The sequence below is a fragment of the Cygnus atratus genome, chromosome 1 (assembly GCF_013377495.2).
Source record: "Cygnus atratus isolate AKBS03 ecotype Queensland, Australia chromosome 1, CAtr_DNAZoo_HiC_assembly, whole genome shotgun sequence".
In the NCBI taxonomy this organism is placed as follows: domain Eukaryota; kingdom Metazoa; phylum Chordata; class Aves; order Anseriformes; family Anatidae; genus Cygnus; species Cygnus atratus.
In genome coordinates, this window is record NC_066362.1 from 130,009,395 (window position 1) to 130,081,483 (window position 72,089).

Here is a 72,089-nt window from a genome sequence, read left to right on the forward strand (position 1 = left end):
CTGTTAGGTCAGCAACTTTAATAAAATTAGTCCCAAGATCCAACACTGTTAGATTTCTAAGCTTGAGCAATGGAAATAGATTTTCTTTTTTCAGTTCTTTAAAGACATAACCCCTGATCCTCAGGATTTCCAGATTTGAGAGGGTAGAAAATGTCTTAGACAGGTTCAAGGACGGAGAATACATCTGCAGTTCAAAATTAAAGGACAGATCCAGCTCTACAAGTCTGGGGACAAACTTCAAAAACTGAGCATCTCCAATCTCCTTCATGAGGAAATTTTGGGAGAGGTCAAGCTCTTTGAGATTCCTGGTGTTTTTAAACCAGCTGCTGGGTATACTCTGAAGAGAGTTACTGTGAAGTCTCAAAATTCTTAATTTTTTCAAGGAATAAAAAGCCTTTGAATGTATCTTAAGTGCGTTATTGGGGCAGGGAATACAAGGATATGGGGCATTATAGCAACGTGGGCAGTTACCACTGAGATCAAGAATTTCTAGGTTGTGAAGGGCACTTAAATCATATTCCTGAACCTCTTGAATTATGTTATTGTAAATATACAATTCCTTTAAAGTAGAGGACAGGTTGGGTGGAATATGAGTTAAGTTGTTAGACTTCAGGGACAGTACTGTCAAATTTTTCAGATCCAGAAAGGCTGTTTGTTCAATTTCAAATGAAACATTGCACGGGTTACGGTAGTAACAGTTCTGTCCCAGATACAATATTTCTATGTTTTTTAGTTCTGAGAAATTAGCTTTTTTGATAGAAAAGATACTGTTTGCTTCCAGACTTAGCAGACTTAAAGTAGTAGGAAGACCCCGGGGTATTTCCGACAACTGATTTGCATCCAAGTACAACGACTTCAGTCTTGTCAGAGCAGCAAAACTGCCATTCTCAATTGTTGGTGTCCTGGTGCACACATGATCCTTGGGCCCCAGTCTGACAGGCACGCAGTTGCATCTGAAGTCAATCTCCACGAGCCTTTCAAGATAAGCAAAAGATGTTGGATAGATGTGGGGGATATGATTAATAGTCAGGGTCAGGTTTGTAGCATTTGCAGGGATCCCTCTGGGGACTTCTGTGAGGCGACGATCGCTGCAGTCCACTCTCACTGTACCTTCAGAGGCTTCTACATCGCAGGGTAAACTTTTAGGAAACCAAGCTCCTGACAGCAGCAGTGGAAATAAGAAGAGCAATACAAAGGGCAGTGCATTTGATGTCTCTGCATGAGGTACCTAAAAATAAGGAAATAGGGAGGTATTAATTGAGTGCAACGGGAACATATGTCATAGGACATCAGATCAACCATGTACTGGGTTAAATATTCAGTTCACCTGAGATCCTGTCTTACCGTGGCCAGAAGTGGATGTGCAGGAAGGATTCTAAGTCTAAGGGAAGGCTTATATTGGTGTTTCCTCAGATGCTTTCTTTCCTCTCTTATCACTAAACATAGTAGTGATAAGATAAATATCACTTTCTAAGTAATGAATCTTAAAAAGTTAAAAAATCTGCTAAAGATTACAAGATGGGTGATTAAAGTCTGTGAATTTTAAGGGTAAGCAGTGTTAGACATCCAGCAAATTGAAAATGTATAATATGCATAAATAAGTTAGGATTTAGAAGCAGACAAAAACATAAAGAAAATCTATAGACAATTAAGATCTAGTATAAATTTTCAAAAATGTACTGACTAACAGCTGCATGTATAATTCAAATTTCACATAAGCATTCTTCCTCTATTATGTGTCAGAATAAATGCATGGTTGACCAAAAACAGTCAATGACTATGCCTCAACTGTGGCCAACTGTGTCCTGGGCTGCATCAAAAGAGGTGTGGTGAGCAGGTCAAAGGAGGGGATTGTCCCCCTCTACTCTGCCCTCGTGAGGTCCCATCTGGAATGCTGCATCCAGGTCTGGGGTCCCCAGCACAAGAAGGGTGTGGACCTGTTAGAACTAGTCCAGAGGAGGGCCACAAAGGTGATCAGAGGGCTAGAGCACCTCTCCTACAAAGAAAGGCTGTGACATCTGGGCATGTTCAGCCTGAAGAAGAGAAAGCTCCAGGGAGACCTCATTGCGACCTTTCAATACTTAAAGGGGTCTTATAAAAAGGATGGAGAAGGACTCCTTACTCAGATAGGTAATGACAGGACAAGGGGGAATGGTCTTAAACTAAAAGAGGATAAATTCAGGTTAGAGATTAGGAGGAAAATCTTCACTCAGAGGGTGGTGAGGCACTGGAACAGGTTGCCCAGAGAAGCTGTGGATGACCAACCTGGCCCCTATTTCAGTGGCACTGGAGTTATCTGATCTGTAAGGGCCCTTCCAAGTTGAGCCATTCTATGCTTCAATATACTTTAATACCAGCTTGCATTTTCACTGTCCAATGAAGACAGAGGGCCAAGAGGGCACTGTATCAGTGGTAGGTCTGAAACTGAAGATCAAACAGATTTAATATGGAACATGTATCTTAAAAGAATTATAATAATTCAATATTCAGAGCCAAAATCCCATAAACATTTGTAAAGCCTTGAAAAAAACACACTCTCTCAAGTCTTTGTGATCTTGACTGCTTTACAGAGTAGTGTGTATGGCGGGAAGAGCAATGGGATTTTAATACTTCATAACATACTAGTTACTTCTTCAGCAGCTCTCAGTGACAAAGATGCCCTGGCCCTGACGCCAGTGACAGCCAGTCAGCCAGGCATGCTGCCAGCCTTGGCTTGCCTAGCACAGGCAGAGGGGCCGTGACCATTTTGCTGTATTGCATAACTTCATAACTGCCTCTGTCTGGTGCAGGCCAAGAGGTTTCAAGATGACCAAAATGACCATAAATCAAAATAACTCATTTCTACCTGAAGAACTCAGTTTTGAAGGACTGCAGATAGACACATGGTACTCAATGCTCTTTAAAAAACAGAATTAGTTACTTATAGAATAATACTTACTAAATGTAGATAACCAGGTAAGCAGCTGAAAATCATGTGATTAGGTAAAGTGTTCAAGATACCTGGAAATGTTTTGGCTCTTTATCTGGCTAGCACGAACATATTAAGACCTTCTCATTATATAGACAGTATGTGAAAACACTGCTGAGCAGTTCCTTAGATGTGCTTTGTAGATGACACAGATTAATTGGGAATTCATATTTTATGCTCTGTTTACTTACACCACTATATCCCTTCAGAATGCAAGTATAACTTAGTGTTTCTGCATTATCTCAGATAACAATGCTAAATCTCCTGGTTCATCTCTGTATCTGGAGGAGCACTCTAGTGATTAGCAGGGCAGCCAGTGGAAGAGAAGCTAGATCAAGTCTCTCACAGCACTGCAATTCTAGATTCAACAACTGAGTGGAGTCACTTTGGGGATTCAGTCAGCTTCTGAATATAAAGCTTCAGTATAAAAGGAAAAATGTTAAAATACAGTGCAGATCTTCCACTATGTTGGCATATGAAAATCATATCAGCTTCCTGGTAGTGCATTACACCACAGCCCTTCCTCTACCATTACTTCCCTTCCCATTCCCACAAAGAGACACAGAGCTTTCTTCCCTTCAGAAGGTCCAAAGAAAGGGAAGATTTGGTTAAATGTGCAAAGTGTCAATGGGTGCTTGCAGCCCAGAAAGCCAGCAGTATCTTGGGCTACACCAAAAGAAGTGTGGCCAGCAGATCAAGGGAGCTGATTTTCCCCCTCTTCTCTGCTCCTGTGAGACCCCATCTGGAGTCCTGCGTTCAGCTCTGGGGCCCCCAGCACAAGAAGGACATGGAATTATTAGAATGAGTCCAGAGGAGGGCCACAAAGATGATCAGAGGGCTGAAGCACCTCTCCTACAAAGACAGTCTGAGAGAGCTGAGGTTGTTCAGTCTGGAGAAAAGAAGGTTCCAGGGAGACCTTATAGTGGCCTTCCAGCCCCTAAAGGGGGCCCATGGGAAAGCTGGGGAGGGACTCTGTGTCAGCGAGTGTGGTGAGAGCACAAGGGGTAATGGCTTTAAACTGAAAGAAGGTAGGTTTAGATTAGATATAAGGAAGAAATTCTTCTCTATGAGGGTGGTGAGGCCCTGGAACAGGTTGCCCAGAGAAGCTGTGGCTGCCCCATCCCTGAAGGCGTTTAAGGCCAGGTTGGATGAGGCTTTGGGCAACCTGATCTGGTGGGCAGTGTCCCTGCCCATGGCAGGGAGGGTGTCCCTGGTGTCCATGGGCAGTGTCCCTGCCCATGGCAGGGAGGGTGGAACTAGATGGTCTTTAAGATCTCTTCCAAACCAAAGCATTCTGTGATTCTATGAACTATGAAATATCCAGGTTGATAGCCATGACTATAATTTATAAATTACTCAGGAAAAGCTGATCTTGACTAACCAGACTATGGCCATGAATTCCAAAGCATGAGCCATTTCATTATTTTCAACATCTGTGAATCATTTTTTAATAAAAATTACTTTAATTTGCTTTACAGTAATTCACTTTGGAAACTCACACGAAGTGGAGACATGAATACGATCATTCACCATTCCTTCAGTACAGTATAACCAATCAACTTTAGAGGAATAATAACTTTTCTGATTTCCTGATATAGACAAGCACTTGGATGAAAAAGATGAATAAGAATAATCAGAGTAAGTGGGGAGCTAATTTGGAGAAGATAAAATACATTCATTTCCCTACACTATCCTGCTTTTTATTTATTTATTTATTTATTTTAAGTATTCTCTTTTTATCCATTAATATGGGCAGAAAAGTGGGAGGTAGAAGAAAGGGTACTACCATTGACATTCATTACATGGAAAACAGGTCTGTCTTTGAATGAAAAGAGACACTGCAGAAGAAAAATATGGATACATTATTGTAAGTATTCTGCCTTCCTTCTTTTCCAAGGACCATACCATATTATTCATGTAAATGATTTTTTACTAGACTAGAAAAAATTCTAAGTGAGAGTGCGTTTTATTTTATTTATTGGTGCTGTTCATTCATGTCCATGCCATGACACGTTCTAGTCACCAGGCTTGGGAAAAAGAATGGGCTTGCCAATCACTGGAACCTGTGTCTAATGGTAACCTTAAAATAAGGAAGGAAAACCTCTGCTGCTAACTGGGGGCAAACCACAGGTTTGCTGCTCTTGAGGAAAAATTAGTCAGAATCAAGCTTTAAAGATTGCTAACCCAACTTAAAACCCTCTATCCAAGCAATAGACCAGGACTTAGGCAACATGAGATTGCTGCCTAGATCATCACAAACTTTCTATGTGAACCTGTATTCAGACGCTGCACTTGGGGATCAAATTTTATGCACTTACTTGGGTTCCTCAATGCAGTGCCATCAACCTGGGCTGCACTGACATCCAGGGGCATGTAGGAGAGGGGTGGCCTGTCCTCAGGCACTGCTCAGCTCTCCAAACATGGAGGAAGCTCTGCCTGACTGCACGCCTAGCAGAGACAAGGAACTGCATTGCTAGGTGCCTGGAAGCAGGTGCAATGAATTTGGGCCCTTAAAGTCTTCATGAATGTGCTTGAAAGTTCCTTCAGGTTTCAAAAAAAATGCCGACCGAGACTTTTAAAACGCTCAGATTTTCAACTACTTGTTGCTCTATTTTAGGGAATCCTGGTGTCTTTGCACAGCAAGCCTAGGTCTCACTTTCCTTGTGTTTCATTTCTGTGTATACTTTGGGCTCCCATACCCTTTTAATGTATTAGCTATTTTAACTGCAAACTGTTACATTCTGGTGCTGTGTCTAACTGTTCGTATGCAAAATACTTTGTTATAGAACCAGAACAAATAAAGAAAAAACCCTGCTGAAATTAGAAGAAATAGGCAATGACTTGTGCAAAGTCCTTGTAATGAGAAACTAGTTTAAAAGTACAGATAGAGTGTGTATGTGAGCTGTCCTTTTCTCTGTGAAGGAGAGAGAAATTTCTCTACATTTGTGTTTATAAAAAGTTCAAAAGTACTTATATTCTGATATTAACTGAGCACATGTGCAAATCTGTAACTGAACTCCATCTGAACTGTAGTATTCTTCAAATATTCAGAAACAACATGGCTGGGTGTCTCTCAATGAAGTGTTTCTGTAGCTGCTGCATATGAATTTTAAAAGGTGAAAGATTGAAAGGCTAGAGAGCAAAGAACACCACACAAGTTATAACTATTAGAAAATACATTATAATACTCCTGCAAACATATCAGTGCAAATAAATGCCAGATTTCCTTTCCTATCATTATAAATTGCAACTTATAGCCACAACAGCATATATAGACGTTAGAATGCAAAACATACTCTTGAAAACCTTTCTCAACAGTTCCAATTACAGAGTTTTAACAACAACTTTAAAACGAAAGTTTCACATACCATTTTTCTGTGTGCTTCCACAGCTGAAAGATTTGTCGTTGGAGAAAACTGTAAATCAGAGCAGAAGAAAACAGCATGAAGGTGTCCCCACTGGTTCAGGTCAGGTAGAGAGGAGAGTGTAGCATGACATAACTCACTCAAGACAACAGCAGTAATACCACTTTATCTGTCTCTTCAGCTGAACGGCAACTTGAGAAATAATTAAACATGAAACAACTGCTGCAGCCCACTTCCTCAAATATCTGTCTTTAAAATTAAAACAGTAGTAGCTCAATTACTCCTCCACCCCCATTAAAAGAACTGAGTACTATTTTTTGCCTTTTAAACAAATTCTCACATTACTCATAAATCCACGTGCTGTTGTGACAAAAGATTTCTTTTTTTTTTTTTCTTCTTTTGGTCTCTTATGCCACAATTTGCTTTCTTTCCTGCCACTTTGGAACATGCTTCTCATTTTAAACTGTGTGTTTCACCTATGTACAGTCTCATAGCTTAAGAAACTATAATAAGACCTACTCTTAAGTTGAACAGTCAAGCCATGGAGAATCCTGAAAGAGGGCAATTACAAAATATTCAGAATGAGAAAGTGAGGTTAATCAGACAGGAGAGAAATGTGTTATGCAAGGGTAGAATTCACTTGAGACAACAAAGATTTATAGAAGCTCAAGTTCCTTTTTTTTTTTTTCTTTCATTTTTAGTGCAACCTGTATGACCACAGAAAGACATTAACAATATTTTAGATTTGGAGGTTTAATAATTTTTATTATTATTATTGAGGAGTCTCCTTCCCTGGAGATATTCAAAAACCACTCGGATGCCATCCTGTGCAATGTGCTCTAGGTGACCCTGCTTGGCAGGGGGGTTGGACTAGATGATCTTTAGAGGTCCCTTCCAACCTCAGCCATTCTGTGATTCTGTGATTATTTGGGGTTCCTTTCTACTGCTAATAGCCTTTTACTAAGAATCTTTTGAGTGCCTAATACAAACAGACAAATTTCTTAATAGATATTTTTTCCATTAAGAATTCAGCTTCAGTGAATGTGATTTAGGGGGAAGGAAAACGTAGGGAAAAAAAAAGAGTGGCAAGGACATGGAAAACAGCATATAAAGAGGTAGAAAGTGCTGTGAGTTTCATATTTAGAAGTTGCTATGCTTAACAGTACAGGATAACTTGATGGTTAGGATATTTATTAGTGTTAATTTATTCACTTTATTTCTTTCTTCCATACATATTTTTCTTTACATTTTGAATATCCTTTCATAATTTCTCTGACTGTTGTGGAGCTGACCTCATTTTGAAAGACTGGAACCTAAAGAAAGAACAGAGACGTAATTTGCAATCATGCTTTAAAATCCCCTGCTTTTAGTGTCTGACTCATGTAAACAAAAACAAGAAAGCACACAGAAGAAACCATTTAGTGTCATTACTATTTCAATCAAGGAGTAGAAAAGGACTCATTAATTCATGATAGGTTCAGGACTGTGTTTCTCATATTTTGTACTTGATTACTAAAATATTGTAATAATAATAATAAAATGATTAGCTTGCTATTGACAGGTAACTGGATTTTTTCTTTTCATGCAAGGTGCACTGAGGTTTTCATTTAGGGTTATTATAAATAATGTAGGTGTCTCACTAAAATCCTGCTGAGTTCTACATGACCATTCAACGCTTTTCTGGGAGGAGGAAAACATTCATTGCAATACCATACATTAGCTATTCCACCTAGAATACTTCACAGATTGTATGTCATCAGAGCAGAAAGTTATCTTTAGCTCATCTGTAGCTATTCATCTTATTATAAAACAAGTGTGCTTACTTAATTGTGTAATAGTACCTAAAAGAATGACAGCACACAAGCTGGATTGTGAAAGCTGATTTTTTCAAGCAGCTAAATAATGCCTCTGATTTATTACACTGGAACAGAGCTTAAGCATGAGGTGCTTAACATCCACTCACTTTGATTGTAAATAGGTTTTCTAAAGCACAGTGTGTAGTCACCTAACTCCATGATTTTCAACAGGTACTCAGTGCCTTTGGAAATCTCCTTGGCAGTCTACAGCTACAAACTTCAGTCGCTTTAATAACTTTACCATCACTTTGCTTTTTTTCTTTTGGACTAAGGCTGATTTTATTTTATTTTTTATACTAGGAAGTGACTGTCACTCAACCAAGAGCATCAAGAGTATGAGAGTTTCAATTCCGTGCAGAGTGAAACTGCAACTTTGGCTGAACACTAACAGAATCACAAAGCACTTTTTTTTTTTTTTAATCTAAGAAATGTGGGTAGCAAATTATAGTAATATTTCCCTTCAAAAGCAGGGGGTCAAAAGCAGGGGAGCTCAGCAGCCTCAAACTTCAGAGCTATAATTTGATTTTTGGAGGCTCAGGGAGTCACTGACTTACTGTTTTAAAAGTTCAGTTTTCCCTTAGACATTGCACAAAATTTCTCTTGCCCGCTGTGAAACACAAAGTAACCGAAAGCAGCAAAGTACTTCCTACTGCGCCATGTGTCAGGAAAGGACATGCTGGTAAAAACGCGGGTACTTCGCTGGCTCTCTGAATGGAGAATATCATTTAAAATAGAGCAAGATTCTTTAAACTTCTTAATCTTTCAACTACAGGCTTGGGTTTCAATTAGATTAAAATCAGACTGGTGAAGATTGAACTTCTATAATTCTTTTTTCTTTAAATTAGAACTTACAGCATATGATTGCAGTTTATCAAAATAATGATTCTATTGTGTTTGATTTAAAGCTAGGTAGTTTAGTTAAAGTCTTGAAGTCTTATGATAATGTTTTCTCTCTAAAGAGGCAACCCTTGTACCAATAATTATGATAGCACCACAAGTATCCATTAATAAACGTTCAGAGTGTAGTGTTGCACAATTTACCAAGGAAATTATCACATAAGTTGCTCAAATTTTGAAATATATAAGCTAACTGTTTAAACCAATGCAGACAGATGTACAAAGAGAACCACAGACAGAAATGGATAGCACAATTGAGGAAATGGTAACAAAATCATTTGCAGAAGCCTTAAGGGATGTACAAATGTAAAAATCCCTGCTGAGAGCATTTGCAGAACTGTGTTTGTAGGCATTAAAAGCAATCAAAACAGTAAGCAGAAGACAACAGAAGAGAAGACTGGCCTATATCAAAGGCAGAGGATGGCAAGTGGTTTCCCTCTCAGCTCTCTGGTGAGAGAGGACAGCTTCACAGATCTACACAATGAGTTTACCCAACAGTCCTGAGAGCTAAGATATGACTGAGGGAGCTGCTACCATCACAGAAATAGACTTTTTCATTTCCAAAAACAGATTATGCCAGGCTACCACAGTGTCAAGACTGACCGTTTCGTGTTTACAAATCATTTTGCATTTGCTGAAAACAAAGGTGCCTTGTGTTCTTGTTACTGAGAATGGCTTACCAACAAGGTAGGTAGTAGTCATCTAAAGATGCTTGACATAGGACAGAGTTAACTTCTATGTTCTGTGCTGCCACTGGGCCTCTCCCATTTCTCCCATCCTAAGGGGTCAATAGATAGGCCAGGCAGAGGGGGCACCATTGCTTACCTCTGGAGAGAGGGAGGAGAAGTGCTAAGGCAGTAATGCTGGATAAGCACAAATGCAGGAAGTTCCACCAAATCACAAAACTGGTATGTTCAGGGCAGTTTGGGCATTTATGGCTTGTATAGCCTCAAATTCTATTTCTTGTTGATGAAATGACTAGTCTGCAGGACCACACCGATTTCTGAAAAGTTTCATACAGATAAGTCTTCTATGGTTTTTCACATTTTTCTCAAGCAAGAGCACTGAGGGAGCACTAAAACAACCTTTGGAGAACATACTGGAACCCAGACACTGTTGAATCCAACCAAATCACACAGCAAAATAACAGCTCTGCATAAAATAAAGGCAAGCAAACAACAGTAAGGATACTCACATTAAACATGCAGATATTAAAATTTATGGTCTTTTAGAGATGATGTAACATGACATTGCTCATTTATTGTCTGATACTGCCTTTTAAAAATTGTGTATGACGCTTATTGGGAGAGGACCACTGCTCAACAGAGGTTATTTTGGACCTACCTAACCTCATGCACTACAACTGAAACAGATTGATCTCCTTTTTCCTTCCATATATATTTTTATGCATGCATAACATCTATATATGAACAAATATGTGCATTATAGAGCTTATATATCGTATACATGTGTATATGGTTGCACACCATACCTGTGTTGTTCTACAACATCCTTTAATAAGTTTCTGCCAGAGTAGCTTTTTCTGTCAATAATACTTTTCAATTGATTGTTTGGTGTTATGTCATCCTAAGCCCAAGGGTACTTCGAACATTGGCAACCTCCAAGTGGGTTGTCCAGGATGGCTCTCTGGGCCCCCACAGTGCATTAACCTGCATGATGCTGAAGGCCTTCCCCTTGCAGCCACGCAGCTGCTCATGCACAGCCCTGTGTCCTTCCTCCCTGCCTGCTCTGGCAGCATCTCCCCAAGCCCTCACACCAGTGGTCTCGGGGCCCTGTCCCTGCAACCTGAACCACACAAGCATTTGCATGGCCAGGGGCCTCTGAGCTGAAGGCCAGCAACATGTGCCTCACTCCCTCATCTCCCTGAAAGTGACTTAAAACATGAACAGGTGATGCACATCACACCTGTGATTTCTTCTAAGAAGCACAGATTTATGTATACACACGTGCATATACACTTCTAACTCAACCTCCCATGCTAGTATTTGCTCTCTGCAATGTCTTTTATCTTTCTCCTCTTTTACCTTTTCTTGCAAGTACAATGCAACACAGACTTAGAGAAGAGTGAGAAGATCATCCAAACCACACCTCACCTGTTTGGCCGGGACAGAGTTAACTTTCTTCCTAGCAGCCTGTTCAGTGCTGTGTTTTGGATTTGTGACCAACACAGTGTTGATAGCAGTGATTTGGCTATTGCCGAGCAGCACTTGCATGGCATCAAGGATTACTCTGTTTCCCACTCTACCTCTTATGGATTATGCTGGGGGTGGGCAAAATGCCAGGAGGGGAGACCACAAAGACAGCTGACCCCTCTCTCACACAAGAGGGATACTCCTTACCACTTGACATTGTGCTCAGCAATAAAACGGGATGGTGAGGGGGGTGATCCTCCAAAGTAGCCATTGCTCAGTGTGGCTGGGCACCAGTCTGCCTGCAGAAGGTGGTGAGTGATTGCTTCTGCACCACTTTCCCCCTCCATCTATTCTATTTCTTATTAAACTGTTATTATCTCAACTCACATTTTTTTCCTTGCTGCCGCCCTTCCAAGCCTCTTTCCTAATGCTAGTGTTGATGGGGGCTAAGCTGCCAGACAACATCAACCCACCATGCAACACATGACAGGGCAGAGCATCAGGATTTGTAATGGACTGATTGACTAACAGAAATATTTTTATCAAGAAAAACAAAAAATTGTACTTCCAGTAGGGTGGTAGCATAGGATTACTCAAAACAAGGTTTGCAGACAGATATGAGATAAAACCTTTAATTTCTGCTATGCAATAATTTTTCCCCTTTGTTTTGAAAATAATTCTGCTGAAAGAACATTTTCTCACCACTCTCAACTCTGTTAACCAATCTTCAGACTAAAGTCCCAGAAAGGGCCAGGAAATATTAAAAGCATTAAAGAGCATAAATAAACAAACACCACACAAATTTTCTGCATCTCTTGTTTCTGTGTCTTTTGTCAAAATGGATGGGATACTTCACAGAGCTGTTGGAATGCACCTGTAACTTCACGATCTTTTCAAGTGCGCAAAACATGGTAGACATAGCAAGTTTATTTCTCTGTTCTCCTTCTGCTTTTTCTCCCATCTAATCTTGTTAAATACAGTGGATTGGTTTTGCTTACAACAATCTCAGAAATAAGAATTTGAGCTGTTCATAAAGTGTTAACTCATTCTCAATGAAGTTTAAATATTGTGTCATGATCAGACTGTATAAAGAAGGAGAAAGATGATCTTATTATATAGATGTGTATCAGTCTGGTGTGATTAACAGTTCATTCTTATGCCCAAGACAGCTGTAGCATGATTTATGAGCAAGGTTTGCATGAGTATCAACACATTCTTCCCTACTTGACCTGTGCAGGACACAGTATTCAAAACAACACAAACAAACAAAAAACACAACAACAACAACAAAATGTAACAAAAGAATAAAAACCACAAGCTATCTCTTAGCACAAGTAATTTTCAAGTTGTATTTACAATACTTGTGCACGTTAAGGGAAGACAATTCAGCATTTTGCTTGTAACGAAGATTAATTTATAAAACAACTGAGTTAATTTCATATATTAAATGTACTGTATACCTTATGCAGAGTAAGATAATGTCTAAACTTTGGTATAATTCTGTGGCCACAAATTTTTACTTAACATTTTAACTGCACAGTATTTAACCTATTGTCTTGAAAATATTAATCTTACATTTAAAAAATTGTTTTTCAAATAAGATAATAATGTAAATTATTTTACATTGTGTTATAAAGTATTCTGAAAAAAATACACTGTAATGAAGAAATCCTCTGAGAACTGACAGTTGAACTGAATTCTCACCACAATATCTTATATACTCATTTTCATATTTATCACTGAAAGCAGTACACATTTTGCTCATATTTAATATAGGATAAAGAAACCCACAGAAGAAATTGAATCTATTCTGTCTTCATACTTTTTTCACTAATTTGCTTTCTCAGAGAAACCAAAAGGAACACCATCTGTCTTAAGATTGTCTTAAATGAAAAAAATCCACTTCATAGTACAACATTGAATAACTATAAATTTATCCTAGAATAATCAAGGTAGGAAGAAATAAGGCTGTTTTATGCAGATCCACTGTAAAGAAGCATTGTCTCAAGCATAGCAAATGGTTTTGTAATTAACAACTGAAATTTCAGGTAGAAAATTGAGTTCTCCCATGACCTAGGTGCAGGAACAATATCTTAATACACACAAACTATTCCATTCTAGCAGGAAGACTGAAAACACTCCACAGAAAAAATGGAAGACCTAGAAGTACAATGTCAGATTTTCTTTTTCCCCCACAGAATCCGTTACTGGCTGCATTACCAGTACTTAACCATAAGCTTTCCCAGCATTCAAGAGGCAAAACTGTTCTCATAATGATTTTAATTCTCTAATATTAAAGTATTCAAGACTGGTTAATTGTCATAGTTCATTGACTGCACAGAAAAGTACAGTGGTACTTCATAACAGCAAGCTGAAGCTCAATTGACTGTGCAGCTGAAAATACATTTCTGTATCAAGTAAATGTGGGTAGAAACCAACTTTTATGAATAAGTGTGTTTAAATTTGCTGTTTGGACTATGCATAATGAAGCTTTGCAATATGAACAGGAAAACTGCTATGAAATGACTCATACAACTATTGAAAAAAATGGAATTCTAAACAAACTGATCATGGTTAAAGATTGGTCCTTATTATTGAAAGACATGAAATGAATCATCCCAACAATATTGAAACATTAATCTTACAACTGAAGACTGTAACTGCACAAAATTGACATTAACCAAATGATTGAGACTGAGAGCTTTACATAAGAAAGCAGCAGTCAAATATATTTTTTGGAAATTTTGGAAATATTTTTTCATACATGATGTGCATGAAACAGTTAATACTATGATGTGTCAACAGTTCCCTAAAATTAACATGACATTCAAACTCTGTTAGGGCTTACAAAATAATATTCATGGTAGTTAAACATAACAGAACAAAAAACAACAGCTGTTTAACTGAAAGATGAATAGATGCAAGATGCCCAACTCTGCACCACTTAACACAGAAAATCTTATATGCACAAATTTCATTGAGACCTATGAACAGACATTCAGTAGTTCTGTAAAGAAAAACAGATCTGAAGCAGCATCTTAAAGTGTCAATGAGCACATAAAAGAGAACTTACGAAACACAGAAGACAAACTCTCAAGGAGATTCATTAAAAGTTTCTGCAAGATGGAGATTTATTGTCCATTTACAAAGAATAAATGATAATTACAAAACAAATATCATAATTAAACATAAAAGCTCTGGAATTTTACAAATATATTCATTTCTTGTGGTTGAAATGCATTGTTAAAAACAATAGTGCTAGTTGACAGGACCTCTACAAAGGTGCAGTGTAACTTCCTGCAATTACAAGGGGACATGGCTGAACAGGTAAGATACAGATTCACCGTTGTGTGTTCTTCGAATTGCCTCAGCCAGGATCATGGAAATGTCAATAAACTGAAAGAAAAAAAAAATAATCAAGGAGGTAATTTTTAAAGGATGCCAACAAAAACAAACTATGCAGTTTAGAAACACACAACCTGTATGCAAACATTCAATTTACCATTCTGCTCTTACCTCTTCTAGGAAGTAAAATAACATCAAAGCATTAGGTAATTAACCTGTGTATGAGAATAGGACTAATATAAAGAACAAACTCAAAAATTAAGTAAGAAAACACTGATTTCTGCACAGGCATACTGATGAAGATTTGACAGCAGGCCCTGAAAAGAAACTGTTTCAGCCATCAGATGGCAGTGTCCACCTCACACAAGTACAGTTTAATGGAAGTATACCTTTTGAATGCTTGCCTAGTTTCAGTAAGTACAAAATATATTGAGTAAAAAAAAAAAACAAAAAACTTTTAACATTAAAAAAGCACTATTTTATACTTTTCTCTTCTCTGCACTAAGGAAAAAGACACATGCCTTTACAGAACAATCTCACATAGAAGTTGCTGAGATAAGTCAGCTTCGCTTTTTCAGTTTGCTTTTGAAAGCAAATATATATATGTTATTGTTATCTTGGCCATTTTCATTAGTGTATTTTCAAACAAAATGAAGAAGCTTAAAGTTTCTATAGCATCCACAATAACCTGGAGTTCCTATATGCAAATACTGATTGATTAATAATGATAAAAAAGACAGTTTTACATTTGCTACTCTTTCAGTCAGGCAAACTCAATCTGTTGCAGTACAAAATATTTTTATACTCTATTATGCTACCTGAATCCCCTTAAAATGGCTCTTCAGCATGATTTAGCAGATGTTCTGCAAACGATAAAGCTACACAATGTATCTGAGAATATTGTTTTCATCTCAAGGCACAAATTCTAGCATTAGAGAATAGTGGAAAAAAAAACAACAGATTTTAAACAAATCACAAAAACACCACAGTACCTGAATTTTTGGGCAGTGTTTCATTTTCTCTTCTTGGGGGATTGTATTAGTTACCACAACAGCCTCAAATGCTGCATTATTAATCCGAGAAATAGCAGGGCCAGAAAAGATGCCATGAGTAAGAATAGCATAAACTTTGGTGGCTCCAGCAGATACCAATCTGTAGAATAGAAATGAAAAAGTACGCTGTGATGCACGTTTAAATAGATGGCTATAGATGATGACAGGTACAAATCTCTGTAAAATACATTTTATACACATATTCCTTCCGAAAGCTACAGGAAGATACAGCTAACTACAAAATAATTTAGAGAACTTGATTTTTTTCAGGTTGTATGACTTCTAAGTCTCACCAAAAATAACTGCTAATTAACTTAAATAATAAAATTCTTATCAGTAGCAGTGATACTAAACAAAAATGCTGCACTTTTGATCACATCAGCAGAAAAACTATGTTGGAAATCAGTTGTATATTCTACCTCAATCAGGCAGAAATGAAGTAGATTAGATAGCAGTGTTCACAACTCTGTTGTGCCTCCATTATTGTAAACCTTTATTTTCATTTGCAATTCAAACAATTCTATTTGGACAAAGCTACTGAGGAAGAAAAATATTTAATGATTAAAAGCCTAGCTTACTGCAAGGTTGTGGGATGAAATGCTGCTGATCTAAACACACAGTGAAATGATGCAGCACAGGAGAGAAAACCTGTACCAATCAAAGAACTAAAACAACTTGTGCATGAGTCAGAATATCTTAATTTGGCTTTGATTGGCCTCTTTGCCTCCAGAGGCTCACAGCTATGCAAGACTGCAAATGCAGCTAGGACAGATGGAGGACCTCAATAGTTGATATGTTATCAGATCATAGCATGAAAAGAGTAAGATGGTAAAAAAAAGACAAGAACACAGAAACATCATTTCATTTTGAACAATTCACCAGCATCAAAGGATGCTGATCATTCTACAGGGATGATGCACTACAACAAGGTGAGTGTGTACTAAGAAGGTAACTTAAGCAAGGTGATGTGCTATATCTGGAAATAAATTTCTTAGTTCATCTGCTGGATATGCATCTAGGTTGCTGAGATGCAAAGAGGCCTGAAGTATTTTGGTGAACGAGTCTGAGTAATCACAAAGCGCATCTCACCTAGACTTGTCAAATAATGAAAAGCACTACTTCATGACAAGAACACGATATATGGCCATATCACACAATCAAAAGCATCTTTCTAGTGAATGGTGCAGATACATTGAAGGTTTCTCATAGTTTTAGAATTTCCTCTATAAAAATCATTATAGGTAAATAAGGAAGCACTACTTTTATAACAAAATAAATAAAGGCCTCCTTTTTGATAAGGCTCAACTGTCAAAAATAATTGGCTAGGAAATTCATGATTTTGATCTGTGAAGTGGGCAGCCTACAAGCATGCTTTTAGGTCTGATGAAGATTAGTGTGAGGACAGCAAACAACTGCACAACATCTATTTGCAAAATTCCATCAAATTTTCATCAAAGTGAAAAAGAAACAGAATACTACATGAATGCTTTCCATGAGTTTTTGAAATCCTGATCATCTAGAAGCAAACAGCAAGCCTGCAACTAAAGACTGTAATCTTGTGGGATGATCTTCACTTCAAACCGCTAACAGCAACATCTAGCTCACTTAAGCTTCACCCTATTACTTTAACATAACATGAAAGACACAGTCAGGAAGTACCACATGGACCTATTTTGGATGTAAGACTATTCTTTACGTTCACAGTGCATATAAGTACATTGGACAGGAATTTAAATTCAAAATGCTCTTAACTGGGACTCTTACAGATGCTTTATAAAGGATTACATCCAAGAGTAGCAACACTACAGTAAATGTTCAGCAGCAACAATTTAAAACTTTCCCATGTTTTCTTTCTCAGCAGCTCCTTCCCTCTTCCAATGTGCACTATGTATAATCATATGGGGGTGGGTTTTGTTATAAACCATATCAAAACACAAGATCTTTGGATCAAAGATTAAAAACCTCAAACCTCTGATCGCAGCCTCCCAAACCAAAGCTGGCAGCATGTGTTAGGATATGAGCAGAAACACAGGAGCACTTCACTCTAGCATTGCCCACCTGTTAATGCCTAACATTTGTTTTTAGTGTTAATTTCAGTCGACTTTTCCAATTTACCAAGAGAGATTTGAAACTAGAATTCCTGTCATACATTTTGAGTTGTAAAGTTACAGCAATAGGAAAAAATAATAATTTCATGACTAAGCAAATTAAAAAAAAAAAAGGTTACAGACAGTACCAAAGTTCAGTGTAGACAATAATGCCGACTTCTGTAGCAAAAAAGAACTTACTAGTACCATGGGATGTACCAGCATAAAGCCAGCCTGAAAATCTTAAAGTAATCCTTCCTACTTAACATTGCTAGGGACTGATTTTAGATAGGAGGTCTACTTGCACATGATACATTTCAAGAATTGGACTCTTTTAGGAATTGAAAAGAATGTCTTAGGGCATCAGCAACAGAGCAGAGGTCTAGAAACCATGTGGAAAGACTGAAGAAATGGGAGTTATTTAGTTGAAAACAATCTTCAACTACCTTCTAGACAAGAGATGAAAAAAACCATTCTCATCTCCCACGATGAAAAGGATAAGCAGTTTTATATTGAAGATATACATTAAAGATTAATATTAAACCTGCACTGAACACTGGGAGAAAATACTTTCTAATATTAAAGCTAGTAAAGACTCCATGATGAGTTTTTAAGTAAAGAATGATTTTCTGACATTTCTCTCTCAGTACCGAAAAAAAATTAAAAAATTAATAGATGGCCCAAGTCCCTGGCTGAAGGGATATATGACATTTCCTTTATTCTGTCCTTTTTCTAAATCTAGATTATATATTTCTGTAAATCTTATCTCAATTCCATGTTCTAAGGAAGGCCACAGCTTGTTCACAGGATGGTAAGTCAAGAATCAGTGACCTCACTCCACAGAGGTCAGGTGGAGTTATAGGTATGCAACATCTCTGTTCATCTGCCGTTCTGCAGGTTACAGCACAATGAGGCATCAGGCCAGTTCACCATAATACTTACTTATCTGCTGCGTGACATATTGTGCCACACGTGTCAGCCATATCATCAACAAGAATTGCTACTCTGTCTTTCACATCACCAACCAAGACCATTCTGTCCACTTCATTTGCCTTCTTTCTTTCCTTGTGAATGAGAGCAAATTCCACATTCAGCCTGTCAGCAATTGAAGTAACCCTAGGTGACAGGAAGAAATACAACACATTTAGAAAACTATTTTAAAAGAAAGAAAAGCTAAATACATAAGGACGGCTATGAAAACAGTTTGCAAGTTCCCTTGCTTTTAAGTTAATGTGGCACAAACTTTAAATAATGAGACAGGTTAGAAACGACCTTAATTCATTGTTAATAAGTACAACCAGAGCATCTTAAGCTATACGCCAGAAAAATATTTTCTAAGTTGCCTTTGGTTATCTGGCATTAAACATCTGTCTTTGATATTTCAGCTATTCACAAGTTTTTATTAAGCTCCGACAATACATACCCTAAGGTGGCCCTAACTCTAAGCACTTTAGTGTCCTAACTGAAAATACCATTCCTGGAATGTGAAACAAAACCAATGGAAAAACAAAGTTAATAGTGATTAATAATTTTTAGCAGTACTTGACTAGTAATCAAGTAGTTTACTTCATCAGCAATTCTCTTAGCAATACATTGGCTTAACAAAGATCTTTCAAAATTGTTCAGGGTGACCTCTGGTGGCCAAATATCCTATAACAAACAATTTGTTACAGACCTCCGACTGTTTTATTCAGATTTTTTAATATAACAAAGCTGGTAAGTATAACAACACAGAGAAAAAAAACAGGAATAAACAGTACTATGTTTTACTATGCTGGCACAGGCTTGTAGTCCGTCTTTTGTAGACTATTTTTAGAATGCAGTTAACAAGGTTATTAACATGCATATTTAATAGAAAATAGAGTTTTGTTTCTTTACCACTTAAACATGAATAAATTGTTGAAAAGCAGTAACAAATAACTGAATGATAAACAAAAAGCCACACGGTTTGGTAATTTTTTTGTGAACAACACAGTAATTTCATAGCACATCTCACTATCTCAGAGGTGTTGAGATATCAATAGAATTTGCATGCCCTACTGCAGTCACAAAATTTAATAAACTGGAAAAACTGCAAGTAAATAGTAAGAAATAAAAAAGAAAGATGTTTTAAAGGAATGCATGAACATATTTCTTTAATACTTCCAGATTTAAATTTTAAGACAAATTTTCCTCGCATTCTAATCAGTTTTCACTAACTCAAGCATTATTTTGAAGGTCTGCATGTTTTGAATAGAAAAGCCAAACCATCACCTTTACATTTCACTAAAAGAAGTGAAGGAGAATCTGAATTTACTGAGATCAACATATTCCCCTACTTCAGCAGGGACTGGAGTTGGTTGCATTACAACAGAAAGATATCGAAAGTAAACTCTTCATCATCAACTCAAAAATATACAAATGTTTTCTAGGGGGAAAAAATGCTGTCTTCAAAGACTGTATTTTGTAATAAGTAAAAATACACATTTTTTTATACATATGAATTATATTTTTGTGACAACAACAATATTCAGATGGCAACAAAGAAATTTAATTGACTGAGTCATCTATATGTTAGAATGTTTTATATAGTTTACATTCTTCACATCTTTAACTTGAGTAATCCAAAGAGGAATATCTCCCTAGTTCTACTCAGTCTTATTTTCCTATTAATTATTAGAACATGAACATTCACAACAGATCGAAGGACTTCAAGCAAAATCATATCATGGTAGTCTTTCATTGTTTTCTCTAAATTACTTTCCAAGCACTGAAATCACTTTGGGCTTACAGGATTCTTATTTGTCTTTGTTCCCATTCAGCTTCTAGCAGCAGCATGACCAATAACTTGAAAATATGCATTTTGCCTCAACAGCATGTTTTACCACCTTACAGGTGGCATGCTTCTGAGCTTTTGCATTAGTTTTTACTCAATAGATAACAGATAGAAGTCTTGCTAAAAGATAGCCTTATAAGCTGTAAATGAAGAAATGCTTTGATGAACTAACTTTTCTATTTTCATCTTTTGCTACCCAAAACAAAAGTTCATTCCTTTTTTTACAATATTTACAGTACGCAACTTGGGGTCAGTAGGTTTACATCCTGAATGCAATAACGTAAAGAAAAAAGAAAAGTGACTTGATGTGACTTAAGCAAACTCTTACCTAAATGCCAGCAGGTACAGCGGGGATAGGCCATATGCTTAACAGAGAAGGGAAACTTAGGCAATTCCAGAATGAAGCAGGAATAAGTGCATTAACTGGACTAAAGAAGCAAGCAGCAGGAAAACTCTCTTCCCTCCCACAGAGGGACTCAGGTAATGAGGCCATATCCAGGGAGAGAGAAAAAGATTTTCTTTAGAGCACAGAAAGCTCCTGGATGTTTTCAAGCATGAACAACATTGGAAGAACTAGTTATTCTGTTTTTACAATGCAGCTGAATTCACCCGTGATGCACGGTGTGTATCGCACAGGTCACACAGCAAAAAAGATGACAAGACCATCTAGTTCATTAATCACAAACTACGTGGAATGCTAATAGTATTAGTCTTGTATAGTACCTTTTTGCACCACCTGCATCAGGTGAAACTATGATACAGTTTTTCCACTCCAAAATGTTTTCTTTAATCCACTGCAGCACTGCAGGTTCTGCATACAAGTTATCTACTGGAATGTCAAAGAAACCCTAGTTCAAAAGAGAAAAACAGTTTCGTGAATACACATTTATGCCTTACCTGGGATGAAGATAAACAGAAAGAATCAATCCTTTGCCTTTCATGTATGGTAGGGCTTTAGCTAGCATTTTACACTGGCCTAATTCTGCCCTCTGAAATTTCTACCCAATTCAGTGGAAGTTACACAAATATTAAGGTTTCTAAAAATCTCACCTAAGAGCAGCAAAATGAAGAACAATTGTTCTCAAATTATAGTAAATCAAAAAAGAAGACCACCTTTAGGCACCTATATAAACTCATGCATGTGAAAAGCTCTCAAAAAAAAATCAGTGAGGAATATTTAACTTTCATAAATTTCAACTGCTTGACATGAACAGTAGTATTTCAATATGTGGAAGATTCAAGTTAGCAGTACTTGAGCAGCAGAAAAAAAGGAACACTTCTTTTTGTGCAGCTTTTAACATCAAATCCCTGTTGTATCATAAATGAAACTGCTTTTTATTTGCATGACAGCCATCTAACCTAATTGAAGTTCTTATTAAACATAATGCCAGAAGGGGGAAAAAAGGTATCTTGAAAAGTTTTACATGTAAGGATGACAAACAATGTCTGCTCTGCATCTGAGACAGCACAATTGTGATTTACTGGTTCAGCAGTAAAGTCAGCTATGGGTTTCCAGCCTCCATCTCCACTTCTCTTAAGTGAATATTGTTCCCTTTGCTGAATCAACAAAACTCTATATAGGGAACTACGATAATAAGATCAATGCAAGATTAAGAGAGCTTCTCCCAGAACAGTACATTGTATGTTCTGGGAGCTTTTATACTAGACTTGGAAAGTTCCACTGAAGACACTGATGTATGGGCATCCATGCTACCTGCAAAATCACTCCATAAGATCTGGTCTCTTGCAAAAGGCAGATTTAATTAGAAACAGATACTGAGATGATCAAAACTTCCTCTGAACCCTGAGAACTGCACTTCTGAACAAAGCAAAAACAATGAGAAAAAAACAGAAGTAATATTAGCCTTTCCTCTTAATTCAGTAAAGCCCCTAGACACATTTGGAAAGAACTTATGGTTACCTGGATCTGAGAAGCATGCAGGTCCATGGTGATGATGTGGTCAGCCCCTGCAACTGACAGCATGTTGGCAACAAGTTTTGCAGAGATTGGAGCACGACTCTGAGAAATAAAGAACAATTTTTAAAAAGATACAGGAAATCAGGTAATTAGCAACTTTATTTTCCTTTAGCATAGTTAGAATCTAGGTACGAAGAGCTCCAAACCCAGCCAAACTAGCTTGTCAGTAGCTAATCTAACCACTAGGGCTTTGAAAATCAGCAAAAATTTTAGGAGCTCTAAATCAGTTTGCACAGTCTGCCTAATAATGCCTTGTATCAATTTGACCAACAAACAGATAAAATTGGGGACATAATTTTCCAGCTCCTCTATTTCAAACTTCAACTAGCTTTACCACAGCACAGAAACAGGCAGACAATCTCCAATTCTCTAAGCCACTGTCCATATGTCAACATCGAACTCTTAGGCAACTATTGTGTTTAAAAAAATAATATATATATATATATATATATATATATTTTTTTTTAGATCACCAAATATGAAGAATGAAAGCACAGGGAACACAACTTTTGAAAATAAAACAAAACAAAAAAACTGCTTTACAACAAAGTTAATATCAATGATTTCTTCATGATACAGTAAATTCTGTAACAGATCCATGTAGGCAGAAGCAGAAGGCCCCAGTCTATTTTTTTATTCTTTTTTTTTTTTTTTTTTGCTAATTTGGGCTTAATTATTGGATGCAATTAGGAATCTAAAACTACCAAAAGGGGTGGGGTAATGAAGGAAAAAAAAGGCAGGTGAGGGGAGGGCGCGTGGAAAGAGGAAAAAAATCTAATCAGTAAAGTTAATGCTAATGTTAAGAGCTTTTTTAAGTTGACAAGGATGCAGAACAAACAGTAACAAAGAAAATATGGAAAATCATGACTGGAAGATACCTTTTTTTTTTTTTTTTGTCAACTCCAAAGTTCTTTCAGACTTTTTAGCTCTGAAAAAAAGCTATATTGACATAGAACAAGACAAGAACTCTGTCAGGAATGGAAATATTAAGCAAAACCTCCTGTTTTCTTTGTACCAATCTTTAAACATGGGTAGTAGCTAGCACTAACTTTGTTAGAATGAAAACAGAAATGTAATTCAGAGGTGTCACCTGTCAGGCTGTTTTTTGCTGGCAAGGTATTCTCTCCTGCTACATTTCTTTAACAAAGAAATCAGACTCATTTAGCCTCAAGGGGCTAGTATTTTCCTCAAAACTTCTGTTAATTTAGGTGGAAACTCAACACTTGCCTGTTTTAACCTGTGGATTGACAATACACTTCCAGAAAAGAAACCAAGACACGACATTATTTCTTATGGCTTGGGTAAGTTTGTCATCACCATTACTAAAATACTTCATTTAGAAAACCACTTTACTCTACTGTGTTGTACAAAAACATTGTCCCCACTAAGTTAGTCTAAGATACAGTGAAGATATGTATAGCAGATAGTACTTCTCTCAGTCCCTGCAATTAAGATGCATATAGCTTCCATAAGAGTTTGCAATCACTAGAGCTTTAAAGAGGATGACCTTCCACTTACTGAGGACTATGCTTCTCCTCATTAAGCTCAGTTCTGTAAGGATTCTGTTAGGACCACATTAGCCAAAACTTTTTTGTTATTTTTTACCATTAATAGCAAAGTTTTGGTTTATGCCATTCGAGTTCCTGATCACTTCAGCTCAAATTTACATTTCTAAGCTGGGCTTCACAATATTCTCAAATCTCAGGCAACATCTATTACAACAAAGGTTTAGTTTCTAACTCTTTTGACTCTACCACCATGTTATCTTATCAGCTCCTAGTTTGGTGCTACAGCTGAGCTGGACTAACATACAATGTTGAAAACAGAAGTTTGCTCCCCTGCTTGTCCCATCCCTTCTTCAATTCCCTCATGCCGCTCACTGGTGTTTGTCTGAACTCACGGCAGCCAGATGAGGAAGCTAAAATCAAAGAGAGGGGGAGAGAAGTTTGCTAGCCAGGACCACCCCTTCTGGTAGAAAAGAGTAACCAGTGCAGCCTAGCTGTTCAAGGCAAATTACATTCTTCCCAGAACATGGTTTGCCATTTCCACCCCAACTAGCATACTGAATTTCTCTTGTTTTGTCCATTTCTGTTCAACAAGAATACCAGTTAGCTTCTCTCGTGTATCAATACCACTAGTATCACCATCACAAAACAAAACAACAAAAATTCCTGCATCAAGTACTAATGTATACGTTACCAGTTGGTACTTCTTTCAGCTGCTGGCCTTGCAGGCTGACTTCCCAGAAGGAAGAACTTGAAGGTTTTACCACTAGGAAACTTGTTTTAGTAGGCATGCACATCACAGACTGCCTACGTGTTGGTGGACAGAGTCTTGGAGGGAAAGATAGCCAGACACCAATACCTGTTTCTCAAGAATGGGCTAACAGGAGATTAAGGCAAATGAAGTTTGCGGCTATCTGACAGTTTCCTCTACATAAAATTGTGCATTAAAAGAAAAAGCACACATCGTATGACATGTTCAGAAGGATTTAAGGTTTGATTGCTTACCAAGAAAATATAAAAGTTCTGTGCTACAAATTGATGCTTATTTTGAAGACCAAAATAAGTGTGTTCATGAGAACCTCAGATAACCTGGCCTCATTATTCAGAAACTTGGAGGACAAAGGTAGATGAGAAATGAACATCTTCTTTATATCTTGGAGAGTTTGTGATGCTTGCTTCAGATGGCAGAGGTAAGGACACAAAAAGATTCACTATATTCATTGTCCCATTCTTTGATACAGTTTGAGATTAGTTTCAGAATTATTAGTGTGAAACACAACATTAAGTTATGTACAGAAAATAAATTGTAAAAAAATCACAGAATTTTTAGTTCCTAAGCAAATTCCCCGCTCACTTATAGCAACAGTTATATGAATGATTTCTTCCTTTATGATGTGTTACAAAGTTATTTGCAATTTTGCAAATTACCAGGGACAGAGAAGGAATCCACAAAGCTAATAAAAACAACCTCACAAGAATAACTATGCAGAGGAAAGTAAAAGAAGTCCATTAAGATTAATGTTCTATTGCCTTTAAGCATCTTATTACATTGTCTTGCTCAAAATGCATCACATGCATACTAAACAAAAACAAACAAACAAAAAAAACAAAATCCAAGAAACCCCCAAGATTTATAACTGGAACTTTCACTTCCAAGAAAGCCAGTTGTGAAGTGTATGGATACTGCACATTCACTAATTTATTACCTAAATTTGTCATTTTTAAAATGGGATAGGCTTTGAAGCTTCAGAAGTCGACAGCCATTATCTTAAATGTCCAGACAAATTTTAACTAGAAGCTAGGAGTCTTCTATTAGCAAATTATTCTAGAATGTTACTGTCATGGCCCAGGCGAAACACAACTGAAATCGAGAAGTGAAACTGAAAATGTTCCCAGTTATATATAATGTAACCCAGTAAGTTTCACCCTTTAAGGCCATGTTAATGGAAATGCATAGCGTTAGATTTAAAAAAAAAAAAAAAAAAAAAAAAAAAGATACCTACCCAACGCTCCACGGCCCCCTTCTACAAATCAAAAAAACAAAGTTACATGAGCTGTAGAACACCAAACTCACCTATACTTCTAACATCTCAAAGGCATCTACCTCTGCAGCATCCTACAGATGTATCTTGCCCGTGGCTTTGAAGGTTAGCATAATTAGAGGATGCCTAAATGCAACCACAGCCAAAACACAGATACACCTGGGCTAATTTTAAATTATCTAGCTTGTGTATCAGAAGTGTTCTAGTTTATGGCAATATTTGATCACATTTAAATCAATTTATCAATGTTTCTGTGATTCTGGGCAAGCTTTTTTTTCTTTTCTCCACCTCCCCTGTTCATCTTCACCCCCTTTTTTTTTTTTTTTTAAACCTCTGTTTCTTTGTCTGTATATGGAAGAAAACTTGCACAGATCTCTACATTGCCTTGCTGGAATTTTTGCTGATAGCTTTGGTATCTCATTTAAAGCTAGTCCAGGTTTTACGCTAAAATTTCCAAAGTAGATTACATAGGCCTTGCTCAGAATATGGTGTTTTACCACAGGGGCCCTTTCTTTATTTAAATTAAAAAAAAAAAAAAAGAAAAAAAAAGAAAAATCAAGGATATTTTCAGTGTTCTCAGTGATCATAACTGCAACAGATGCATGAAGAACACAGTGGTATTTCAAACAGCAAGGACTCATTCCATTTAGTCCTTTATGGATTAAAGTCAACAACTTAAATCACAAGCCAGCATCCAGATAGTGACGATTATAAGGCTTCACTTCATACTCAAGCAAGCTACAGCAGTATCTTGGGTCAGAGAGAAGAAAATCTGCTTATAACCATAGTAAGAAAATGACTGGCACCAGTGAACCAACACTTCAGGCAGCACACAAACCTTGTGCACTCAACGTGGGTCAAAGACCAAGTGATGTGATGCAATCCACCAGTGAGAGGAAGGATCACCCGGTCAATAAGCTGCCCAATGTCGACAGCTATATTATAGCTTACTGTGCAACACGGAGGTTAACTACCAAGGTTAATTTCCAAAGATGACAAACATTTTCTCAATTGCAAAACAGAGGTTTAAAAAAAAAAAAAAAGAGAGGAGAGAAAGAAAATTGCAGGAGAACACACTAATAAGAGAACTGTCTGGAATAATGCTCAAAACCTCTATTAGTGCCCTACTTTCCTCTGCTACGTATCTTCAGATGGCATTTCAAAAAGACATGTTCCTAAGCAGCATACTGAGCCACTACACTGTAGGGTTTAAGTGTCTCTTGAAAGCCTGCCACATGGATTTCAGGTACCCCAACAAGGAATTACCTAGATGCATGGAAAACCTGGGACATGCTCATCCTTTTCCCACAGCAAAAATTTATATGATGGTCCAGCAGAACCATCCAATATGAATTTGGAAACAAAAACATACCAAAATGCTTTCCTTCCCTTTCAACCAAGTCTTTTTTCTTTCCCTTCCTAGCTCTTTTGATTAAAAATTAAAATAAAATAAAATAAATCAGCTCTCCTAGTCAAGTGAGAGCATTAATAAGTACAGAAACAGAGAAAAATGAAGTTCCAAAAGATGTATATGAAGAACAGGAAGATATTATCTAACTTTCAAATTCATTTTTTCGAAGCACAACATTAGTATGGTAGAGAGCCTACAGTTAAAGAACAAATTAAAAAAGGTCTTTAGTTAAAAAAAGTAATTTTCTTCCATTTTATTTTCTTCTTAAAATTTTGTGTTTCCATTGCAGGCTGAGAATTACATATTTTGTAATACATGCAATCAATATTTATTTAACTGGTGCATTGTTTGTCAGTCCTGTTACATTTTATATAGATGAATGAAAATAGCACCACAAAGATTTCAAGATTTTGCTAAAAGCCCAAAGTGAAAAGGAAGAAGCAGACCATCTATAGGAAGTATCAGAGAGGGGAAATTTTCCGGAAAAGACAAGCATTGCAGTCCAATTTTAAAAGCTAAATTCACATTTATTCTTGTTAGTTCCTTTCAAGTTAGTTTTGATGAAAATAGCATTTATATAACATTAGGTTTTCTTGTATATATAGTGGAAAGAAACAAAAAAACTACCTTTTAAAAAAAAAAATCAAACTCACTGGTCAGACTTTGTCATTGTCTTATCAGCTTTTGTTGAACTGGTATACTATTCATCAGTTACTGCATACCAAATTCAGGGGCAGACGCTAAAATCAGAAAAGTGTTTTGGGATTTCTATACAATTTTTGGTCTGCATAATTTAATATTCCAAGTTATTCCACATATATAAACTTTTTTTTTTTTAGATCTGCTTTACAGCATACAATAGTCTTTTCATTCATCACTCTTACAAATTGCAGATCTAATCAGTTCCTTTCATTTGGCTACACACAGGGTAAAACCCACCTGCACAGTGGTTGCAGCACTTCAAATTTAGGATTTAATTCTATGCAATTGCACTAATTAAAATGTTTAGAAGGGCATACTCTCTTCATATACAGAGAATAAAAAGGCTAGAAAAAGCAGGAAAAACAGTCCCATAAGGTGAGGTTTGCTAGCAGAATACTCTGCAAAATACCACACACATAGGATGTACTTAAATTTTCAAACTGAAAACAAATCAATTATCAAAGCATAAGCAAAAAGTCAGGTATTGTCTCAATTCATTCACTTGTAGATGATATAATTTAACAGTTTAGCATAAAAATAGGGGGAAACAAATCTTACGAATCTCTTCAATGTTTATGAAAATATGCTTCATCCCAAAAAGTTTCAAGGGAAAAAGCTGAGAAACGACTTCAGAAATTACACAGTTCTTACCTACCTTGTCTTTCTTATCTTGCCTGGCATATGGAAAACACGGAATTACTGCAGTCACTCTGGAGGATGATGCAATCTTGCAAGCATTGATCATGATGAGCAGTTCCATTAAGTTGTCATTTATTTCTCCACAGCCACTCTGGATAATATACACATCTTCTCCTCTCACACTTTCACCAATCTCTACACTGAAAGAGCAGGAGATGGCCACTTAATCACTAGAATTACAGGAAGGACGTTATTAAAGAACAAACAAAATATTTTTGTTTTAACAAACATTCATAGGTTTATAAAAAAATAAAAATTAAATGGGTAAACAAAGTTTTTGACAACTGTACCCTTGATACAGTCTATTTCAATACAAGCCACTCTAAAATTTGCTTCAACTTAAATAGAGCCTTTGTAAGGTCAGCACAAACCACCATGTAATTATGGCTGTAGCACAGATGCAGCACACGTTATTAATATTGCTTTTTTTGTTTGGTTTAGTTTGTAGATTTTGTCCTTGTGTGTAGATTGTGTCCATCTCCTAAGGAGATGGTCATTTAAAGACTAAACTAGATAAGTACAGAAAGAGAACCAACTTTATAGTATTTTTATTAAATACTACCTGCATCAAAATACTTCTGTTAAAAGTGCCATTATTTTCTATGATAATTAAGACATTAATAAATTCAAGAAAATACTGCATTTTAGAAGACAAAGGTATCACCACCACCTCCACCCCCCCCCCCCCAAAACAAACAAACAAACAAAAAAAACAACAGAATTTTGGTTAAAATTCACACCATGATATCTAAGCAATGTAGTTTTAAAAAAAAAAAAAGGATAACGGGCCTGTTCATCAACAGCTTCCCATGACTCAAAATTTGTCATGTTGTGCCAGTTGCTCTATTTGTTCTAATTGAGCTTACGTACTTACGATGGCATCTAAGTTATTTTATTCTTCCACAGATTTCAAGGCAAATTTTGGCACTGATCACTGTTCATACCACAGAATTCAAGAGTTAAATACAGCTTGAAAACAAACAGGAAAACTCAAACAGAACAGTTGAATATTGATTCTCTGTCGATTCTAGACCCATTCCAGAGAAATCTGCTGTTGAACCATTCTCAGTATACAGAAAATATACAAAAGCAATTTTCCTACATAAGGCAATCAGACCTTTTCAACCCATGCTGTATTAAATTAGTCTAAATGATTAAAGGCTAAAGTATCTTGGACCCTTATTTAAAAGGTTTCCTCTTTACCCAAGACACAAATAAGCAAAAAGATCTAACTAGAAACCATCCAAATGGCTCAGATGTGGGTAAAATATTTTCTGATGGGTCCTTCAACAGTGAGGCTTGTTCTAGTCACGCGTAGTCCAAACAGCTTTAGTTTATCAACTTCCATGGTGCTATGCAAGACTGATTAGCTTTTTGTAGCTGCAGAACACAGAAAGGAATTTACTGCTTAAAAACATCTTAATGACATGCAAACATTTGATTTATTACCATCATGATAGTTGAGTGCTGTCTGACTAGTTACATTCTGAAAAATGCCACAAAATACCTGTCAGAGAAAGAATGCTTGTCCCTTTGAAGGTGTGCAAACTAGAACAAAATTAAATTACAGAGAACAGAATGCACTGATTTAACAAGCAGCCATTATTTGGTTTCTCCCTCATTGAGCAATGTGCAGTTCCATGCTGAGCACTGAACGACTGAATCTTGTGGAAGATACATATGTGATCACGCAATTAAAGAAAATACTGTAAACCAGATGCATAAGGCAATAGACAAGCAACCTTCCTTCACACCAGTGTGACCCGAGTGCTTCATTTTGCAACCTTATTAACTCTAAATTTAATTTCTGGCGCATCACTTTCTCCTGGCTACTTGAGCCTGCCCTATTATTCATGTCCATACATAAGCCTGCCCTTTCGGTTGCATTCTGACTCCTCCTTGTATTAGTAGCAGCTCTCTCTTTGTTTAATCCATTTCCCCCTCCAGTTATTATTTGGCTTCCTTGTCTCTCGTCCTAATGTTCAGTCTCAGCTTCACTACCCTAACACATCTCTTTCACCTCCCTGCTTTTCCATGATCAGATTAATTCTCCCCCTCTTCTACTCAGTTTTTATTCAAATCAACGTACTTCCATTTTTACATTACCTATATACCATCAGAAAGACCACCAAGATCACAGAAGAGAGAATCAGTGTCTCCATGCTTTCAGCTCCCCTATTCCATTCCCAGAACAAGTTACAGAAAGATCCTTTCTTCGTTTTTCTCCTTAATTAAGTAAGTTTTTGAATGGTTCAGTAAGTTCCTGCTGGTTTTAACTAACATCAGGATTTCTTATTGCCAAATTAAAACAGAACATCTAGTAAACACCAGGACCTCTAGGGGAACGGAGGTAGTCAAGGACAGTGTCATCTTCCGATAGCTCATTGGTAATCCAGCAAATCTTTTTGAGTCTTTCATCAAGGCGGATAGACACAATTTTGTGGTTATACAACTGTTAATTCCCTGTCCAATTATTAGTCAAAGCAATAGGGCTATTCGAAGAAAAGGGTTTAAAAATAAGTCTGTCAAATTCTAAATATTTTTCAAACTTGCTTTTTGGTCAACTCCAAGTAAAGCATCAACCCATTAGGTTACATACGCAGCCTTACTCACCATTGTTGATTCATGGTTATTATCATGAGGACTCTAAAAAATGATAATCAACACTTGACTCAGCACTTGCACAAAACTGCTTAATGGCAAGTGCTGTCATACCAAACCTTTGGAATAAGTCCAAAGAAGACCACCAACATATGCAAAAGCTCTACGGCAGCTCTTTCAACCCAAGACTGTGAAGTTACATTTCTGTTCTTGACATTAGCATAGGAATCATTACAAAGGAGAAGAAAATCGAAAGAGACAAAGAAAGTACTGCCAATTTTCACTGGAGAATATTATTGCAGTGACAAAGTAGGGTAGTGGAAGATTTTAGTCCTTGGTAAAAAAAAAAAAAAAAAAAAGAAACCAGTGATTTTATAGACACATTATGTAGTAGGAACAAGATTTGCTGAATGACAAAAAATAGGATTTTAATGTTCATCATATACACAAAGAACACTGAATTATAACACTCTGGATTGTTTTGCTCCTTTAAAACAGTCATTTCTAAGCACCCCACTAAGAAATAACAAGTTTCAGAAGGTCAGGGAATATACTTTGAGATAAATACAGATCTGGTTGATAGAGCAGACCTGAAGTGGTGCTGCTTCCAGCACCATTAACCACTATCTTTTCTATGCCCTTGGGCCAGCAATAACTTTTTCATCCTGTAAACAACTTAGAAGACAAAACTGCTGCTAATTCCTCTCTTGGTGCACTTCAGAATTTTTTGTTTATGCTCCTCAGGCCAGAATGGCTTACTTATTCAGCACACAGAAATGCGAACATATATCCATGTAGAAATATATTTTCTCATGGACACAGGACGTATTTGCAAATTAAAATAAATCAAGTTTAAATTAATACTTGTATAGCATTTGATAGTAACCTAATTAAAGGGGCCAGAGAATAACAATGTAATTATTGCACGAATCTTCTTCCAATCAGCTAGAGATGACTGCACCACAGATTAGTATCTCTCACTTTCTACCTTCTCTAAGTTGGATATTGTGTAGACTTATCCAACTAGACCAGACACACTGCTGCTTATCTGTACTTTTAAATTTTTAAACACATTCTGATGTAAACAGGCAAACAGTAAGATGCTACAGAGTACCAAATATCTGAAGTACTGCATCTCAAATATCTATTAAAGAACACTAAGCTAGCAGCAGGCAAACTACTTCATTCCAGTTATCATATTAACATCACTACTAAATTCCATTTAGGCTATCTATACCATGACCTAATTAACAGTCAATAAACTTGGAGCTGTTGTTTAAACAATTTTCGATAGTGAGGACATAGAGGAAGGACACAAGAACAAGCTATTGCCTCAAGATTACAAGCTTTGTTTGTTTTATGCAATTAAATCAAATTCAGCTATTTGGTAACAGTTTAAATAAACTTCTCATTCAAGAAGAGTCAACAGAACCTGCACATTAAAAGCCCTGAAAACACCTAATTGCATTTTAAAGAAAAAATGATACAAATTAATAGCCCACAAAATTAATTAACTTTCTGACCCAGTTGCTTGGAATCCACAAGCACAAGCTGCTAGCCAGAGAGGATGCACGTATGACAGGACATAACGGAAAACAAGTTTGAGTGTTGATATCTGCTTTCACCTTGCACAGACTGATTCCAGAGTCCAATTTACTAGGTAGAAACTTAGACTAATTACCGTAAGTCAAGGATAAACCTCAAGAACCACTTATATTACAAACACATTTAAATGGCTGAAACATTCATAAAGCAAAATTCAAAACTCAGGTAACAGCAGGCTGAGCCCCTTATGATACTAAATTTATCGTATACTCCCAACAGAACTAATAGCAATAGGAAATTTAAATTTGTATATCTTAACTTCGAAAAAAAGCTGCAGGGAAGCATGGAAATAAGCATGCAAAGCCATACTAAAATGGCAAATAATTCAAGTCGATGGCTAGGATCCAGTTCAAGTCATGCAACTGAAGGGCGCCATGTACCCTACAAAAAATTATAACAGATAAAATTCTAGCAAAACTTATAGGAAGTAATATTTGTCAAGGACTTTAGTGCTGATAAAGTAGCTCTGTACTTTAGGCATCTTTAATACCCATAGAAGCCGCCAAAATTTAAGATCTAGAGTCCTCATACAGAGTGCAAAAAGAATCAATAACTCAGAAGCGATCCAAAAATTGCACATGCTGAATTTGCAAATCGTCAAAAAGCAGCCAATGGAAAGTACTAAGCAGAGGGGTGTGTTTGAACTCTTACCTTTGGGAACAAATTTGCAGAGTAAAGTCTTTAACGCAAGACCGCCAACTTACTGGGCAAATATTTTAACTGCCATGATGTTATATAAAAAAGTGGGTACTGGGATTTAAAAAATAAATAGATTTCCTCCACCTAAACCTCAGTTCCTGAAGGGATGTGAAAGATGCTTGATCTATTACTAGAGCTCAGCTGAGCTTAGCAGGGTATGCTATAGAGCACAGCCAAGAGAAGAACTTGAATCCTTAGGTGCTAAGAGCAACTACAGGACTCTGTAGAGCTCCCCAGGGGTGAGCTCAGTTGGGCCAGTTTTGGTACAGGCTACAGTGATATTTTTCTCCCCCACAGCAAACCAGACAAGATCTCATGGAAAATCCTAAATGCTGAAATCCCCTTTGAAATTAACATTTAAAAATCAAGTTATTTAATCTGCAGATAATGTGAAATTCCACTTAGGGCAGGGGATAGGGATTCCCAGCCTCTTCTCATTTTTGCAGTTTTAGCGCTCACTCCCATCCCCTGTGCTGCACACAACAATTTAAAAACCAGAACTCCGAAGCAAACAAACAAAAAAATCTGTGGCATTTTTATTACAAGTTTACTTGTATCCTAGATCTCCTGGAACCCATGTTCTCTCCTCAAGTCTAGGCTTTCTCACTTTGACAGCTCCAAGACCAGTCCCCAGCCAGATTTTCGTTTTCAACTGCTCCTTTCCTAACGTTAGGCACGGGCAAGGCAATTTATTTATTTATTTTGAATTTCATGCATTTGGCATCTATAAGAAGAACACAGTACACAGCAAGGTCAATAAAGTGGAAGCCTCAAACCAGGAGCTCTGAAGCATTTTTAGGCCTTTCGTGATTTGGCAATATTAGCAATACAATCAATGGCCATATTCAGTGTATCTTGAGTTCTGTACATAAACACAGAATGTTTCTGGAAACATTTCTTATCCTTTTCATCCACGTTAGTGAAAGCAACTTCTCCAGGCTCACCGTGTTCACTACAGTGGGAGCAGCCAGGAGTGAGGGAACCAGCCAGCTCAGCCACCCTAGGCTGATCATGACAACCCCAGTTGTGAATCACTTGCTAAGTGTTTGGGCCATACGAAGAGAGAATTCACATCCCACAATGCCCCAAACCCTACCAACTTCAGCTGATTTAACAGCAGTTTATCACCTGAGTTTGCTTACACCATGACTAGGGGTAATAACCTTCGTCAGTGAGGGTCATCCAGCTCGTGGCCTCTGCAGCAGCAGAAGCCAAAGGAACAAGGGTACAGGAAAACTACCAAGGTCATGTCTTAGATAAGACAACTGCAGAAGAGTTGGAGGACACCAAAGGGGAGGTTGGAGGAAAACACTGCAGTCCAGCATTGAAAATAGATCTCAGTCATTTGAATTGGGCATCTTTGATATGTAGCACTGATATAAAAGTTTCTAGATGTGCTTTTGTTTTTTTTTTTTAATCAATTATTTACTTTATAGAACAAACTGTTTTCATCATACCATTTTGTATGAAATTTAAGGCTCATCCTTATAAAAATTCACTGAGGAAACATCAGCCATTTTCTCCTAACTTCCAAGATTAAAACTGCTATCTCTGAGTAAAGTTTATTTACTTGCAAACATTTGTTTGCAAGTAAATATCAACAACAGAGTTTTATTTATTTTTTGCCTGCCATACAGCAGGCAACGTCTCTGTGCAGCCAACATTTTCCTCTGCAAAATCTGAACTGTATACACTTAAGCAGATGATTCAAAAACATCCCAGACAGTAGCCAAAAGAAGCTGTAGATAGTCAGCCTTCAAATTCACTCTCACCAGACAGGACTTCAATTCTCCTCTCCTGAGCCTGTCAAAAAGGCTTACAGGACTCACTTCAGTCAGTAAGTCTGACTAAAAGAAGTTAGGAAGCTCATGGGAATGGGTGGAAACAGTAACTTCTTTCCTGGGAGAGATGGGTGTGAGAAGATGCCATCTCTGAATCCAGTTTCCCCATTTTGAGAATAACAAGCGTTTCAAGTACAGAATTAAACTAGTCTTTAGAAAGGCAAATATACCACATATTGTAAGAAAATATATTTATTTTAGAAGTGATGTACATGCACTGATAATTCTTCCTCATCAGTTGATTCACTAAAAATACCTGCACTGTGAGTTAATTATGTATCAATTATCATCAAGTGCCATCTAGGCATATTTGGAGAAAGCTTTGTGAAAAAATCAGGGTGGGTGTGCATGCATGTATATGTGCTTCTATAACACATCTGTCAAACACCATGTCATACTGCTGAAGCTGCAACAGCCATGCCTGCTTAAGGACTTCCATTCCTGCCCTCTTCCTCCGGCCTTCCAAACGGTGCTGACAACAGTTGATTGTGTGGACCTAAAGATAAACTGACCGAGCTCCCACTGCAGCCCTAACACTTTACTGGTAAAGTGAGGGAAGGTGGCGTCACGCAAGTTCCTACCAAGACACTGTGGCCAGCACATGTACTTTACGCACAGGCTTTGAACACTAAACAGAGTCATCTTCCAGGACCAGACGTTGAGGAGCTGTCTTTCTGCTTTAGTTAAGGTTGGCTGCTTTGGTGGTCAGCTGAAGGAAGGCATTCACTGGTGGCACTGGTGTGTGTGCGAGCGGCCCTGGTGCCAGCTACTGGAGTCAGGCCGGCGGTGTGGGCCTGCAGGCTGTAGTACCAGCCACCAGATCAAGTGAGTGAGGGTCCTGGTGTCAGTAGTTTTGGGAGACAGAACATAAGGAAAAATTTATTCACTGAAAGAGCTGTGAAGTATTGCCCAGGGCAGTAGTTGAGTCACCATCCCTGGAGGTCTTCAAAAAAAACGTGTAGATGTGGTGCTTAGTGACATGGAGTAATGGTGGGCCTGGCCATGCTAGGTTGAAGGGTGGACTAGATGATCTTAGAGGTCTTTTCCATCCTGAATGATTCTAGGATTCTATTTCCATATTGTTTAGATGGAAGAAAGAAAGAAATTGAAGGGGGGGGGGGGGGGGTCTGTCAATTTCAGCAGCAGTTTGCCCCACTTCCTCTGGCACAGACATGAGATTTTTCAGTTGCAAACTTTCTAGAATGCTGAATGCCTAAATCACATGAGAACTGAGATATTGCCAGATACCCTAGCCTCATGATAAATTACAAAGAGGAGCATATCCAATTTTAAATTTTCTGGAGTGGAAAACCTACATTTCATTTTCTTGTTAGTAGCGGTCCTGCTCCCTGGCTAACCTCAGGGTATAGATACAGTTCTTCAAGAAACCACTTACACCTGCTAAGGATTGGGATTGAAACCAAAAGCCCATTTGAATTGAAGTATAAAGCAAATTATTTAATAACTCTTCCCTTCCACACTATTCTGCAAACCAAATAAATGCAGTTTTCAACTAAAGTGCTTCCAGTTAGGCCATTTGACAAATATTTAAGCCCATGGCTGCACACGTTTGTCAATATACATGCAATTTGCGCTTACTTTTAAGAGACTGTAACAAATAAGAAAACTCAGTTTTAAACAAAAAGATGAATCTTCTCTGCAAGTCGCTAACTTAACAGATCTGACAAAGCAAGAGTTTGTTGACCCTCAGGACCCAGCTTATCTATTTGCACAGGGATATGTCCGAGCGCCACTGGCAGGTTTTAAGGTTCTCTGAGTATCTTAACTATTAGGTACGAATATTCTGCAATACTGCAGTATATTTCATAATGCCAGTGAACTTATCCATAAGTCTTGAGATGCAACTTTTGCATAATTATTTTTATATAGGAAGAAACATTTTTGCTTATATACACATGAAGAAATTTTGCTATAAAGACAGACAAAAAAAACCAGCCACATGAGAATGACCACTACAGCATAAATATCATATCAACTTTAGCTATAGTTTGGTTTTAAATATACTGTTCATGAATTCTCTCATTAGCGTTGCTGAATTTTTTTATTAAGACTATCAGTCTGCAAAACTGGAAGGATGACATCCTGAAATAAGTTGCTAAGGATATTAAAAGATTACCCACTTAGAACTTATTATATAGTGGCTACAACTGTAGTTGCTGAAGGGGAAACATCAGCTTCATTTCAGAATCTCAGAAGTATGAAGTTGTACAAAAAATAAACACTTAGATCCTTAAGTGTGAAAACATTTTTTAAGTTCTTGGAAAAAAAGGCAAAACATGTCAGCCCAGAAATGTTGCAACAGAAGCAACCAGAAATAATTACTAGATTAGATACTTCCCTCATATCTATACCACACTACATCCCAGCTTGCCTAAGAAAAATAAACTGCCATTACTAGATTAGCCAAACCACTGACAATCTGCAGCCACCACTATCTACTTACTTAATGGCAGTGGGCAATAATGCTCACCAAGAAAAATAAGTGGAATGATAGACTAGAGATTATTCCATCCTGAAGCTGGGAATTTAATTAGCTGCATCAAATTAGATGTGCAAACTTTGCAGGTAAATTTCTACCTCAGATGAAATCTAAATCCAAGAATCTCTGCTTAAAACACAGCAAACAGCAGAACTAGAGATGAGTGTCTCTGGAGAGCAAGCAAAAAAATATTAAGACACAAGTTAGCAAGAAAATCATATAACCAAATGCACATTAAGTTTTATCATGCAGAAAAGAGATCAAAGAGCAATAAAGTGATTATGGGGTTGGAAAGACTTGAGATTTAAACCTTCATTTAATCAGGAATGAACAGAAGAGAGTAAGAGTGTGCAAACATTAGGTGGAATGAACAGCAATGGCAGAGGGTTTAAAATGCTGTCTGTGCATGTAAATAGAACAAGAGCAATTAAATTGAGAATACAAAACACACAGACTGAACATAAGAAAAAGCTTTGTGAGTGCAACTTCAGACCATAACATGTTAATCTTCCAAAGAAAGCAATGAAAGTGTGCTTGTTTGGGAAATTCAGAACAAGAACAGGAAAATAAAATAAATAATCTCAGAGACTCGACAGCTACTTACAGTTGGGAACCTGTTTCAAAATCAGGTAACAGCCTAGTCTCAGACACAGAATCACAGAATCACGGAGGTTGGAAAGGACCTCAGGGCTCACCTGCTCCAACCCTTGCCCAAGCAAGGACACCCAGGGCAGACTGCCCAGGCCAAGGCAGCTTTTGAAGACCTCCAAGGAGGAGACCCCCACAGCCTCTCTGGGCAGCCTGTGCCAGTGCTCCATCACCCACACAGCACAGAAGTGATCCTGGTGCTCAGAGGGGGCCTCCTGTGGGCCAGTTTGTGCCCAGTGCCTCTTGTCCTGGCACTGGGCACCATTGAGCAGAGCCTCTATCTGTCTTCTTTGCACCCTCCCTTCAGGTATTTATAGACATGGATGAGACCCCCTGAGCCTCCTCTTCTCCAGGCTCACCAACCCCAGCTCTCAGCCTCTCTTCATAGGAGAGGTGCTCCAGGCCCTTCATCATCTTTGCAGCCCTCTATTGGGCTCCCTCCAGTTATGTCCAGGTCTCTCCTGTACCAGGGAGCCCAGAACTGGACACAGTACTCCAGGTGCAGCCTCACCACTGCTGAGTAGAGGGGGAGGATCACCTCTCTTGACATACTGGTGGTATTTTGCCTAATGCAACTAAGCATACCATTTGCCTTCCTACGGGGGCAAGGGCACGTTGCAGGCTCATATACAACTTGGTGCCCACTGGGACCCTCTGGTGTGCCCACCACTCCCCCCCAGTATGGGCTTAAAGAGTGGTTTCAGCCTTACCACCTCCTGGCATAAACAAACACCTGTCACCTCAAATTAAAAAACGTCATTAAAAACAAAGAGATCAGCTAGGTGGGTCAGAAAGCCAAGATGACAAACCAGCACAGAAAGGCAACGCCAGGAGGAAAAAAAAATAATAATTGGCAAACACTGAGGACGTCATACAGGACATTTTGCCTTTTTTTCTACATGTCCAGCTGGAAGCCTGACCTGCCTATGCTTTCGGAAGCAGCCAGGAGGCAACCCCACCAGGACCCGGGGACAGGGAAAGGGGTCTCCATACCCGGGGGGGGGGGTGGGGGGGGGTGGGGAGAACACGTCCCGCAATGCCGCACGCACCTGGTCTCCTGGTTGCTGAACTTCTTGGTGACCACCTTGCCCAGCTCCAGCCCCAGGCGGTCGGCCACCCGCTGGGACAGGTCGTGGTGGGAGCTGCCGCTGAACAGCACGATGTTGGGCATGGCTGGGGGGCAACGGGGGGCGAGAGAGAGCGCGGTAGCCCCGCTCGGGGACAAATAAGCGGCGGCACCGGACCGCCCCCCCGCCCGCAGCCGGGAGGGGACGGGGAGGGGCGAGGGACGGCCGTGGGTTTGTCTCACTCCGGGCTTGCAAATAGGCCCTACCTGGGAGCTGCCGCCGGGGAATTGAGGGTAGAAAGGCTTCGGCTACAGTAGTTGTAGGTCGTGGTTAAAGGTAATTAAATTGCAGGGGATAAGTGGCTTAAGAAGCACGTCGGTTTTCCTGCCCGAAGCACAGTTTTGATTTGAGGAGCAGAATCATGAACGTGTGCTTAATGAGGCTCTGTTGGTGGGATTATTCCTGGTCATATAAATCCCACTGTTGCTTAGTTTGTTTCCACAGGCAGTTTTAGAGCTGGTCAGAAAGTCACAACAAATTAATTTTTCAGGTGATTACTGGATTTGCAACAGAAGGGAGTTTCTGGAAAGAAAAATTTTTCTTTCTTTCTCTCTCTCTTTCTTTTTTTTTTTTTTCCCAGTAAGGAACTTTGTCCATAAAAAAAAAAAAAAAAATCAATCCCAAAAGAACAAACACAAGTATATGTTCCAAAGAGAATGTTTTAACCAGCAGCTCAGTAATAATTTGAGGTAGGGAGCCATGAGTTAATAGTTTGGGCTCCTTGTATTGCCATTCTCCATGGTCTAAGCCATCCAGCCAGATACTTCCACAAATCTCGGACTCCTTGCTACGTATTGCATCATAGCAGAGGCAATATAAACCGGGGACACAGCTTGTGGACAAGAGTGAGAACAAGAAGTATTGCGACTTACCACAAGATAACTTCAGAATCTATTTCAGTATTCAATACATTGTCTAAACCTCCACATATGAGGTCTGCATATATGGTCCCCTCACTCCTTTGCCCTCCTTTGTGTTTTCTCCTTACATAATTAAAAAGAAATGGGTTTAACTGTCAGCACTGTAGGTCATGATAGAATTTGAAAATCAGGCCAATTTCTTCTGGTTCATACATCATCTTCAAAAACTACTTTCGTAGCTACATTTTGTTCCCAGTTACTTGAAGCTCTGACTTTTGTCAGCTATTTGACTTCATTGTGACTTTTACTATTGATTATTCAAAGATCTTTCACTTCTGTGGCAGGGGATCTCAGCTTTCATTAATGATACAGGTTTCTAGGGTGTGCAAAAGAAACTTGCTGTTATGACCTCAGGATCATTGGGACTGAAAGCACTGCCAGACAGAAAAGGGTAATTTAACTTCAAAATAATGTAATAAAGGAAAACCACACTTAATCATAGAACACTAGAACTTTTGAAATGGTCTTCAGAAGACAAGAAAAAAACTTGGGCTGCTGAGACTTTTGTGTGCATATGTATATATATATATTTATTTATTTGGCACCACTGAACCCAACAATGAGTTAGGTTACTTGGGGAATGTATTTACCCACTTTCTTTTTTTTCCCCAAGATATCTAACTGAACCTCTTGTCTTCACATGCAATTTAGTGTTTGCTGACTTAACTAAAAATACAGATTTTTTTTTTTCTTGGTTGGCAAAAACCTACTAGGATTTCTGTGCAAAATAGCTAATTAACGTTTATTCCATAGCTACAATATAGAAACTGCAGTCACTAAAACTAGCTGTGGAGACTGCCTTACAAAAGAAATTGTGTTAATTATTATGCAAAGTACACTTATGTTTTCTTTGGTTGTGATAGACTAAAATAGCAGACCAGAATTCAAAAGATGATGCTATCACCTATGAAGCTGAGTGTGTGCTTTGCACTGTTCTAGAGCAAATAAATAAATAAATAAAGTAATAAAGTAATAAATAAATAAAAAAAAACCACCACTATTTCCCCTCTTTCTCTTTTTTAAATACATGGGATGGTATGGTAACTACCCCCTTAACAGCAGAAAGTAAAAAATTTCAACGGAAAATTGCTTCCTTTTGCTACCACAGTGTGGGAAGAAATAGTCTTGTCTAATGTAGGGCATAATAAATTAGCAAAGAACAAGAAAATGGTAACTGTTTCCTTGGGGCTCCGTGTTAGGAAGTATTGGTCAGTTTAGCCAGAGCGAAGACTTGCAGGTACAGCAATTACTGTTCGGCTCAACCTGGGAAAGTGTATGTAATTCTGCTTCAGCAACAGGTAGCCCATTCAACTAAGGTACGAGAGCAAAGAAAAAATACAAAAATTTAAAATATCAGAAGCAGAGATTGGACTACCATGAGGCTTATTTGCAGAAAACTGGAAAGTTTTCACCCATCTTGGTTTCACTGAGAGTATATGGTGTTGCAAATCTTATGCTATAGCTCACACTGATTTTCCTTTTGGCATTAAAAACCGTTGCACTCTGGAAAAAAATGGATATCAAAATAACCCAGGGTTTTTGCACTTTTTTGTATCACAATGACTTCTGACTACTCTTTTCTTCCAAATTACAACATATCTTTACTGGGGGAATGTTGGTTGGGAGAAAAAAAAAACAAAGGCAAAACACAACAGCCTTTTAAAAGAACAGATCAAATCCATGTTGGTTCTCCAGAAATATGATCAGAATATCAAGCTGTTCCATTCCTTCTTTTCATAGTCATCATCTGTAAAAGACTGTTGGCCAATTTTTGCCCTCGGTTACAGCATTTGGCCAGTTTTTGCCCTCAGTTACAGCATCTAACTGTCAAAAGTTAGCAAATCATGTCTCCAGCTTCAAAAGAGTTAGTCATGAAAATCCAAGATTTAAAATAAACAGTTACAGGCTATTTTATTTGTCATGTGTATTTTTAACTGTTCATGTACATTGGGGTCATGATTTAAAGATTTTATCAGAATCTCCTTTGGAAAAAAAAAAGTTATTTGCCTGTAACCACTTGACTCCAAGGGCTTTGGCTTGAAGTATAGACAGCAAATATTGGAGGCCTTGATACAGAATAGCAGCAGCTGACACGATTACAGTCACATCTGTCCAAACACATTATCTCTGTATTTTGTGACCTGTGATTCTGTTGTCTTCAAATGCTGATCTGGTTCTTCCAAAGCTTTTGTATTCTGCAAGCATAAAAATATAAGAAGTTGTTAAATGCATACTACCGCTGAGAAAGTGTAAGGTTTTGTCATAGGACTCCTGTTCATACCACCCAATATCTTAGCATATTCTTCATGATCTTGGCCACTTACTGCTCCCCAAATGGACTGGATGTTCCCAGCTTCCACATATCTTCAGTCATCTCTCTTCCTTGTACTCCCACCTGTCTTCCAAATCCCCATTGTTTCCCCACTTTGCTCTATGACCACTTGTTTCTCTGATTGCTTCTAATGTTACCTCTGGATATTTTCTGAATACTGAATATTTCAGCTGCTGCTTCTCTTTCAGGTCCACAGCTTTGTGATATACTATTCAGCTGCTAGTGAAATCTCTTTGATCATTTAGTTCCACTTCCCTTTGTCAGCAGATAAAGCTCCTACTGCTTCACCTACTTTTATGCTATAAAAAAAGCTTATTGTCCTTTTTAGGCTTATTCTGAATGAAGATGCTGAGGGAAACATCTTCATAAATTTCTCCTAATTCACATCACAACATTCCTATCTTAGCTATAGCCATCATCTAACAAGTAGCACCTAAAATGCATGATCAACGGGGAGATAGGAAATAATTTTCAAACTGCAAGGTATATCGACTTAAATATTCACTGTATGCTTTGTACATCGGGACACTTCCACATCAGTGACCTTGACTGTTTTTAACCTCCATACTTACCTTGGTAGTGATGTTCTATCTTCTTCAACAGATGTTCTCTTAAACTGCCTTTAGCTGAGCAACAGGAAATATCTTTTGTTGCTGAGAAAATCTGAAAACTTGCCACTGTCTAAGCTTTGATGGTTATGTTTCAACTACACTAAGCAATCATTTCATTATTCTTGTACTTATGACATGCTATCACACTCGTGCATATTTCACGTCATAATTATGCAGTTTCCTCAAACAGCTTACAAACTGGCTTTCTGGATTCTCATGTCTAAAAAGGTACTATCTGGGATATGTGGTTTGTCCTGAGAACAAATTGTCTGCCACATAACAGCAGTGAAAATGATCTGCTGAAAGTATTTTTGTAGGTCTGTAGGTATTGCTATGGAGGAGAGTCAGACTGGGTGAATTCTTTAGATCCTTTTAAAGTCTTGTTTTCTGTAATGCTACTATCATTCTAGGTTTTGTCACTGCTAGGATTTTCTTATGGATTTCACAGTAATGTAATTCCTGATCACTTAGAATTTTTCCATATTAAGGCATCATAGAGTCATGACTTTGTGTTCTTATTTCAATGCTTCTTTTGGACTGTAAGTATTATCATTTATGACCATTATGGAAGTGTTTTGAAGATGAGGTAAGTTAAAACACCTTTTCTCATTTGCATTTTTTTCTGACATAGTGATTTTTTTTCCCTGACTGACCATTGAAATGACTTCCCCTGGGGAACCATCAGAGAGTTCTCAAAGAGAAGAAAAAATTCTATAACCTTAAGACATGTCATATATTAAATCCATGTTGTCCAGCCATTTCTGTCATGCATTTGCTTCCTTCTCAAGACGATATCTCAGATCCTTAAGATTTTCTTGCACCTTAACCCTGTTAGGAAGCTCCCAGTTGAAGTGAGTCATCTACTAAGTAGGAAGCAATCAGATTCCCTTTTTTTCGTTCTGATGGTTTAGCCTGAGGTCCTTCAATTTCAATCATGAAACATTTCAATTTCTGCACAAAGATTTAGTTCGTACAAGTAGGTCATTTCTCAACTTTCTCCAGGAAAATAAATATATGTTGTTTTCATTCTTTTCCTCTTTTAAACCATTTTTTTTCAAGTGTTTATAGAAGTTCCAGTTCCTATAATACCTCTAACTTTAATTCCTTTTCACTGTTTTGTTGTTGTTGTTTTTTGTTTTCCTTTCTGCCATGATATTGCCCACTTGAGCTCCAAAGGAACATTAGTCATTCATAATCATCCTTGAACACTTCATCTCACCTCTAGTACCGGAGCTTTTACTTTTGATTCGCCCAGTTAATCAAGAGCTAGTCTTCAGCATCTTCTGCGTTACTACTGCTCAGGTGGCCAAGAAGGCCAACAGCATCCTGGCCTGTATAAGAAGCAGTGTGGCCAGCAGGTCTAGGGAAGTGATTGTCCCCCTGTACTCGGCTCTGGTGAGGCCGCACCTTGAGTACTGTGTTCAGTTTTGGGCCCCTCGCTACAGGAAGGACATGGACGTGCTCGAGCGAGTCCAGAGAAGGGCGACCAAGCTGGTGAGGGGTCTGGAGAACAAGTCTTACGAGGAGCGGCTGAGGGAGCTGGGCTTGTTCAGCCTGGAGAAGAGGAGGCTCAGGGGCGACCTTATCGCTCTCTACAGTTACCTTAAAGGAGGCTGTAGTGAGGTGGGGGTTGGTCTGTTCTCCCACGTGCCTGGTGACAGGACGAGGGGGAATGGGCGAAAGTTGCGACAGGGGAGTTTTAGGTTGGATGTTAGGAAGTGCTTCTTTACCGAAAGGGTTATTAAGCATTGGAACGGGCTGCCCAGGGAGGTGGTGGAGTCACCATCCCTGGAGGTCTTTAAAAGACGTTTAGATGTAGAGCTTAGCGATATGGTTTAGTGGAGTACTTAGTGTTAGGTCGGAGGTTGGACTCGATGATCTTGAGGTCTCTTCCAACCTAGAAATCTGTGTCTGTGTCTGTGTGTCTGTACTTGCATGAGTAAATAAAGGCAAAACAGCACACTAATCATGAAATTAAATATTTCTTTGTAAGTTTGTATATAAACAAGATTGCCATTTCTTCACAGAACACAAACTCTAGGGACCACACTATTGGAGAAAGAAATGTATCAGCATGCATGAAACTAAGGTCAAAAGGAGAGAGCAGATCAATATATATCATCCACTCAAGATACGAGAGGCAAAAGACCAAAGATATAGAAAATTGTCTTATACCCCTTTAAAACTTTTGGAGAAAAATAGCCTAGTTCAAGATAAAAGATCAAAGATTTCAGTTTCTTTTGCATGACAAAAGCTTGTGCATTTTGCTTCAGGCTAATTTAGAGAGTTTTAGCTCATCTTTTATGCATCTTGCTTATATGTCTGGGCAGCCATAGGACTCAGGCATAGCCTGCAAGGCTGTCTGCTTATTCTCAACTCTAATCTTCTGTTAAATCAACACATCACCGTTCTGTGTCTCAATTCTGTCAAATCACATTTTCCAAAAGAAACCCATTCTGCATGGACATTTTTGACTGGGAAAAGATAAGAAGGGAGAAGAAAAGAAATCATGATCTGAGACTGCACCCTTTTCTACATCATACTTTCACAACCACAGGCATTTGTTTTTGGCTCTAGTCAGAATGTCTAGAATGTCAGATATCTGTGTAAGATTTGGTCTGACCACATTTAGCTTTCTCACCTTGTTTTGGTATGTTCCTATGTTCTAACGTTGAGAACACCAAAATCCAGGGGTTCAAGTCAAAATAAAGAAAAGATTCCCTGGAAGGAGACAGCCCCAAGTATGTTTTGAAAGTCTCAGGGTAGGTCGCTGCAATGTCGGTGATGCTTGTTCTACTAACATAGTTGTAGTTCCACTTAAAAGGGAAAAATCATATATTCAGATTACATAGACTCTCCATCACCATTGGGTAAAACTCACTAAGTGAAGCTTTTAGGAGCTGTCCTGTTGTTTCTTTGGCTGTGGCAGATATGCAGTGAGACCCAAAAACACTTCCTTGCTTCCACATATGAGTGAATGTTCCATGTCAGGACAAAATCTGCATGTGCAGTGTTAATTATCAGCTACCACTTTAAAAGAAAAAGAATAAATAAATAAATAAATAAAGCATAGCAAAAGGAAGAGATATGAAATAAACTCCAAAACAAATCAGAACTGCAAAACACCTCCTTATATTGGAGAAATATGGATTTGAAGGGTAGACAGTTCAGTGGATAAGGAAATGGCTGGGTGGCCACAGCCAAAGAATTCTGGTCAGTGGCTCGATGTCCAGGTGGAGGCTGGTAACAAGTCGTTTCCCTCAGGGGTCCATCTTGGGACCAGTGCTATTTAATATTTTTATCAATGTTTAATATTTTTATAAAATCAAGACAGTGGGATTGAGTGCACCCTCAGCAAGTTTGCAGATGACCCCAAGCTGAGTGGTGTGGTTGATACAACAGAAGGAAGGGATGCCATCCAGAGGGACCTGGACTTGAGAAGTGGGCCCATGTGAACTTAATAAGGTTCAACAAGTCTAAGTGCAAGGTGCTGCACCTGGGTCAGGGCAGTCCCAAGCATGAATACAGACTGGGAGAAGAAGAACTTGAGAGCAGCCCTGCAGAGAAGGACTTGGGGGTCCTGATGGACGAGAAGCTTGACACAAGCCAGCAGTGTGCACTTGCAGCCCAGAAGGCCAACTGCGTCGTGGGCTGCATCACCAGAGGAGTGGCCAGCAGGTCGAGGGAGGGGATTGTCCCCCTCTACTCTGTCCTTGTGAGGCTCCAACTGGAGTGCTGTGTCCAGGTCTGGGGCCCCCAGCACAAGAAGGATGTGGGGCTGTTAGAGTGGGTCTAGAGGAGGGCTACAAAGATGATCAAGGGGCTGGAGCACCTCTCTTGAGAAGAAAGGCTGAGAGAGCTGGGGGTGTTCAGCTTGGAGAGGAGAAGGCTCCGGGGTGACATCATTGCTGCTTTTCAATACTTAAAGGGAGCTTATAAAAAGATGGAGAACAACTTTTTACATGGGCAGGTAGTGATAGGACAAGAATGAAAGGTCTTAAACTAAAAGAGGGGAGATTTGGATTAGACATTAGAAAGAAATTCTTCACTCAGAGGGTGGTGAGGCCCTGGCACAAGTTGCCCAGAGAAGCTGTGGATGCCCCATCCCTGGAGGTGCTCAAGGCCAGGTTGGATGGGGTTTTGGGCAGCCTGGTCTTGTGGGAGGTGTCCCTGCCCATGGCCGAGGATTGGAACTGGATGGTCTTTAAGGCCCCTTCCAGCTCAAACCATTCTATGATTCTATGATAAGAGCCCATGTACTGCTAAGTCAAAACTCCTTCCCTGCTATTTCCCTTCCCTGATCCCAAGTGTAATTGTTATAAATGCTGCTATTTGTTTAAGAAATGGGAATAGAGTGTTCATATAACACCAGATAAAAAGAAAAAATAAAAAAAAAAGAAGAGCAGAAATAAGATTTTTTTTCCTGAATCTGAATATCCCTACAAGCCACAGACAAAAATAATAGAGATATAGCAAATTAAGATTAAGCAATTTTCTTTGATTAAAAAAAAAATAATAATTTAAAAACCCACAACCTTCTGTGGAAGCTTCTTTCGATCTTTTTGTGGTATTTGAAAAATGGAACAAAATACTTCTTATTTTCCTGCCCATTCTTTCCAAATAATATGTATTTAGGCTTATTATTCAAATTCTAACTAAACATTTGACATAGACTGGAAAGAATATTTTTCCATGAGTATTTTGAAGCATTCCAAATCAACATCACCATAGCATTATTATTTGAAACAGTAGTAAAAGTTGTGTGTTTTATTGAAGAAGGATGTAAAGAATATTTTCTTCATGAGATAAAGACAAGTATGCAAATCAAGTTTCACTAACAGTGGCACAACAAGTACCAAGAAACAGAAGGTACATGAAACATTACAGGTATGCAGATCAGGTTAGGGTACCCCTAACTCACCATAAGTCACTCCACCTTCCAAATGTCTCTTCATGTTGCCTACCATCATATACAAATCAAACCAAATGAAGGCTAAATCACAAACATTTGATTCTTTTTGATTATTCCGGGTTTCATTAGTCAATGATGATTTCATTAGTTATGTTCAGGATTAGACACCCTGGGTTTTACTGTATTCTTACTCTAAGGAGAAATTACAGTGGTTTGTGTTTATTGGCTTCATTCTTACTAAAAATAAAGTATCTCATCTCCCATGATCAGGTGCGGACTTAGGAGTTGGGAGGAAGCAGAGTGAAAGAGATCAATACCTGTTTACAGCACTGACTGCTGTGGTGCATGTGTTCCCCAGTTATGTAAATTTAGTAGGCACTGCCATGGGCCTGCTGAGACTGCCAGTTGGACTACTAATCTCCTTAGTGAAAGGGTCATTGACTTGTAAAGATGAAACATATGTAAAGAACATTTCTATTTTAAGTGGGCCTACTTAAGTCTTGAATGTTATAATTGCTCTGAGACATGGATTGTCTAAAAAAGTTGAATACGTGATCAAAAAAGAATTTTTAAAACACCCATAAAAATACAGCAGTTATTTCCACACAGCTTGGCAATTGTACAACTGGGTACAGTTACTTCACACTAAAGGTTTCGTCCAAGATTAGAAGGAACTATAATCTTTCAAGTAAATATATGAAAGTTTGATCTTGCAAAAGCTAGGAGCATTGCATAGGTCAAACAGGTCCAGGAAACATTTCTACATTCAGTGAGGTTCTGCAAAGACTTTTGATACTTTACCATGCTAAAAAAATCTAGAGCCCTTACCAAAATAAAATACATTATATATAATGTATAATGTATGTGCTATAATATACATATTATACATATATAACAATATATAATATATACAATATATTTATATATTCACAAACCTGCTTCAAACCATCCAGATATTAATGTTCAGTCTATTATGAGATTAAGTAGAGAGGAATAAATATTGAAGAAGTGCAACATGACTGTGCTTATTTCTTTCTAAAATTATTTTAAAACAAGTTTCTGAAAATAAATTTCTGAAATTAATTTAAAACAAATATCTGAATGTAAATAAATAGTTTACATTCAGATCCATGGTAACAGACCCTAAAAGTACTACAGGGGTTCATTTTCTGATCTTGTCTTGTATTCTGACTTGAAATTACTCATGAAATTTTGCTCTAATATTCTTTGAAGCGTATCAGTGAATAAAATCACTCATATACAAAATGATAATGCAACAGTTGAGAAACTTTATGATTTGGATGAAGGTTAAATCTGTATTTGTGCATAGATAGACTTCTTGCCTTGTGTTGAAGGTCCATTTTCATCAAATCATTCTTGAGCATTCATGTATTATTTATATTGAAAGAGGGCTGTCTTTTCAAATCTTTAAAATCCTTAAATCTTTTAAAAAAATCTTTAAATCCTCTATTTTTTTCCTTCTGCAAGTCTATCAGCTTTTTTCCTATTTCTTTTTCTTCTTCAGGGGACCTTTTCACTATGGAAGAGAAAAAATAAAGAATACATATGTGGTTGAAAAGAAAAGAATGAAAAACCTGAAGCCATTTCTTGCCAGTAACAGAGATCTGAGTCCCTCAAGAAGTGAAAGAGGGACAGACCCGTGCCTTGTCCCTTTATCTATCTTGTTCCCATATTTCTCTTGAGGAGCTATGTTGGAACCTCCACAGATCTCCATAAACTCTGGCATGATGACCATGTCCCGATTCACAGCACAGCTTTTGCCAGTGGATACTCAATACTCAGGAACTGGCAAGGTCTCCAAGTAGGAAAGGTGAAGTTAAATTATTTCCACAAGCAAATATTCTGTATCAGGAAAGGTGAAGTTAAATTATTTCTATGAGCAAATATACTGTATCAGTAGCCTTGGCAATCTAGTGGCAACAACATAGCATTTGGCTTTGTTACAAAAGCCAAAAGGACATTTGCTGTTTGAAATGTTTGATTGTATAAACATTCCTGAGAGCAGAGAAGCCGGGTTCCAGACCTGACGAACAAGTTAAAAAATATATATATATAAATGTATCCCTTCTTGAGTTCTTTTCCTATGCTAAAACCGACAGCGGTTATAGCACATATAACCTAAATCCTCACCTCCAGCTAGCACAGCCCTCTGTTTTCCCTGCTGTTAGGCTGGTACTGATGAATCTTTTATGCCAGGGGGCTAAGAAAGAAGGAAGGGGTCACAAGAGTGAGGGAGCAGCTACAAACAGGGCTAGGGGTGGGGAGGGGAAGAGGTTTTATGAGATTTTGTCCCCTTTGCTTATCAATAGGCCTTCTGAAGCATCTCTGCAACATTCTGACATCCCACTGAAACCTCACCTAAATCTTGTCTTCTGTCCAATCCCCAATGCATTAACTCCTCAAACTTCCTAAGTCCTGACCAGCTTTCCTAGGCTTCAGAGCATCCACCGGCATTTATTAGCCTTCCCCTTATGATTCCTTTTAGCACTCCAACACCTTTCTGCCAGCTCTCCCAAAACTGCATGTCACCTACCTGCTGTGAAAGAAACTGTGAGCCAGCTCTTAATCTGACTCACTATATGGTGGAATAAGGCCCATACTCAGTATTGTGCCATACAATGTCTGTGCCAAATTCTGAGAGATCTTTATTTGGTGATAAAGTTCAGTTGCATCTGCTTAACCTGACATGTCTCTCTGTAGAACTCTGTTCACACATGTTACAGTGTTTTAGACGTGTTAAATCTGAAAGTACCGTTTTTAATATCTTACTTTCTTCTCCCAGTGAAAAGTCAGCAAAATCTCTATTTAAAACCATATAGAATTGATAATTTCAACTATTTAAACCATTAAACATTTAAAAAATGCTGCTCATATAGCGTCTGAGTTGTGGTGGAGTCTCAGTCCTCCCTTATATCAGATATCAGTATCATAATCATCAGAAGATTTTAGGTTCCTTCCAGCGTTGTGTCTTGGAACCTGTTTTGGTCAATGGTTAACACTGGTTAACCAAATCCTCTTAGCTATGAGTAGGAAGAGAGAAACTTCATTATGCCTGTCCATGATTTGACTGGTGGCCAAGTCATAGCCACCATTACCGTTGAGAAGAATACAGACAGACACCAAGGCTGCTGTGGTTAAGAGGTCCTTTTGGCTGGGATAGGCATAGATGTGCCCTGTTGACTTAGAAAAAGAAATGCAAGACCGTGGTAACACTGCTAAGGCTCCCATCAAGAATGTATACTGCCTGTGAAGCTCAAGAAGAGATGAGCTGCAGTCCTGCTTAACCACAAAACTCTGCCAAGTGTTAATCAGGAGGAGGAGGGATTTTTCAAGCTGTCATCAAAAGACTAGAAAAGACAGCACCTAATGATACATGGAGTCTTCGAATCTCTTGGAGAAGCAAATATACAGGATGCAGAACAATCTTCTATACCAGAGAATTAAACACATCCAAGATTTTTTTTCTGTACATCAAGGCAAAGTAGCGTGTCATTAAATAAATCTCTTAGCTTCAGTCAGCCTCTGCGTGACAGGTACCTACTGGTAATGAGCCCCAGAATAATGGTCTGTCGAACTGCACCCAAGAAGTTTCTGGGGAAAGCACTAGCTGGCAGGGCACCAAGACACATTCTCACAGCTTGTTAGCTTAACGGGTCAGGCTCTAAAGGTCAGCACTGCTCTCAAGCAACCTGAAATCTCCTCGTATAGGGACAGGTAGTCCAGTAAGTTCCGAGGGCAATGATTTCTATGCTGCTCTGCCCTTTCCCTTCTCTCCCTCCTTAAAAAAGACAACACCCAAAGCCAAGCCAACCAACAAAAGCAAACCAACAACCAAAAAAATAAACTAGAAGAAGCTAGTGGTGACATGGCTATTTTCAATTTGATTTTCACCAGAAAATGACTGAAAATATAAAGGTGGGAACCAAGGTTAGTGAAAGTGAATGAGAAAATTTTATTATTGTAAGGAGAATAAGGAGTCAAACAGAACAAAAATAAAGCAAATTGTGACAAACTCATTGATCTGGCACAGCAAACAGAGTCTTCTGGAAACTTCATTTAAGTGTCAGAAGACTGCCAGGAAGGTAACAGTAACTGAAAAGGACTATAAATGGAGAACAGAAAAGCTCTATGATGCAAGACAGAAAGCAAAGTCGCTGTGATTATACCAAGAGTTTTTCAACAGCATGAAAATTAAAGAGAAATCATGCAAAGTGTATAGAAATCTGTCCATAAATATGATGGAATTGATATAAAAGATTAACACATAAGGATAAAGTCAGAAGGGTTAAGGGACATAGCAGGGGTCAAAAAAGAAGAAAAAAAAAAAGCCCATTCATTTACTAGGAAAGGAGGAGAACTCTCTTGGTGTTAATTCATATTTTGGCAAATTAATTTACTTCTGAAAGTGCCTATACTGACTCTCAAAAGCAAGGGCTAAAATTAGGCATCTATGTTTGGTCTCAGGACTCTGAGAGACAGTTTATTTTCCATGGTTAATAGGGATTGCTCTACACATAATGAGCAGAGAAGAGGGTAGACAGCTACAGTAGTGAATTCAAATAGTCACATGCAAACATTCCTAGAAAATAAAATTCTTTTGACACAGTCTTCTGCAGTATCCTTAGAGCCAAAATACTGAGTTGTGGACTACAGAAGTCGATGGTAAGGTGGGTGGAAAATTGGCTTGCTCATTAGGTTCAGAGGGTTGTGGTCAGCTGTACAAAGTGCAGCTGGCAGCTGGTTACCAACTACATGCCAGAGGGATTGCTACTAGGGCTAACACTGTTTAATTTCATAATTAACAACCTAAACAGTAACTTAGAGGTGCACACTCAGGAAGTTAATGAACAGTGGCAAACTGGGGAGAGTGGTCAATAAGCTGGAGGACAGGCTCAGAGGTACCTCAGCTGGATGTAGAAATGGGCCAACAGCAACCTCATGACATTCCACAAAGCAAATGGCGAGCCCTGCTCCCAGAGAGCAGAAAGTCCAGGCACCAGTACATGCCAGCTATGGTGCCGCTGTGCAGATGAAGACCTGGGACTCCTGTTGGACAAGTTGAATATGAGCCAGGAATGCACCCTTGTGGCAAAGGCAGCCAATGGCACCCTTGGGCTGCATTGGCAGGAGTGTGGCCAGCAGGTCAAGGGAGATGTTTCCCTTCCCCACTGCTCAGCATTACTCAACCCACCCAGGGTGTTTTGCTCAGCTTCGAGCTCTGTAGTAGAAGACACCAACACTCTGGAGTGCATCCAGCAGAGAGCCACCAGGATTGTTAGAGGGACATGATGCAATGGGAGAGGCTGGAAGAATTGCGCTGGTTCAGCCTGAAGACAGAGAGATATTACCTCCTATCAGAAAGCTATAGGTAGAGATATTAGAGGGAGTCCCTTTTTGAAGCTGCACAATGACAGGATGAGAGGCAAATAGTACATGCTGGAAATTGGGAAATTCTCATTGAAGACGGGAAAACCTACTTCACCTTGGGGTGGTCAGGCACCCCCCCCCCCCCCCCCCCTTTTTTTTTCCTGCTTCAAATTGAAAGTAGAGTTCACATCAAATCACAATGTAAGAATATTCTTTCCAGGTGGCAAAACTTGCATAATCCTGTGTCCTAAGTGCTCCCTACCTGTTAAAACATAATGACAACAAAGGTTAAGCCATGGAAAGCATAACATGTGCAAGAGGCAAAATCACTTCTTCCAGCAGTCTGAAAGTTAGATATCCTCATTGCCACCACTTAAAATGATTTTTGGTCTAAAAGCATGTAGAAGAGTTTCTCTGCTTAAGCAGAGAGAAACTTTTTGTCACTATTTTACACTTCATTAGGAATCTTTTAGCCATTTCCAATAGTTCTGATCATCTGTACAGCATTGAAGAGTCTCTGTGTAAGGACTTAGAATTGGTCCATTAATTTAGATTTTCCATTAGTTATAGATTAATGTTCTGCACATAAGTACTTTGTCAGTGACAGGTGCTTTAGAATTACTTAAATAATGAATACCTCTTAACAGTGAACTATAGTACTCCCAAGGCTACACTGAGGACTGGAGGGAGAACTTAATATTTATCTGAACCCCACAGTTTTTCCCAGGGTAAAAACAAATAAATAAATAAATGCAGACACACCTCTCCAGCAAACAGAAGACACTTAGTAAGTGCAAAACAAACCTGCTGCTAAGCCTCATGTTTGCTGGAGGTACAAAAATATTGAATGTCAGCTAGTGCTGAAAATCTACAGTAAGTCTACTGAGGAAAGGTCTGCTTTTCATTCCTTTAGACCTGAGTATAATTCCTTGGGTATCAAAAGACTTAGTTTCCTGCCATCAGGTTTCACATAGTTCCAAAAACTAGTTACAATTTGTCATTCTTTGTCCTGTTTTTAATGACTGGAATAAAAATGAACTTTACCTGGTTTTCTTTATTGTAAGGTGACTTTAGATGTTTTTGCCCTAATATTATTGCTGTTTGGATTAAACATCCTTGTAAAAGGGAGAAGCTAGCCTTTACTCATAATTTAAGAGAAAACACATTGTATGTTATTCCATGGAGAAAAACAAAACAAAGGAAGTAATGGACTGGAATTATTCCAAGCACAACTGAGTAATAGCAAAGACAGGATTTAGTTGTCTCAGGAAGACAGGGGCAATCTAATAGCCAATCTAAAGACTTTGTGTATGTATTCATGTTCTTAACTTTCACAGCATATGTGCCTTTTCCTCCATTTATATCATTTTCCCTCCATAGTAGCCAGGTGCTTTATGCTCTGATTTGGATCTGATTGCAGCTGCATGCATTTTCCATTCCAGTACCACTCCAAAAAAAGAGACAGAGAAGATGAAGGGGAGCATACATGTAAATTCACCAAAGCATTGCACAATCTTTTTTCATTGAATACATAAATTGTAACCTGATGTAACACTTTGGTTGAATATCCATTTTTCACAGTTTCAGAGCTAAATTCTTTACTGCAATATCTATGGGACAGGGCTACTGTTTTCCTCTTATTCATGGTACATAAGTTGTACATTATGGACATTATCTGTTAATGACAGTGTTAGCACCTTTCAGTTAAATATGAAGACATTAAATTATAAAACCATATTAGCCTGCCAACATTCAACTATGAACATTAAAATTAAAATTATGTAGTTTCATGACAAAAATTTTAAGACCCATTAATACATCAAAACAAACAAAAGCAAAAAAAAAACAACAAACAAACAAAAAAAAACACTAGACTATAGGCACTTTTTAGCAACACTAGAATATGACAGAGATAGCTTGACCTGAATTTCATGCTTTTCTTCTCGAGGAACTATGGAATTTCATTAAAAAAAAAAAAAATATGTGGTCTAGCTAAGCTCTTTAAATCACCCCTCTCCCTAGGAAGAAAATCAAATTCAACAGTTCTACAAATGGACATCGCAAGAACAATTATATTATTAGGGATAGTTCACTGTGTACTCATGAGAAGGAAACACCTGTTTTCTTTCAGTGTTTCAGCTGAGGCTGGTACTTGCCTTGCCTTTCTGTAGAAGGAATCGGTCCCTGCTTTTTGTAGCTACTGAATGAGGAGTGGAAGATCACTGCCTCCACATAGTTTTATAAATCTGCCTTCTTTTCCTTCAGGTTCTGTCCTTCTAAAGTGTGGTAGTCTTTAGGACAGTCCTTCAGTATCCTTAGGACACTTAAGAAGATTTGTTGCTCCAAAAGTTACTTTATTTTCCCTGATATCCTTAAAAGCAGGGGAAGGTGATGCACCACCTCCCTTCCCTCTCTTGTGTAACCCTGCTAACTCTGCCTCCAGTCTCCACTGGGCAAAAAGGTATACAGGGATATTGCCACTTGTCCCACTTACTTACACAAATAAGAACTATACAGAGACTAGCAATGAACTGTGAGGTGTGGCAGGGGGCCTACCAAGAAGGTAATTCAACTTTCATTTCTACTTTTACCCTTTGCATAAACGTTCTGATATTATCAAATGAGCACTCATAAAGCCTTCAATAGCCTCTGGAATACATGGCAATAAAATATTAATGCTTTTTGTTAGCTTGCAGGTAGGCCCAAAGCTTGTACCCGGATGTAGCCTCAGATTAAGATATAAAAATATCAAAACAATTTTACTGTTGGGGGTAGCTTAATTTTGTTTGTTTGGAGCACAGAGAAGTTCTTCAGTGGTTTTCCAAAAGCAATTTCAGACACTGTATTGCTTTTTTGTTTTGTTATTATTTTATGCAAATATTTAAACTTGAATTTTTATATAAATACAATTATGCTGTAGTCAGGTTAGAATGGCACAGTTAATTTTTATCTCATTGTCATTCTTTAATGTCCTGGCACTGCAGTTGGTTTTACTGTATAAGAACCAGTATTTAGGATTCAGATGATAAAACTCTGGATGATCTCCAATAGGATCCATTTAGGCCCATATTAAGCCTGCTGGCTTGTTAAATCTTCAAAGATCGTTTTAGATTCAAGCAGTACTCAGTTCACATCATGTCTGATAGAAGGAAAAGGTAATATAAAAGTAATTCTGTTACCCATGAAAAATAGAGACTGAGGAAAGAAAGAAAAATAAAGGAAAAGAGACTCAAAATACACAAAGAGAAAAACAGAACAAAAAATGGAAAGAGAAACCTCCATTCCTAGGTTTCAAGAAAAACGTTCTCTCTAATTCTCTACAGTGACTTGCAGACCACTTGCTCAGAACACAGCATAGCAGAAAAACCTACAATATTAAGTCCTTTAAACTTGCTTGCTCTGTATATCTTATCCAGTCACCCAGAGTCAGTAGGTCAAAATGCCTGTATCTGAGAGCCTAAAAGAGTAATTACAGCAACATTAGTCAGTAAACTTTATTGTAGCAAGCTAAAAATTGGCCACGTTGTGGCTCAATTTTCAAGATAAGTAGAAAAAAAAAAAAAGGTGGGAGAATTTCACCTGTAACCCATGATTTTTTATGGTCTCAGAGAGAAACAGATACAGGATGCAAAGTGCTCTTCTTTGGAGCCCATACCTCTCCTTGGAAACAGAGTGCTGATAAAAGTCTAGTTTGAGTCTTTCACAAGTTACCACACGTTTATTAATTTCAGATCCAACAAATTGCAACTGGGTTCTGAAAACTAAATTAGGTTCTTTCCAACTCTTTAATAGTCTTTCTGAAGCCTTCATGTGGGCTTTTATCTACACCCATAACATTTTCAAATGGCCCAACCAAAGGAGATGCTCTACTTTGATCTCTCTCACAACCCTGATAAAGTGAGAGGAGAACACAAGGATTCCAGAGTGTTGTTTTTTTAGAGTATTTTGCCCAAAGTATATATCCAATGGGATAGGAGGGGGTGAATTACATGTACATTCATTTTGTAAATTTATTACATGTTATTAAAAAATAAAAGTTATTACATGTGCATGGAGCTGATGTAACATCCCATCCACTGTGCTAGAGACTCCTGTCCCAGCATGCTGCGTAAAAGAACAGCTGCCACAGGAAAACTGTGGGAGACGTATCATGCTTAGAGCTGAAGTGGCGAATGTGGGTCTAAAATCATCCAAAGCAAGAGAAATGATGAATCTGAATTTCACCTCGATGGCTCCAACCACCGGACTACAAAATATGAAGACAAGTCTGCATTCCTCTCGGTCAGTGGTGCTTAGTGTCTCCAAACTTGAATGCTTTTCTTAGAAGAATTATTTGGAGAATTTGACCCTTATTCACAAATTGTTTTGAGATAGTGCAGACGATGAATTTACTACTTTTTGCAAATATTATCTGAGCAAATATTACCTGAGTATACATACTGATGTATACCTCTGCTTGTTTTTACTGTTAGAGTGAAGAAAGCATGTACACTCCTTTGAATTTCAAAATTAGAAAACAAACCTTCACCCCTCCCATTTCAGTAGAGAAAGGTACCCCTTCTGATTCTTTCTATTCCTTCAAAGGAAAAAAAAAAAAAAAAAAGTATGAGGGAGTGGGTGGAAAGATGTTGTCTGTCTTGTTCTTTCTGGTTTTTAAACGTAATTTTGCTTCATAATTACATACACACAAACCAAAACCCAACCAAATAAAAAATAAAACAAACAAACAAAACAGCCTCAGAATCTCAGGAAAGGATATGTGCTTTCAAAGATCAGAATTCAACAATTTTCACAAAATAGTACATTTTAACAGCAGAAAAAATCATTGTAATATACAGTTCTAAAAGACAAAACAGTAAAGGACATGGATTTTCCCTTAAAACTCCTTTCTTGGCCAGGTGTGGTGCCACCTACTGAATTGTGAGCACTTCCCAGACTCAGACTCAGAGCAATACTATATCTCAGGACATGCATGTGTCCTGGTTTCAGCTAGGACAGAGTTAATTTTTCTCCTAGTAGCTGGCAGGGTGCTATGTTTTGGATTAGGATGAGAAGAGCGCTGATAACATGCTGATGTTTTAATTGTTGTAGAGCAGTGCTTACAACAAGCCAAGGACTTTTCAGCTTCTCGCTCTGTCCTGCTAGCGAGCAGGCTAGGGATGCAGCAGGAGCTGGGAGGGGACAGAGCCAGGACAGCTGACCCAAACTGGCCAAAGGGGTATTCCATACCATCTGACGTCATGCTGAACAATATATAGGGGTGGCTAGCTGGGGGGGAGGCCGGCTGCTTGGGTATAGGCTGGGCATCAGTCAACGGGTGGTGAGCAATTGCATTGTGCATCACTTATTTCGTACACATTATTATTAATATTATTGTTATTATTTTCCTGTCTTAATAAACTGTCTTTATCTCAACTCACAGGCTTCACTTTCCCGTTTCTCTCCCCCATCCCAGAGGGGGAGGGGGGAGGGTGAGCGAACGGCTGTGTGGTGTTTAGCTGCCAGCCGGGCTAAACCACAACGGCATGCTAAGATGATTTTGCTCTATAAATTCCTATCTGAGATGCTCTGCTGATGTATTAGATGATCACCCACAGTTTTTATATTTGTACAGATTTTACTGTAGATTGAGAACTTTAATGAAAAGAGCATGAATCACACAAAACAATTTCAATCTAATTTCCCTCTAGGTGTTTCAGGCAGTAATTCTTATTGACCTTTAATTTTTTTTTTAACAGTTAAATTAACAGCATTAATAAAATGTTACTGTCATTAATGTTGCCCCATAATTCTGCAGACAATAGCTAGCAATTCACCAACATTATGAGTTTCCGTGATTTGATCCAGTCTTACAGACTTAATGCATGCAATTAAATTATTTTATGCAGAGTAAACTTTTGCAGTGCTTTTCTGCTTTCTTGTGCCCCAACCTAAGCAAATAAACTGACTGCCAGCACCAGTCTCATGCTTCTCATGTGAAACCTATTGTGAAGTTTCAAAGCTCAGTACTGTAAGAGAGAACCTGATGTACTTCTAAATAAATTCACAGACTAATTTGCTTAATAGTTTTGAACAATTACGGTTATGGCCCCAGTCATTTGTCTAAAAAAGCATTCCGTGGGAAATTAAATGCTAGTAGAAGAAAATCATTTCTGAATGACATTCTTCCCATTTTCTTTTCCGCTGCTTAAAATGTCTCCCCAGAATAAAGTATTTTTCTTAAATCCATTTTTCACAACACAAACAATTTTTCTGTCTTGGATTTTGAAAGCAATTTTCAGGAAAGAAAAAGATATCACTTATATGTGATAATTCTGTAATAAAAGGTTGACTTTCTAGGATGAGGCAATGAATAATCCAGCACAACTGATTATGGAGAGGTTGCAGAAGATTTTTATTTAGCGTTGCTTTCCTTCACATGTATCTCAACAGGAGTTGCCTAATCTCTGATGAGACAACAATTTCAAAGAGTATGCACCAACTGAAAAATTATTTAAAGGGATTCTAAAAAGCCTTGATTGCCTATCAATCCTTAAATCCTTAGAAGACTTCTAATTGAATGTTTAAATGAATTATTCAAGATCATACCATGTCAGCAGCAAATTGAGGAATAGACACTAACAGTATATGAGGGCTTTGTTTCCTATCCTAGTATCTGAGATAACAAGCTCCTGACACATGCACACTCTCTCTCTCCCCTTGTACATCACTGCACAGTATTTAAGTAATTAGCATTTGACATGGTTGGATAAAGCTGGAGGACAGGTTGTGAAAGAACCAGTTTTAAGACTACCTCTAGGTTTTGAGAGATGCACGTTTATAGTTTGAAATCTGCTGAAATCCAATTTTTACCCAGAATATTTTGAACAAACTTTATTATCTTCTTCCAAGGTTGATGGCAGTAGAAGAAACAATACTCGCTGTTAACAAAATAGTAGCACTTGCTCAGAGTTCTCAATCAAAAAGGATTACCTTTGGTAACTTGAAATTTGTCACATAAATAATTATTATTGCCACACAACGCACCAGAGAATAATGCATTTTTCTAACCCAGTTATTCAATTAAAATTGGAATTTCAAATTAGTTTAGGAAAATCACATACCAGGATTTCCAGCAGCTCTTCAAATTTCATGTGTGACACAGTACTTTCACTGTCTGAGACATGCTTAAAAACAGATGAAGGTAAAAGGTGAAGCCCTGCACTTCTGCAATCAATAGCACAATTCTGGGAGAGCCTGGGCTCTATCCCTCTACTTTTGTTGTTGTAAAATACACACCCTGCTCTCGGTAGTGCTGATGAGACAGCAGTAACATGCCTGCATCTACAGCAAATGGATGTACAGGTCAATTTTTTTCTTGTTGACTACTTCCAAGAGAAAGTTGGTTCTTACACATGGATCAGCTACCAGGAGGACCTCATGAGAGTAATGAGGAACCTGAAGCCTTGTGCTAATGATCCCTGTCCTAAATTTCTTACACTCAGGTGCAATAAACAATACAAGTTCTCTTATATTAAGATATGAACAAATTTGCTGAAATAGGCCTGTCCTGCCTAATCTTGCTAGCAATCAGAGGGTATGACATGATTACGATCTTTCCTTCTTCCGGGTTAGTTGTTGGAGGGTTTGTTTGTTTTGTTTTGTTTTCCTTGTCAATTAAGTTGCCAGTTGACCTTCAGCTGTTACAAAATACACGTGGTAGCAAGAGTAATCACAACTAATGCCTTTGCTAGCCAGCTGGTTTCAACACTTGTATACAACCAGTTTCTAGACTGTCCTCATTCAGGGTGTCCCTCAAAATCAAGGGTCAAGGAAGCTGATGCAAAATGTGGCATCCCCCTAATCAGGTGGCATTGGGTGACTGTCTTGGTGACGCTGGAGCTACACAGCTTTTGTTGACTACCTGGGACTTCACAGACAACTTAGGATGTTGATCTTGAGCTAGGGATACATTCAGAGAGTTTTTCTGACAGTCCGTGTTTCTCCTTTTGCAGTACCAGTCAGTACTGGCAGAATTGTTCAGCTTCTACATGCTAAAAAGAGACTTTTCCTCTCTCTCTTGAATTCACTCACAAATGCCATTTAAAACACGATTACTACTGTTATTTTGAACTTTCAGGTTATATCCTGAGCATGATGTTTTTCTGTGCTTTCGGTTAAGAGGGATTTAATTAATTTCTTTGTGTTTCAGTTCTTTTCTTTCCTTGGGGATGAGAATATACCATTGTTTTTATTCTCATTTGGGTTCCTGAATTTAATGCCCATCAGAGAGCATAGACTGGGGCGGGCCACACAAAGAATAAGGCTTTGAATAGCAACCCTCAAGAAGGAGCCAGTGGAAATATTTTTTCCAGCATTAGATACATTTAAAGGTCCAAACTAAACAGAATAGCAAGGCTTCTCCACCTGCAAAATCTGGGCTTCCACAAGCACCCTCCACTTAATTGAGACGATACAGTTGAAGAGGAACACTGAGGGAAAGCAAATGTGGCAGAGCTGGGCTCAGAGGAGGCAAAGAGCTGTGATATAAAGCTGCTTATATGTTCACACCAAATGATGCTCAGTGAGCAAAATATTACCAAGGGCGACAAGAAATGCTTCTGTGAGCACATTGGCAGTGAGTGAAGGGGGACAGTACTAGTCTACAAAGGAAGAAAGTTATTGGTAGGTAATAGCTGGAAAGCCAAAGAGTTCAAGAGTTCAGAAAGTTACTTCTCACAACTTTCATTAAAAAAAAACAAACTGTGATGAGATGTTCATCACAGCTAATGTCTAGCAATGGATGCCACTTCCAACTAAAACATGAAAAAATGGGCTGGAGCGTACTACATGTAGTGACTTTCCAATGAAATGGACCTTATGAATTTATGTAAGGATACTTCAAAGGATGAGCTGACATGGTGTTAGGAATACGAGAACTGAAATACAAGATCAGGGAATCATGCTGAGTTCTTGAAGTTGGGACTGCATCTAGCCTAAGTTTAAATCTGCATAACTATAGAATTTAACCTCAAATTTGTAATATAAGCTGAACACAGGGATTAACACCTGTATAATGGCCTGTAACAACACAGAAATCTTGACATATGAATCTTGCTTTCTTGTTTTTTTTTTTTTTTCTTTTTTCAATGCTTTCTCTCCTCTTTATGTCATCTAGTAAAACTTCTTCTGTTAAATGTAATGTAAGAAAAATTTTATCTTGTCGCCTTAAATTTGAAAATTCTCCAAAACCTGGACTACAGCCATAGATTTTAAGATGTGCCCATTCAAATAAAGCTGGGCTATAAAGAAAAGAAATTTCTGAAAATGAGAAGCAAAATGCACATAGTGGTAGGATTCGTCTCATCAACATTTACACTTTTACAAATAAGACTTCTATAACTGCACTAGCCTCCCTGAGCTCATACAGCTCCCATTTAGATTCAGTGGAGGCAAAAAAGGCATTTCTAGGGCACAATTAATCTAGCTCTATTAGGTATCTTCATTAGGATGAGAGGAATTATGCTGCAGAAATGCCCTGTCTTTCCTTTGACTATAAAGTTAAGTGGAATGATTAGCATTTGATAAATTCTGTTTCCCATCTTAATGCAAAAAATTGCAGTTGGAGTTTTCTGTAAAAATAAACAGATGCAACAACCAATTATCCTTGTCTCTAACTGTGCCAAAAGATGCGTCAATGAATTTAGAATGAGGCTTTTTGTTCCAGAAGGGGCAGCAGGGTAAGGAGTAAAATCAACAAGCAGTGTCTAGTTCATCCCATATTTTCAAAGGTAAATTCAGATAAAATAATCTGTACCAAACTTTGTATTTTATTGTGGGATTCAGAGGCACATATTAAACATTTTCTTTCTACTTTATGTTCATTTAGACTGATATGAAACAGATATTAAAATCTGTATCTGAACAGCTCTGACCCTTGAGAATGTTCAGATCTGCCTATCGCTTTCATTATTTGCTCGCACAATGTTATTTCTAGGGTTTTCCTTAAGTGGTTTCTGCGCTTTCTCTCTTGGTTGTCCTAGCTCTTGGAAGAGAGATATGACCCATAACAGTCTTCTGATTTGCTTGTTTAACCTGATAAGGGTCTAGAAAGATTCATTTACTTTTTGTACCTTTGCTAATAAGGAGACATTAGCAATCAGAAGATATTTCCATTAAGCATTTGATTCACACCATATAGAAGTGTAGTGTTACATTTCTCTGACAGCATTGGCCTTGTTCTACAGGTCTTAATTAAGGACTGATTTAAATTCCATCCTTAATGAATACATGGACAAAAAAAAATTGTCTCTCTGATTATCTGAGTTTACCTGAATCAAGCTTATCTGAGACTGAAAATAATTGAAAAGCTTAAGGTGACAGACTAAGAAGAGATGTAATCAAGCCACTAAATATACAAGGCTGCCAATATAGTTATCAGATATTGATCAAGTGTTTGCACAGAAGAAACAGAAGTGAATATTTATTTCAAAATTAATTACAATATATTCCAGAACAATCAGTTGTTTTCCCTCACTTTGTACATACTCAAGAGATCTCATTAAAGCAACAAAATACATCAAGTGCAGATATTGCTGCTTACACAATAACCTGTTTAAACTGGGGAAGCATCTATTTTTCCTGTGTACCTTTAGACAATGTAGAATAAGAAAAGACAATTGAAAGTGGCACCACAACTTAACTTAGATTTTTGACTCTTTTAAGAACATAATCTTCAATCTTTCAATCTTCTATCAGCAGAGATTTTTTTTGACATAACTGAACCCAATATAATTTAAAAGGATCATTTTTCTTAGTTTCTGTGTGCTTTTTATAAAGTCATGTAGTGACTTACGTATCAAATCTGAACATATCAAAGTATTTCCCATTTATTTCCCAGTTTGAGTGAATTTTCCTTTTATAATGAAAGTCCTGCCAAAACTAAGCCTGTGATTTTTTTCACCTGTAACTATATTTTGTGCTGAGTACTGTGACCTGAAAATATTCTTCTGCTGAGTTGATGGTGTTTTATCTTTGGAAATCTTTTGAGGTCAGAGAGTGATGTTGCAGCAATCGAATAGCATATAAGAGAAAATAACAACAAAAGAACTTGTATGGTTTCTCTTGCTGTGAAACTGGTAGGTCTAATATAGCATGGCAGCAGTGAATGCCAGATAGGAAATAGATATTTAATTAAAGAATCACCTTTTATTTTCACTTCCCATCGAATTATTTTTCTTTCTCTTCCATTTCTTTAGTCTAATGGACCTACACAATGTACAGAGACTAGAGAAGAGCACACCTTTGAAACCATAGTCTTGGACAAACATATTTGCAACTATATGTAAACACATGCACTTTGTAAATGTATATTAATTTTTACAGTAAAGAGTGTGGAATATTTCAAGTTGGATACAAAATATATTTCCCGCATTTTTTTTTCTGTTGAACATTTTAAACTTTGTATTACCTTTTATTCTGTTTCCCTTTTAATTTCTCTTATTTTCTCTAAATAAAACTGCACAAATGTGAAAAAAAAACAACTGTACTTAAACATTTGAATTCCCTCTGATTGCTTCTTTCACTTCTGGAAGACTTAAGGTCATAATAAAAACAATTCTAAACAACTGCACTGTTTTGTTTGTTTGTTTGTTTTCCAATTGAAATCTAAAGGTGGTACACAGACATAATGTTACCTGGCCTAACAGACCAAAAAAATTTTTTGATTTAATGCCGTGACACATGCCTTATTCAAATGCATGACTGTAAAAGAGTTTTATTTTTCTTATGTAGAATTGTCACAACATCTCTTCCCAATTCCACCTGGTCTGATACTTAATTTATATAAGGGAACTAAAACTAAGAGCTTGGCTATGAAAATCAAACAGAAGACTCAATATTACTGAGGAATAACTTGATATCTCCTGATTAAATCAGAGAGCATATAATGAGAAAACAACAACAATAAAAGTATCGCCTCTTCAAAGATACTTTTCACTGACTTGCTGGTCACACTGCTGTAGTACACTACAGATCCTGAAGTTCCGTAGACCCTTCAATCTGGACTCATCAGCTCGCCCCGCCTCTATCTGTCCCCTAGCTTTAGTTCAGACCCTTCCATGACAAAAAATAAATGAGTTTTTATGTAATACGAGAGTCATTTCTGGTCACTTTCTTTCCCATCCTTCTTGGAAAATGGGCTATTCTACTTTGACAAGTCACACAGTTCAATATTGTAAAGAGATTCCAGTGGCATCCTCAAGTCAAAACCTCTCATCCTGTCTTTTAGTTTTGTCTACTTTTCCCCACCTCTAGCTTTGTCACTGTTTCATGTGCTTGAAAAAAGTCATCTTTGTATTCAATACTTCTGCTTTGCTAGGGCTGGCACATTCACTGAGTCTCCTAGTCTGTGCTAATTTTAAGAAAGAGAAGTGACAACAGCTGTCCTTGCTTCTTTTTTCCACCTCCTCTGGGAACTATGTCCTTGGGATTTCAGGCATCTTCTAATCCATCTCACCATTCCTCCCATAATTCTGCTTGCTCAACAGAGCTTTGACACAGTTTGTACAAAGTCTAGTTCTTTGAGGACTACCTAAACTCTGCACCTTTGTTTTCCTTTGAAATATTGTTGGATGCTTGAGGACTAGAACTGAAGGCTCTTCATGTATGTCTGATGGATATTGGGTTTGTGAGGTTCATTGTTCTGTTTCTTTGACATTTGTGAAATAGAAATGTCCCCAGCTTAAAAATAATACCAGTTTTATTCTCATGAGAACTTTCATCTGTGGTTATGTGACTTTTTCATTTGACTTCACACAGCTGTTTGGCAGGCCTGTTGTTAAAGACACAATGAATTTAAGATAATCACAAGACATCTGTTCTTTCTCCAAATGCCTATCCCTTATAATAGGATCTTTTCTACAATCTGATGGGATGTTCTGGAAGCTCAGCCCTTAAAGATCCAGTCTTAAATAAAGTCTTCCAAGAAAAAAAAAATCTTACAGATAAAACCTTCCAAGTAGAAAAAGAAAATTGATACAAAATATGAAAACAGGACAACCATGGACATTGGCTATAAGTATTAACCAGGTTGTTTGGTAAAACTGCTCATATACTCTGGGAACTGTTCTACAAGGGTACCTGAAAGTGCTGGCTGGGCTCTAGGAAACAGCAGAATCTTTGGGCTAAGGGCAGTAGATTATTTATTTATTTATTTATTTATCTATTTATTTATTTTTCTGTACAAAGGAGAGGAATAACCCCAGGCACCATTACAGGCCAGAGAACAAGTGACTGGAAGGCACCTTTGTAGATAAGGAGGTGCTGGTAGGCAACAACATGAACAGCACTCTGGGCTGCATTAGCAAGAGTGTGGCCAGCAGATCAAGGACATTGATTCTTTCCTCCTTTGGTCAGCACTTGTGAGACCCAATCAAGGGGGCTGTGCCCAGTTTCAAGCACCCCAATAGAGGAATCATAGAATCATAGAATATCCTGAGTTGGAAGGGACCCATAAGGATCATCAAGTCCAACTCCTGGCACTGCACAGGTCTACCCAAAAGTTTAGACCATGTGACTAAGTGCACAGTCCAATCGCTTCTTAAATTCAGACAGGCTTGGTGCAGTGACTACTTCCCTGGGGAGCCTGTTCCAGTGTACGACCACCCTCTCAGTGAAGAACCTCTTCCTGATGTTCAGCCTAAACTTCCCCTGCCTCAGCTTAACATCGTTCCTGCAGAAAGACACAGATGGGCTGGAGATTCACCGAGATGGTTAGAGGAGTGGCACATGTGATGTAAGTGGGGGCGGCTGAGAGAACTGAGGGGGTTCACCTCAAAGAAAAGACTGAGAACTATCTGCTGGGAAGGTATAGAGATGATGGAGCCAAACTATTTTCAAAGGTGCATGATGGCAGGATGAGAGGCAAAGGATACAAGCTGGAGTATGTGGAATTCCCATCAGAGACATGAAAACCTGCTTCACCTTGGGGTGGTCAGATGCTAGTGCAGGCTGCCCAAAAAAGGCTGGGAAATCTTCATCTCTGGAGATACTCCAAACTCAGCTGGTCCCAGAGCAACTTCACCTTCCAGCCTGAATGATTTTGTGACTCTGCTTCTCGGATATTGCAGGAGTAGGGCCCTGTAAGGCCCCCCGTATTTCTCTCCTCCATAGGATTTATGAGGTGCAATAGCTGCTAGTCTGTAGCACACATATTTCAAGTGACAACCTCATGTGACTGGAAAGAACCTCCTGTGACATCCATTGCTTTTTATGAGTACTGCTTTCACCACAGGAATTCTGTGACTCATTTTATTTTTACAATAGAAAACTGTATCAATTATTACCTTTTCTTATTTTTTCTGGCTTTTATAATATTGTAAATCTCCATCATTTTCAAAACAAGCTTAGAAAAGTATAGAAATGTTCTGGTCAGCTGTATGTTAAACACCATTGCCAATTTAGTGTTATAGACTAAACAGGGCTGAGAAACATAGATCTCAATTTTTGACTCTACAAAACTTTTTAGTAAGTGAAACTTTAACACTTCAATGCTTTACACTAAGTGAAATCACTTTAGACATACTTAATGTGTATTCCATAACTATTTTAAATCAGGGTTCTTTTCTCCCCTCCATTCCCCCTCCCCTTTTATTTTTTTATTTATTCATTTTTTAAAGAGGAAGATGAGGACAAAATTAGGAAAAATCAGATGTCCTTAAGGACTAGAAGTAACAGAAGAGGGATAAAAGTGCAATGTCAACTGATAATGCTAACAATCTTAACTGCTGGCACTAATCAATGCCAGAATGATTAGGAGCTACTGATATGCTGATGCTGAAAAATGTAAATGAGATCATATTATGCGCACATGAGGTACTGTCAGTAGAGATAGATGACTATCAATGGCCTGATTAAGTAGATTCTAGTGAATCTTCTATATCAAAACAGTAAAAGAGATTGCTGAATTTAGCTAAAGAAAAACAGAGGGAACCTGCTTCTATGCAAAGTGGAAAAATGCCTTCAGAGGCTGGCAGAGAGCCATTTAAAGGCTGCTGTTACAACAAAGATGAGTATTATTTTAATCTGGAAATTAAAATATAATTTCTGTGTGTGGAAGGCATTAGGTTGCAGAACAGCTATTCAGGAGGAATAGGTACAAAACCAGTGCAAATATCAATTCTGGATGTAAATGATTTTTTTTTTAAAAAAAAAAACTAGAAAATCACACACACAAAAAAAGAAAAGAATAATAATAAGGAAAAAAAATCTGGATGGGTCTTTAAGCAAACATTGGAAATTTTTCCTAACTCAAAAGTTAAGAAATTTCAAATTAAACCTGTCTGCCTCTTCACAATTTATATTGCCCTCACTCATATACATGCTTTTGACAGAACTCTTGTTCAATGCACAGGCACTGGGATGTCAGCAGTGTATGTAAAAGGACATGCAGAAATAAAAGATAGATGAAGAATGTACGAACCAGGCACAACTCTACAAAATGGGATTCCAACCCTGTCTGTCAAAGAAATTCAATGTTTCTATTTCCAGGATAGCATTCAAATATAGCTGAATGTTTCTATTTCCAGGATAGCTTTCAGCATTCTCTTTATCTTTCCCCTTGAAGTACATTAGAAGTTCAAAAAAAATCTGTTTTTTCCCTGACTTTCCAGAGTCAGCACTGACTAGTCCTCACTTTTCACTTACTGAAAGCAGCAAACAGGGACATCTAAACAGGCATGTGGTGACCATAGTTTTAAATTAAAGAAACAATTAACCACAAGCAAAGAACTGGGCCCTAAAAAATGAAGGATGTTGAAAAGATGTCTATTTTCCAGTGCTTATTCATGTTTCTTCAAAATTTGAAAAGAATACATGGATTTTTTTGAAGTCTGTTATATTCTGATCTTCATACATGAACCACCATTATGTCCTGATTATGTACTTAAAGGAGAGCATGCAAACAACTTAAAAAAATTCCAATGTATTTTATTTTAGGTTTGCAATCTCTGTCTTTTTTTGTTTGCAAGAGTATTATTCAAAAGGACATAGTCACTCTCAACTGCCAGCCAGAATTGAATTTGTGCTAGGTCAAGAAGTGTTTGCAGAAGCAAGTTTATACAATAATTCATGCATCATAATGCTCCAGATGGAGCAAGTTTGATAGGGTCTGGTCCTAGAAATAATGTCTCGGGTAGGAAGAATTTGATAACTTTAAAATATCTTTAACATTTCTAGATAAATTATTAATAAGGAAGCAAACAAACTAATGTTTTCACTTTAGGCTGCTCCTACAATATTTTGTGCTTTTATTCTGCAGTACCAAAGAAGGGACATAAGTTAATTAACAACTGTTTTACTAGAGTCCCACTGACATCACTGATGATGCACATTCAAAGTAAAGAATGAATGTGTCTGGGTTGCTTTTGATGTAGTTCTTTTCTGAAGTGCTGGCAGAATGTTTTAAAACCATCAAAATGCACTTTGCTCTCTGTCAACAAATTCAGGGTTTTAAAAAATCTAACCTTCAGGTAAATACCATGCTTGGCCATTTTGAACTGAAAAAGAGATTTAACAGAAGCTGTGAATATGCAAAGTGAGTAGTTTCATGGAAAGTGATGTGCATCCTGAAGAATAAATGTAAACAATCAGCCGTTACAAACCCATAAAATGGCCCACGTGAAACTGGGAGAATCATTTGTACAAAACCTGAGCATTTGAATCAGAATGTAAGAATTATGTGAAGGTTTAGCAAACCTCTGCCAAATTATCAACACATGTTCTAAGAAAAAAGATGGCATTTGCCTGAGAAAACGGAAATAGCCTTTTAACTTCTCATTTAAAACCATGATATTATTCATGAAATAATGTTTCACATTCTCCATCTGCATTTTTTCTACTAGTTTTTTTTTTATTAATGATGTATTATTATTATTTTACTGATAATGGCCTGAATTTACTTGATTCAGACTCTAGAAAGATGAGAAAAGATGTGGTTGGGAATCCTGCCCACGCTGTTTTGCAAAATACAATTTATGTGTTTTCCAGACAAGTACTAATGAGGATTCAGGAATACCTATTGCTAAACTGTAAACAATTATGAAGTGCTATTAATGATTCCCTTTAAGTTTGGTGTTAAATAAAATGTTGAGATTCAAACATTCCCTTTGAGGCTACCAAAGCTCTTTATCTCCAGAGCTGATGGCAGGCAGTGTATAGGGAGGCAATGTATTGTATGTGTTCAAGTTGCTCTGGCAAACAATGCTGGGACTCACTGAGAGAGACGAAGGAGGAAGGGACATTCCAACTTGAATGAGCATAGGCATGATGGAGACAAAATAAAATCAATACAGAGTCGTCAATACTATCAAAGTTACTTAATTGTGCTGTCCCCTGCTGGCTTGATTATCTTTTTCAGAAGGGTTAATGTGATCCCATGACTTAAGAGTAGGGAAGGAAAATGACCAGAAAATAATGCTTGATGTTAAAAAGGAAAAAAATTAAAAAACTTCATAGACCTTCAGAATCAATAAATTTCAATGTCCTCATAGTTTTCCAACTGAGTTTTTTTTTTCTCATTTGCTAGCATTATGAATATACAACTTTAAATATCTACAAGTCAAGCATGAATTTTTCAGCAGGTTATCTCTGTTTCCCTTAATAATTCATCAGAGAGAAATGGGCATTTCCAAGATGTGAATCCATTTAACTGTTTTTGATGTCTACTTTCAAGTGATGTGAGTAGCATCTAGTAGGGCCTAATTCCCTCTAGTTTGTAGGGAGCCTAGTATGACTAGCTCACATTTGAACATCTCTAATGGAAATATTTCCTGTTGTTTAAATGAGTCCTATTTTTTTTTTCTCTTTCACTAATCATATTCCACTAATTATCCAGTAAAATAAATGTGCAAGATTCAAGAACCTCAAATGCATTTCAGCAAGTGACATTCAGCCTTAGCAACTCAGAGAAAACCTTTTGTATTACTAGGAGTTCTGGAACCGTTGCTTACTATTCAGGGCTAAATTGAGCTGTAACTTTGTTTTTAAGCACCT

At 37.9% G+C, this 72,089-nt stretch overlaps 2 protein-coding genes across 6 annotated transcripts in view; both read right to left on the reverse strand.

Annotated features, from left to right (window-relative positions):
• The window catches only part of TLR7 (toll like receptor 7), a 16,030-nt gene extending 9,400 nt beyond the window's left edge, over nt 1-6,630 (reverse strand). Inside the window, exons 1-3 of one of the 4 annotated variants that reach the window (XM_035542205.1) lie at nt 6,474-6,630; nt 6,337-6,384; nt 1-1,228 (exon numbers count right to left, since the gene is read on the reverse strand). The exon at nt 1-1,228 is cut by the window's left edge and continues 6,621 nt beyond it. In XM_035542205.1, the coding sequence (XP_035398098.1) occupies nt 1-1,228; nt 6,337-6,339 (1,231 nt within the window). In that variant the 5' untranslated portion in view covers nt 6,340-6,384; nt 6,474-6,630. Of the gene's footprint in view, nt 1,229-6,336 lie in introns of all 4 variants that reach the window. The other 3 variants (XR_004777965.1, XM_035542207.1, XM_035542206.1) reach the window with 3 other exon arrangements.
• A 7,713-nt stretch (nt 6,631-14,343) lies between these two features.
• PRPS2 (phosphoribosyl pyrophosphate synthetase 2) lies at nt 14,344-39,962 on the reverse strand. Of its 2 annotated transcripts, XM_035542104.1 has the most exons (8): nt 39,819-39,962; nt 28,832-29,015; nt 26,025-26,045; nt 22,460-22,558; nt 21,262-21,386; nt 18,666-18,839; nt 15,577-15,736; nt 14,344-14,635 (listed from the first exon to the last, which is right to left on the reverse strand). In XM_035542104.1, the coding sequence occupies exons 1-8, from the start codon at nt 39,938-39,940 to the stop codon at nt 14,543-14,545; spliced, it is 978 nt and encodes a 325-aa protein (XP_035397997.1). In that variant the 5' UTR covers nt 39,941-39,962; the 3' UTR covers nt 14,344-14,542. The 2 variants fall into 2 exon arrangements, with proteins under 2 accessions (XP_035397997.1, XP_035397998.1); XM_035542105.1 differs by lacking the exon at nt 26,025-26,045 and having other exon boundaries at nt 39,819-39,940.
• Between the last annotated feature and the right edge of the window lie 32,127 nt (nt 39,963-72,089).

What these genes read in the sequence shown, in the direction of transcription:
- PRPS2 (XM_035542104.1), bottom strand. Translation starts at nt 39,940, where the DNA reads ATGCCCAACATCGTGCTGTTCAGCGGCAGCTCCCACCACGACCTGTCC. An exon ending in TTCAGCAACCAGGAGACCAG is followed by an intron (nt 29,016 to 39,818) that starts GTGCGTGCGGCA and finishes CTGCTCTTTCAG; the next exon opens with TGTAGAGATTGGTGAAAGTG. An exon ending in GGCAAGATAAGAAAGACAAG is followed by an intron (nt 26,046 to 28,831) that starts GTAGGTAAGAAC and finishes TTTGATTTGTAG; the next exon opens with AAGGGGGCCGTGGAGCGTTG.